Consider the following 70807-nt stretch of genomic DNA (forward strand, 5'->3'; position numbering starts at 1 on the left):
TAAGTTAGTGTGAAATTGTAGTGTCTATTTATTAATAACTATAGTTTGTAATACCTGTTCTTTGTGTTTTCATCCCTTTTCTTTCTCTTTTTGTTTTGGTCATTGTCAGGTCTGTTCATCATCCTGAAATGAAATTAATTGTTTTTTGTTTGAAGGGACTAGTTTAGTTGTATTGAGGCTGTACGATGTAAACTTACATGTAGTTCAGAGTTTTCACTTTCGGAACTCTTTTCTTGATCTCTTTTACTGGCTTTGCTTGAGCATAATTGCGGTGTCTATAAGGAAATCATGGTTAAGTGGACCTTGTTGACTCAATAAGGATTGCTGATGCCTAGGGAGCGCGTAAAGCCATGCTCGAGCGAGGTGCAGGGGTTACTTATTTTGCTTCGATTGTAAGATCCAGGCCGCTGATTGCAAAACGCGTTGCACAGATCAAAAGAGCACAAAATTTGGGGTGCATTAGGCCTAGTGGACTGCCCGATAGTTCCAATTCAACCGAACACAAAGGAGGAAACCTTAACATCAACATGGCGCATTCGAGTTTTTCCGATTTCTCGTGTTTCTTGGTGTTTTCACTGCACCTCAATATGAGGTCAGGTGGGAATTTCGAGAAAGGCAATAGGGTACTTCGGACAAAACCCAGACTGGAAGTCAGCGACAGAACGGGAGAAACAAAAGAGCGTCGGGAGGCTGTGCTGAGCGGTGGTGGGGGTCAAAATCGGCGGAGTGGGGGTGAAGGCGGCGCGCGCATCTCGATAAGTGTATCGCTGCTGGCAGGCGGAGCGCAGCGATGCGTCGGCTTCGAGAAGCAAGAAAAAGAAGCGTCGCAGGGGCAATGGGTCTCACATGATCAGACGCTGTTATTATATCATCTTCATCATTATTATTGTTATAATGCATGTTGGTCCTGGAAAGTGATTTAATCTTGGAGTAATACTGTTAGGGAGTCCTAACTCTCGATTCTGTGGGCTCTGCTGTCTGGAGATCGGGCACACGCCTTCTAGGAACGACAGAAAACGACCTCTAAACCACCCTTTTCCGCTACCAACCTTCGGACTTTTCTATGTGTCATTATTATTGACCATTTGTGCTGAAGCATACATTTCTACCATTTAAATTTTCTCAGTAACATTTAAATACACTTCTTAAGTGATTTGATGCAACACTGGATGGAAACATAGTCATAAATATACCGTTTTTATTCCATCAGTGTTGGTGCACCTGGAGCCTCATTTTGTTTACATCTTGGCCCACGCGTAGGTGGGGTTATAGTTGGTTGTCACTACAAACTTGGCTTAACAATGAATGAATTTCAGTGCAAATTTTGCCAAAAAGTTTTGAAATCCAAGCGAACATTGGCCGCGCATGAAAAGAGGCACGAGCAAGGTAAGACGTCCCGTAATTCGGCAAAGGCCGATGTTCGGCTAACCTCGTCAATGGTAAGATTTATTTCGAAAATGTTACTGTTTTACAGGTGTAAATGAGGGACAGTCAGCCTCTGGAAGTGCTACTACTAGTGCTGATGGTCGGCAATATTTACACTGCGACAAATGTACTAAAAAGTACCTGACTGATAAAGGTTTAAAGAAACACCAAAGTGCAGTTCACGCAAACAATGGTATGTATTATTTTGGTCCTTGAAATAAGGGCTGTGCACTTGTCTAAGACAAATTCATTTCAAGAAACTCTACTTTTCAATGTGTACTTTTTTCTTTTTTGTTGTGAAACAGATAAAGTGGAAAATGGAGCTCAAAGTGAGGATCGCCCAGAAGCTTGTAGCTCAACGCAAGCAGCAGAGAAATGTTCAGATGGAGATGGAGGTGAAGAGTTTGTCGAGGTTCCTGATGAGGATGAAATATTCAATGTAAACATTCAGTCTAGTGATAAAGAACCAACATATTTCTTTGACGAAGATGATGAGGCTGAGGAAGCATTGAGAAATATGCATCTTGAAGGAGACCCTTCAAAGGCGTCAAAGCCATCAAAGCCAAAGAAAAACAAGGCAGCATGGATCAAGTGTCAAAATTGTGCAGCCAAGTTCCAAACTATTGTCAATTATGTAAAACATAGAGAGACTCATGCTATGTCAGGTAAGAACCAGTATTCATTAGTGTTAATGTTACTTCATTTGATTGTTTATTTATCAGAAATTTATTTTCTTTCAGACTTGTACAAGAAAGCTCCAACTGTTGAAGACATTAAGACCAAAAGTACAGAGATAGTCTCTGAAGTTCTTAAAGAAATAGGAAATTCGCAGTTGACAGCAGGATTTGCCTCAGAAGTGACAAGTGCTGCAAAACTATTGCAAGAGCAAATGATGTCATTTGAGTGGTGTTTCATTATGGAACGTATCATCACTGGGCTGACTTCTTTCTTCAAATCTTGTGACAAGTATTTGACCCCTTCAGACTTACGGGCTGCTTTCTGGTCATCCTCTACCAAGTTTTGTGGAAATCGAGGAGAACGCAAAGAACTTATTGAATTGTTGAAAAAATTAGTAAATATATCTCAAGGAGCAGCAAATATATTTTTAGGTAACTTTTTAAGAGTGTTTTCATCTCATTTATTAACGTATTTTATTCAATTTATGTTAAATGATGGTGAGGATGTTCCAAACATACCTCTGTCTGCAAGGTTTTGTATATCAACTCAACCCACTGACACTCTTGATTTTAAGCAAGTGCTTCATTTTATCGGAGGTTCCAATGTGAAAAGTGTTTTGAGAACAGCTTTAAGAATCAAAAACCCCAATTGTGAGTGGACAAGAATTGTCGAGACCATCAAGAGGTATTTTATCCTGGGTGAAGGTGCTTTACCTCCAGATGAAATATTAATGGAGTGGACATTAAGTCAGGACAGAGGTGGCCTTATCAAAATCAGTGACCCATTACTGGATTTTTTTGTTGCGTTGGGAGTGGAAGTTAACGTTTTGGAGCACATGGATGGTTCCCTTTATGAAAGTGAAGTTATGACAACTGTGTCTAATTGCGGGAAACTAATAAGGCTATGGGATGAAGCTGTTAAAGGTTCACTTCCAGATGATGAATCGTTCAAACTTCTTCATGCACTGTGTTCTCATTTTTGTGTCACTTGGAGGAAAGGAATAATTTCAAGGCGGCTTGATGAGCTCGCTGCAAAAGGAGGGACAGTTGGGGGCAACAAACATGGTAAAAGTGGAGTTGCTTTCCGTGCCAACTTGAACTAATTAATTAAATTTGTTTATTAGCTGCTTATTTACATGTCAAGGTCCCAAATGAGTTATCAGTTGAGCTGTACATAGTCATGTGATTGGTGTCTCCTGTCTGTAATTTGAGAAATAAAAAGAGGAATTTTTTGTTCCATGTATTTATTAAACACGATTCACTTTATTTCACAATGCCTTTGTCATTACTTATTTAAAATATAACAATACCCTACATTTGAAGAAATGGGTTGTTGGTAGAGCAACACTCAAGCACAGTTGTTTGTGATCACAGCTATGTGCTCAAAATATACTTTCAAATAAATTGTTTCTTTCACAGACTGTCATTTGCAATTTTAAGTTGAGGGGATCACAACAAAATAAGCAAAATGTATACTTTCAATTGAAAGTAGTCAAAGGAATTGGGTAACAAAAATGACAAGAACAAAGCTTAGACATCACAATCATAACTATATGTACAACTTTAATTAAAGTAATTACTAACTTATTAATACTGAATGAGGTAACAGAACTTGTTTCAGGAACAATAATCCAGACATCACAATCAAAACTGAATGTACAATTTTAAAGTAACTACTAACATATCAATATTGTATGAGGTCACAATACTGTAGGAACATTTATCAAGACATCACATTCAAAACTAAATGTAGGTACCATTTTGAAGTAACTACTAACTTATGAATAATGGATCAGGTCACAATACTTGTTACAGGAACAATTACCAATCACAATTAAATACAGAAAAATCATACTTAAAATTATTATAGAATCACGGGTCCGATATGACTGTTTGAAGGTAAGGACATTCAGCCAACTTGCATATTTTCTTCCTCCTCTTCTCGTATGGGATAGATGAGTGGTCTGCTAGTTTTCCTTCGCTTTGGCAGAGGCGCAGTAGAAAGAGTGGGATCTTCAGAAGCTTCTGTATTTGAACCTTTCCGTTTGGTTCTTAGTCCTTGCAGTAAGTGCAGTTTGTTCTGGTTACGAAGGAACTGATCCGCTGTTGGATTTCTGTTACTACCACACAAACCTCGCTGTTTGGAAAAGTACTGTTCAAGCCCATCTTGATTGAAGACTCCAGCCATAATGAACTTGCACCCAGCGCCACCCTCAGAAACAGGAGTCAGTAGATACTTGGCTGCTCCAATGAAACCACGAATGGTTATTTCAATCCCAACCCTGGTTTGCAAACTCAGCAACATTGTAGCTCTCTTCTCCTTCGAAGGTTCAGCGGCACAAGCTTCTTTTTCCCATTCTTGCAAGTACTCCAAAAACTTCATCAACTTCTCAAAGCGATGATCATTAGGTGATGTATATGGTGCTAAGTCATCCTTCTTGGTTTTTATAGCTTCAGCCGAATGCTTACCGTTTAAACAGTCAAAAAATTCATTACATTTCTCCAAAAATTGAAAGTTGAGCAGTCCCTTCCCAATTAAGACTTTTCAACACGTTTGCCACACTCTGGCTCAGCACCCGTGCTGCGAGTGCCACCTTCATCCTGGACCAAGAATTTAGGAACACACAGGGCGCAGTTAATTTGAACAACTTCTTCACAGTCTGCTTGGATTTCCACTTGTACAGCTGAACGATGGTGCTCCATTTCATAGTTTCCCCATTCTTCTTTAACTCTCTGCACTTCTTACGACCAGAGTTGTACAAGCAGTTTCTGATTGTCTTCAACAAATGAGGAGGATCAGAGATGAAGTAGATATTCCTGTCAGGATCATAAATGTTTGGGGTGTCAAAGACAACACTAGACTCAGTGTTTACAGTGGCTGGCGGCTGCATTTCAAAGAAGCCTCTGTTGGAGGGACCTCCATCACAGATGAATGCAGTAATTCTCACCCCAACCATTTCCAAGTTTCCGACCACTTGCCAAACATATTCATGGAGATCCTCCTTGGCAAGAACATTGACTCCAAATGACGCCACAACACTCTGCACACTATTGGCCACACCCCGCACCATAAATGACAGCATTTTCTTTATCATAGGAAGTTCTTCGACAGGAGTGGGTGCTACTTCAGAGGCTGTATCCTTTAATTTCTTCTCAAGATTTAATACTTCCGACTTGGCTAAATCAAGGTTACAGTAACCAATTACCTCTCCAGTTGCTTTTCGAGTTACCAAATTTTGTGAAATAGTAACTTCATCAAAGGATAAAACATGGTTTTGCTGATAGGGGTGCTTACTCGCACTCACAACTTTAGCTACATCTTCAATAATGTTGGGATGGCAGCCTTCATAAACGTCCATAGCATGAGAATAGTCGTACAATGTTTTCTCACATGGCAGATGAATGAAGCCACTTTTAGCCATAGCCGAGTAAGCACTATCGGATAACGTTTTCAGTAGCAGAGCAAACCTTATCATGAGGGGGTGCCATCTCATGCCACGTTTGTCCTTTACATTTGATGCTAAAAGTTGTTGCTGCAAAAAGATCTTGTGAAAGTCCAAAACTTTGCCATCCTGATCAGCTTCCTGGATCCAAGAGGTCAAATCTCTGTCAAATTCTTCGTCCACAAGAACAGATTCCTCAGCAACTTTCTTGGCAATTTGTTCCTTCAATCTTCCATTTTGTCTCTGTAAGTTCCTTATATGTTTTTGGTACATTTCTGCTCTTTTCTTCTTTTCAGGAGTAATGAGAGTGCTGAAAGGCTTAAACTTACTAGGTGTCTTAGGTTTGCTGGGCGAGGTTGCTGTCTTGAAGACTGATCGAGAAGAAAATCTTTTCTGAACTTTCCTGCAGGTTGCACATTGTCGATGGAGTTGGGGGACTGCATAAGAACATGTATTAGATCTACATGTCATAGTTTGGTACCTAAATTCATGGAAGGGATTCATGTCAGTGAAGCACTCGGGGTCTCTGTGCCACAAGTTCTTGAATTTGGTAGCTGGAACTCCACAGCAAACTTCATAGAGTCGATACTCTGACACTGCCCTGCAGATTGCATTTGCAAGAAGTTCGGCACAGCCAACTTCAAAGTTTATTTTTGAAACCTCTTCACAGAAGGAATGATCTGGTGGAAGCTCCTTGCCATGGAAATGAGCTGATAGCTTGCAATCTTTTCTGAGGTACAGGGAGCGCTGCACTACTTTTATGTTGCCTGTAGAGAATTTCATGACATGTAGACCTCCATCGTCAATCATGGCACTCCAGTGAGCAGGAAGGAGGCTTTTCAGTTTAGTGACGCATTCCTTTAACAACTGGAAGGGAAAAAAAATATACAATGAACATTAAATTGGACTCTTAATTAGTTTGAAGGCACAGCATAATTTAGACTTACATCATCAGTCAAATTTGGAGCAACCACTGGTTCTTTAACTGAAGTTTGTTCATTTAAAATGTGTCCATCTGGCACCTCAGCTCCATCTTCCAGAATTCCCTCCTGTGTGTCACAGTCGATTAACTGAAAGAAGCAAGGAGACAAATTAACAAACCTGAAAGGTTTATAAGTAAGACATGCAAAAATACAAAAATAACTAAAACTCACATTCATGTCAAGAACAATGAAACTAGGAGTAACTGGTTCATCAGCTGAACTTAAAGTTTGTTCATTTGAAGTGTGTCTATCTGGCACCTCAGCTGCATCTTCCAGAATTCCATCCTGTGTGTCACAGTCGATTAACTGAAAGAAGCAAGGAGACAAATTAACAAACACGAATGGTTTGTAAGACATGTAAAAATACAAAAATAACTGAAACTCACATTTATGTCAAGATCAATGAAACTAGGAGTAATAACTGGTTCATCAGCTGAACTGGAAGTTTGTTTAAATAAAATGTGTCCATCTGGCACCTCAGCTGCATCTTCCAGAATTCCATTCTGTGTTTCACAGTCGATTGACTGAAAGAAGCAAGGACAAAAATTAACAAACACAAATGGATTGTAAGTAAGACATGTAAAAATATAAAAATAATCTAAACTTACATTGATGTCAAGATCAATGAAACTAGGAGTAATAACGGGTTCTTCAGCTGAACTGGAAGTTTGTTTACATAAAATGTGTCCATCTGGCACCTCATCTGCATCTTCCAGAATTCCATTCTGTGTTTCACAGTCGATTGACTGAAAGAAGCAAGGACAAAAATTAACAAACACAAATGGATTGTAAGTAAGACATGTAAAAATATAAAAATAATCTAAACTTACATTGATGTCAAGATCAATGAAACTAGGAGTAATAACTGGTTCTTCAGCTGAACTTGAAGTTTGTTCCCCATTGGAAACTTCTATTTCAATAATATGCTCCATGAACTAAAAGACACAACACAAAAACACACAACTGATTACTATTTGGTTCTTGTAAAATGCACACATAAACAAAAAATACAAGTGAAAGTAACACACTTCATTGTCAGTGGGTGTGGCATCAAGTGAGATGTCACTCTTTCGAACATGGGGCAAACCCAAGTGCACACAAGAACCATCATCAAGAGAGTCTCTTTCAACTTGAGTTCCTGGCAATTCAAAATAATTGTCGTCCGCCTGCAAATCTTGTTTGTCTGTTCCTGGCAACTCAAAATAATTGTGGTCCGCCAGCCATTCTTGTTGTTCCATTCTTGGCAGCTTGAAGTAAGTGTGATCAGCATGCTGTTCTCGAGAAGTGTCATTCTGCAAAGGAAAGTTTAAGATAATTGTCTCTTCTCTTCACATGAAAGGGAAAGACTTAATGCGCTGCACATTGCAACATTGGAAAAACAGATGGAAACTCACAGTAGTACTTTCATTTTCAACGGGATGAGTAGAGATATCAACATCCACAGGCTGTGACTCAGAAACGTCCTAAAAAAATTGACAAACAGTAACAATCAATATCTAACATTGAAAACGCCACAGAGTTCCAAGACTACAACTATTCCAAAATATCAACTTTCATCCGAACCAGTGTATCCTCCAAGTCCGAACCAACAACAAAACACGCACCTTAACCTCTTTAGCTGCATCTTTACGCCTATCTCGCTTTGGAGGCCGGATAAGCCTACATTTAGGTTTCCTCGGCATGTTTAATTCGTGTTGTAGGCGTCATCTTGTTCTGCAACAGGGGATTTTCATTAAAAACTTTGATTTTTCGTAAAATTACAAAGCCACAGGATCGCGCGGCAAGAGCTCCCATCGAGTTTGCCAGAGCGCTGCTCAGGAAATACGCGACTGAGCGAAACAGCTCGATACAATTTGGTTAGTACATATATTGCAAATGTACGGGATGTAAGTTTTAATACGTATTACATACCACACAATTCAGGAGAAACAATTTAAACTGCACTGTACGTAGGGACGCCGACACGCCAGCCATCGAAGTCCCGGACAGCGCTTCTGCGCATGCGCGCGAACGGGAGGGGGACCGTGCCGTGTCGAGCCGCGCCAAAAAGCAGTCTGTCTCTCTCTAGCATCTGGCCGGCCACCCAGTGACATTTACTAAAAGGGGTTTAACGAAAAAGTGGTGGGTTGGAGGTTCATAATGCGATAATCCCGTACAATGGTAATCCTTCCCGGTCACAATGAGCCAAAGCGATGAACCCTAGCTCAAATAGTTCAGCCGGTAGACTCTGGCAAAGGCAACCGTGTCACTCCGAGATAGGACTCCCTAACAGTATTACTCCAAGATTTAATCGTGTGCCCGAGCGGCGGGTGCTGGAGACGCGGAGAGGGGTGGGGCGGGCGGGGAGGGGAGGTTAGTCGGCCATTTTGACCCCTCCAACATCCGCTCACTGCCCGGCAGCTAGCCAGCCGGCAGTGGTGCATCAGCAGACGACACACAACAGCTGACCCGTGCTCATTGGCGAGCCCATGCCGTGTTTGGGCGCACCAAAAAGTGACTGGTCGTGAGTCTGTCTGTCTGTCTGTCCGTAACTCACTCACGTTTCTCAGCAACTACAACACTAATAGTTCCCAAATTTTGCACCGAACATCTCCTAAAGCTCCCACAGGGGGAGTTTATCTTATATTCACGATTACTATTGTTTGAAATATTCAAAACATCGTTTTGAATTAGGTTCTTAGCGTGGTTAGGTTGGCAGTGGTTGGCATCTCGCAGCAATTTTTCATACTTGCGGCCGCGGCTCTCAAATACGGGACTTGGCAAAACATTGGCAAATAAAACAAACTAAAGAGCAGAAGGGCTTAAAAGTGAGGACGGTCATAGTTTTTCGATATTTTAGAATGATTGAAACCCCTTCGGAGTGTCAACTCAGTGAAATACGGAAAATGAAAGTGACAATTATTACGCGTTTCGTCCGTCCGTCCGCCCCCTCCCCTCCCCCGCTACACCGCTACAGGGCAAATGTTTTAGTCAGTGGACTGTGTTTGATAATTGCAAGAATGATTTGGTCTTTTTAACCTTTGTGAGTCCATTTATATTCCCAGACACTATATTTTTTAGTTGTTTGCTTTGCTCAATAACAGTTAGAAAATATATTAATACATTCTATGAGTACAAACCAGATGCTAATCTTGCCAAAATAAATAGTCTTTGCTGACTCTTGGCACTGATTCTGGGAAAAGGCTTCATTGCAATGCTGTGAGTTTACTATAGTTCTAACCTTAAAGAAAACCATATGATGAGTGAGTGTAGCGCATTCAAGGTTTGACATTGACATCAGATTCAATGAGACGATTCACTGACTTGGTCATATGAATTCATGAGACAATTCTTTTAACTTAATTATACATTGTCTGCGACAACGGGTAATTTGTGTTGGTCATGGTTTGAGTTGGCTCTCTTTTTAATTTACTCAGAATGTTAGGTAAATACTTTTGCTAAACTGTTTCAAAGATTAAATAACACATCATGACTATCATTATGAATAAGATAAACTTGCGTTTAGCAATAAGTGGCCTCGACATAGGATTCTATGAAACGATTCAAGCCTGCCTGTAAATATGTCTCTCTTTGATTAATGCAGATAAATCAATATAGTTTAATCCACTAGTTTAAACTTAAAGGGAGAAAGGCTTTTTAGGTATTACTAATAACATTGCGTATTCATAAGTTCAGTAACAAGGAGATATCGAATGGTAATTGAAGTATTTGTGAATCGTATTAAGCAATTCAATGCTGGCTGTTAAATGTTACTCGACTGCGTAACAAGGTCAAGGTTCATGGCATGACACCATGAACAGGAAACACTCTTAAAAATCCTAACAACTGAAGACCCATACTTTCAACTAGAATTACATGATTTAGGACCAAAATTTCCTCGGTGTTTCATTGCTTTCTGCAGTATTTGGTGTGCTGATCACAAAAAAGACTCCCAATTTCATCCCAGACCTTTACTTTTCCAAATATTTACCAATTTCGGACCAAAATTTTTACATCGAGTTTTACATAGTTTCCTGCAGTTTTTGGTGTGCTCATCACGAAAATGACTTCCAATTTCATCTCAAACCTTTACTTTTCAAAATATTTACCAATTTCGGACCAAGATTTTTACATCAAGTTTTACATAGTTTCCTGCAGTTTTTGGTGTGCTGATCACGAAAATGACTTCCAATTTCATCTCAGACCTTTACTTTTCCAAATATTTACCAATTTCGGACCAAAAGTTTTACATCAAGTTTTACAGTTTCCTGTAGTTTTTGGTGTGCTGATCACGAAAATGACTTCCAATTTCATCCCAGATCTTTACTTTCCCCAAAATTTACCAATTTGTGACCAAAATTTCAAAATTGAGTTTCACATTGTTTCCTGCATTTTCAGTAAGATGATCGCGGAAATGACATAAATTCCGGCCCTTTCATTACGGAAGACCCTATATTGGCCTTACTTTGCATATATTCTTCACCATCTTCTACAAGAATACAGACGCATCGCTCGCCTACTACGCGCCCAAACAAAACGGCGCGTACCCCTAGTGTTTACAATGCGTTGCTTCTTAGCTCTTCCTTACAACTGCCGTGGACTAACTGCGACAGGGAGAAAGCTGCAGAGAAGTGTGGCTGGCGATTTTTGTGGGTGGCCAACATTAGTCACGTTCAGATATTTATGCCATGTTTTTCAATTATCTTCCTGTTTGCACATGGCATCTGACAGCACAGTGAAAAGAGAATCGTGGGAAGTCAACAAGAGTTAAACCTCTTCTTGTTGACATTGATTCTCCCAGGCTTATATCAATTATTGGAAAATATCCTTTGCTTTGCGACTTCAATCTGCCCGCCTGTCACTGCAGCACACACAGGTCTTCTGCTTGGGAGAAAGTGGCCGATCATATCCGTGGAAGTTTGAAGCGGAAGACAGCGGAGTTCCCACTGTACTTGAAGAGTGGGCTTTTATGTTACTTACTTTTTTACTTCTCTCATACATTGCAGTACAAGGTAGGTTTACGCCAGACCGCGTCTTGTCGTAACAGGCCATGAAGTTTTCTTCAAAAGATTATCAATTATAGTAGTTACAGACAGAAATGGGTATGCTCCTTCTGCTTTGTTTGTACTGGTCAATACTATATTTATTGATTCAGGATGGTGTTCAGAAATTGGCTGGTCAAGCAGATGATACCGAACTTCAGCGTTATTTTCAGGCGACAAGAAACCACCATGGTAAAACAAAGGCATAAAAATTACGCCCTTTAGGGCATAAATACTCTTTTACGCCCTTGCAAGGGCATAATTCATTTTATGCCCTTGGAAAGGGCGTAAATGGTATAGGAATTCCAAGCAAAATTTTAATGCCCTTCCCAAAGGCATTAACGATTTATGCCCTTTAAGGGCATAATTTTAATGCCTTTGTTTCACCAGTGCATTACGAAGAGCTCAATACGGAATATAAACGAGAAATTCAGCGTTGATGAAGTTTTTGGTCTTATTGATGATTTGAAAGGCTTCAACTTGTTTGAAGGTGTTGACACCAAAGACTCGGTGCTGGATTATTTGGAAGCTCACATGGGGATAGTCAGACCAGTGAAAGTTACTTTGGAATACGAAGAGATTATCAGAAATGGCGAGCCTATGAAGGTGGATGAAACTTCTAATGAGAAAACAAAGATGTCTCTGGCTACTTCTCATGCAAAAACATTTGTGGTTGACGCTTTGATTCACACTGATACTGGAAATCCAGAAGCAGGCAAGCCTACTTGTATTTCACCACAAGTGGCGCATTACCTAGTTGCAGAAACTCCGATATGAACAACTGCAGGAACTTCTCAAACGGATTTCAGTAAGTTTGTTGGTAAATTTTTGGCTGAGCGATAGTGAAGCCTGTTACTCCAGTGCGGTTGAAAAGATTTGTCTGTCTGCCTGTGTGTGTGTGTGCACTAATCCTTCTCAACGGCTCGGCCGATTTGGCTGAGATTTTGCAGGCCTAATAGGAATGTTCTTGGCTCGGCACACGTGAAATTGCGCCATCCTAGCTCACGTGGTTCAGTTTCTATAGCCGAAAAACACCTAAAAACGGCGAAAAATCAAGGTTTTTGCAGGCAGATCACTTCTGTCTTGAAGAAAGGGGGTCTGGGGGGTGGGGCCCCCAGTCTCGACAAGTTAAAAAGTCACAAGTGTCAGGATGGTGTTATCTGAAGATGAAGCAACTCTATCTAGAATAAAGGGGGGTCCAGGGGACGCAGCCCCCCAGCATGCAACAAGTTAGAAGAAGCGGACGATGGACACAAGCCATTGCCTGCCGAAGGCAGGTTTGCGCCGCAGGCCAAGGTAGGTGCATACGCCAGGCGTGGGTTGTCGAAACTGGCGCAGCATCGCGAAGCCTGTTACGACAAGGACACGGTCTGGCGTACACCTACCTTGTGGAAAGGCTATAAGTAAAATACAAAACTCACCAGGGGGTGGAGGGAGACGCTTATGTGAAGATGAATGAATCGGACATCTCGTAAATCATAATCGGTAGCCTGGGCCTGAACTGAAATTAAAATAAGAACAAGAATGCATTAAAATAAAACTAACACAAGAAAAAAAACGTCACCGGTAACGTGAAAACAGCTTTTGCTACAAAAACATAGTTGGCTGAGCGATAGCGAAGCCCGTTACTCCTGTGGGGTTGAAAAGATTTGTCTGTCTGTCTGTGTGTGTACACTACTCCTCCTGAACGACTCGGCCGATCTGGCTGAGATTTGGAGGCTTATAAGGTTTGTTCTTGGCTCGGCACACGCGAAATTTCACTATCCTAGCTCACGTGGTTCAGTTTTTAAAGGCGAAAAACACCTATAAACGGCGAAAAATCGAGTTTTTTTGCAGGCAGATCACTTCTGTCTTACAGAAAAGGGGGTCTGGGGTGGGCGCGGAGCCCTTCAGCCCCGACAAGTTTCAAAGTTACAAGGGTCAACATCGTGTTATCTGTAGATGAAGCAACTTTATCTAGAATAAAGGGGGGTCCGCCCCCCAGCATGCAACAAGTAAGAAGTAACCGACGATGGACAAGCCAATGCCTACCGAAGGCAGGCTAGCGCCGCAGGCCAAGGGGCTGCCGAGTGAAGCTTGACTTTTGGCTGCAGCCGGCCGGCCAGCTATGCAGCCGCAGGCAGGAAGGCGTAGGTGGGAGTTGAATTCGTCGCCGTTTAAAGAAATCGCCGCAAATCAGGCGAACCACTATATTTTTGGAAAGAGGAAAGTCTAAGGAGCAAGTTTTTGTGAACCTTTCGTTATTTCAGAACTGATTATTGGAACGAAAAGCGTTTTGTTACCGCCTGCAAGTGTACCTGCGAATAGGGGTGCGCCGGGACTATTTGCACTGCTCGGATTAAACGCAGAGATCAGTTCCAGACGAATTTCAGCATTTTTATGACGTGACTGACGGTAGGTTAGGTTATGTTAGTATTATTTCTTCGCTAATGAGCTGTACACATAAAATCTCTTTCCCAACTCACATACACTCCCGACAAAAATTAGCGGAACGCTTTTTGTCATCGTAATATTTTCTAAGTCTTTCGAGCTAGGAAGCTGAAATTTTGTACACGGGTGCCCCTACTATTTCCCTCGAGGCCTGCGAAGTGCGTAGCCCGTGCGCCTCCCCTAACGGACGGCACCCACCCCTAAGTGCGCGAGGGTGAAAAAAACGATGAAAACGTGCCGTAAAAACCAACTTTACCTTATCGCAGAGGCCAAAGTTTTCGTGTACGAGGTCAAATGAGTCTCCTCTTTCCAACGATGCAAGCGGAATTCAATTTGAACCAACCCACCCCCCGCTGCACTCACCCCCACCCCCTCGAGGGGGTGGATTTCGAGCATGTTTGAATTTCGCGCAAAACAGCGTCGGGGCGTCCCCCGTACCAAGCAACCATGTTTTTTCGACGTTCCAACCACCCCCGGGTGAATCATCCCCCGGAAAGCCCAAACCCCCCTTTCGAACACCGGCCGTCCGGGGCCTTTCGGTTTGAGCAAAATGCAACAAAACTCCAGGGGGCATTCCTCCAGGTCCAAGAAGACGTCTCAGCGAAGAAACGCGCTGCCGGACGACTGAAACCCCCTTGCGGTCGGGGTGTTCACCCCCTTGCACCCCTGCACGCCCCTGGAGGGGTTGGAAGCCCTCCGACGAGCGGGCTGGTCGAACAAGACATGGGGGAAGCGATCCTGAAGTTTTCAAGACGATCCCACCAACCGTTCGTCTTCCAGAGCGAAAAAAGCGTCATTTCCAGTAAAAACCACCCCTCACTTCACCCCTTCCAGCGACTCACTGAGTGGGGGTAGCAGTCCCAATCAACGTCACAACACTCGGCCCAGACCTCATTTCAAAGGCCTCCAAGTTTCAGACTGATGCGACAAAGCATGGGACCGTGGGAGCGACGCAACGATGTGCCTGCACTCGGCAGCAACGGACGTGCCGGCCCGTCGGGTCCATGCGCCGTGCAGGTAGGCAAGCCAACTCACCGGGTGCCAGGTTGATTAAAAGCCATTTGGAAGCCTGATTTTGGCTGGTTAGCCACTGTGGCATGTTGGGAGACATGCCCTGCCCACAATGCTGAAGCGTGGTGACGCGCGAGCCATAATCAGGCTTCCAAATGGCTTTTAATCAACCTGGCGCCAGGTGAGTTGGCTTGCCTACCTGCACGGCGCATGGACCCGACGGGCCAGCGCGTCCGTTGCTGCCGAGTGCAGGCACATCGTTGCGTCGCTCCCACGGTCCCATGCTTTGTCGCATCAGTCTGAAACTTGGAGGCCTTTGAAATGAGGTCTGGGCCGAGTGTTGTGACGTTGATTGGGACTGCTACCCCCACTCAGTGAGTCGCTGGAAGGGGTGAAGTGAGGGGTGGTTTTTACTGGAAATGACGCTTTTTTCGCTCTGGAAGACGAACGGTTGGTGGGATCGTCTTGAAAACTTCAGGATCGCTTCCCCCATGTCTTTTTCGACCAGCCCGCTCGTCGGAGGGCTTCCAACCCCTCCAGGGGCGTGCAGGGGTGCAAGGGGGTGAACACCCCGACCGCAGGGGTTGCAGTCGTCCGGCAGCGCGTTTCTTCGCTGAGACGTCTTCTTGGACGCTGGAGGAATGCCCCCTGGAGTTTTGTTGCATTTTGCTCAAACCGAAAGGCCCCGGACGGCCGGTGCTCGAAAGGGGGTTGGACTTTCCGGGGGATGATTCACCCGGGGGTGGTTGGAACGTCGAAAAAACATGGTTGCTTGGTACGGGGGACGCCCCGACGCTGTTTTGCGCGAAATTCAAACATGCTCGAAATCCACCCCCTCGAGGGGGTGGGGGTGAGTGCAGCGGGGGGTGGGTTGGTTCAAATTGAATTCCGCTTGCATCGTTGGAAAGAGGAGACTCATTTGACCTCGTACACGAAAACTTTGGCCTCTGCGATAAGGTAAAGTTGGTTTTTACGGCACGTTTTCATCGTTTTTTTCACCCTCGCGCACTAAGGGGTGGGTGCCGTCCGTTAGGGGAGGCGCACGGGCTACGCACTTCGCAGGCCTCGAGGGAAGTAGTAGGGGCACCCGTGTACAAAATTTCAGCTTCCTAGCTCGAAAGACTTAGAAAATATTACGATGACAAAAAGCGTTCCGCTAATTTTTGTCGGGAGTGTACTTTAGAGCATCTGGTCTCACACAGGGCTCAATCAATGGAAGTTATTTTACAAACCAAGAATGAAAGTTGAATGAAAACGGTCAACAATTCACCAAAATACTGATTTAATAATCGTCACTTGTACATTCACATACTCAACTTCAACTTCGGCATCTATGAGGGCAGCTATGAAGTCCCTCCTTAGAATGCCACCTGCTTTTGCTTGGCGCAGTAATTGCCTTGCATCGATGTTCAATGGTACAGCATCTTCATGTATAGTATAGTATGTATAGTATCCCTCTGTAGTAAACTCAGATCTAACGTATTTCTATTGAGGCAACTATCACAGATTCTTGACAGAAGAACATTGCTACAAGCTTATTTTGCTTTTATCTATTCACATCTGTGTTACGGTATCATCGTCTGGGGTGGTGCTGCTAAGGTCCATACCAGTAAGGTATTCAGTATCCAGAAGGATGCTATTAGAATTCTACTCAACCTTCCTCCCATGCATACCTGCCGTAACTCTTTTATAAAGCTCAACCTACTCACTGCCCCTTCCATATACATTAGGGTGCGTCGATATGCACGACTTTTCAGATGCAACTTTTGGATAGCACTCAAAGGTTTCGTTTTTTTGTGCTGATTCCATAAATGACCTCGGTTTTGCGATAGGACAACTCCTTCATGACCCTACCGGGCGTTTTCTGCCAAAAAGCGGAGTTTTTGTACTTTTTCTTGTTTTTTGGTTCCACATTCCATCCTAAACTGTCGGGGCGGCTGTTGCACGGTCGGATGGTCACCGCCTACACTAAATACAAGTTTTGCAGCTTGGCTGGACCACCGTACACCTCACATATGTGTCCCAAAGCTCAATTTTCATACTTTTTTAACCACAATTTTTTAATTTTTCCCCCTTTTTTCAGCTTTTATGGAGGATTGTACTGACCAAGTCTGTCTATACCAGAGGTTGTATAAAGGAGTGTAGGGGCACATAGAACGCAATGCAGTCGGTGGACGGGGGCTGGGTAGGGAGGGGGAGGAGGGAGGGAGGGGAGGTACAGGAAACAAATTCCCCAAAACGGCCCAAATAAGCTGCTCTTGCCGAGCGTCACTGTAATGAAAGGTCGGAAAGTGGGACATAAAATATTTTATCGTTCTAACTGACTAGACTTAATATAGAAAGACGTATTCTAGTGAAAAAAGTGCCACATGACCATCCATGCGACAAAGGGACGTCATTATTGAAAAAGAAGTGGTAAAAACGCCGAATTTATAGATCTTGACGCCCATGGCCTTTGCTGGTTGATGAATCCGCGGCTTTTCTCGATGCCTACTGGTTGAGGGGTAACAGGACAACACGTGATAACATGAGGGTCATCGAGCCAGGTGGGAACTCTAGATATTTGGCCTCAAAGTACACACTTTTCCAAAAAAAAAATCCACCAAAAATGCTGTTTTTTGACAAATCCGAACCCCTGGCTTTGGCTCTGCGGCAATCCCGCACCTTTTATCGACGTCAACTGGTAAAGGAGTACCAGGAAAGCACGTTATAACATTCGAAGCATTGACCTGAGGTTGAGAACCTCAAGCGTGTTGTTGTCCTCCCCCTCCACAAGCTCTTGTCGAGAAAAGTTGCGGATTCACCATAGGGCATAATGCTAGGTGTCAAATTTGTCAGAAAACGGCATTTTTGGTAGATTTTTCAGAATATCATAAATTTTGAGGCCAAATATCACTAGTTTCGCACCTGACTCAATGCTTCTAATAATGAAACGTGTTGTCCTTGTACCCCTTTACGAGTTAACGTCGATAAAAGTTGTGGGTTTGCCGCAGAGCCGAAGCCAGGGGCTCGAATTTGTCAAAAAACAGCATTGTTGGTGGATTTTTTTATTTTTTTTTGGAAAAGTGTGTACTTTGAGGCCAAATATCTAGAGTTCCCACCTGGCTCGATGACCCTCATGTTATCACGTGTTGTCCTGTTACCCCTCAACCAGTAGGCATCGAGAAAAGCCGCGGATTCATCAACCAGCAAAGGCCATGGGCGTCAAGATCTATAAATTCGGCGTTTTTACCACTTCTTTTTCAATAATGACGTCCCTGTGTCGCATGGATGGTCATGTGGCACTTTTTTCACAAGAATACGTCTTTCTATATTAAGTCTAGTCAGTTAGAACGATAAAATATTTTATGTCCCACTTTCCGACCTTTCATTACAGTGACGCTCGGCAAGAGCAGCTTATTTGGGCCGTTTTGGGGAATTTGTTTCCTGTACCTCCCCTCCCTCCCTCCTCCCCCTCCCTACCCAGCCCCCGTCCACCGACTGCATTGCGTTCTATGTGCCCCTACACTCCTTTATACAACCTCTGGTATAGACAGACTTGGTCAGTACAATCCTCCATAAAAGCTGAAAAAAGGGGGAAAAATTAAAAAAATTGTGGTTAAAAAAGTATGAAAATTGAGCTTTGGGACACATATGTGAGGTGTACGGTGGTCCAGCCAAGCTGCAAAACTTGTATTTAGTGTAGGCGGTGACCATCCGACCGTGCAACAGCCGCCCCGACAGTTAAGGATGGAATGTGGAACCAAAAAACAAGAAAAAGTACAAAAACTCCGCTTTTTGGCAGAAAACGCCCGGTAGGGTCATGGAGGAGTTGTCCTATCGCAAAACCGAGGTCATTTATGGAATCAGCACAAAAAAACGAAACTTTTGAGTGCTATCCAAAAGTTGCATCTGAAAAGTCGTGCATATCGACGCACCCTAATATACATCTATCTCACCATCCTCCATGTTAGTCTCTCCTCTTCAGTTCTCAAACTAAATAACAATGTCCATAGTTATCAGACTAGATCCTGCCATGACATCTACTTGCCTCTGTTTAAAAGTAACATCTCTAGATGCAATCCCACCTACATGGGCTCTTATTACTTCAACAAATTACCAGAGCAAATTAAGTCAACCAGGGATAATAAAAATCTGTTTAAAAATTACTGAAAAAGTACCTCATAAGTAGGGAACTCTATGATATTTCTGAATTCTAAATGTTGATTGTCTTTTATTTTTATTTTCATACTCTTATTGTTGACCCAGAATTGTGCATCTGCAAATGTATATGTACCCTTCTAAGAAATAAATACAATACAATACAATCTTCCTGTGGTAACCCCCATAAAAGTCAGTAAAGAAACATCAGTTTAGCGTGATGCAGAATACTCACTGGATAAGGTACTCCCTCCAAAATAAGGAAAGTGTGGAGTACAACACGTGCCATTATGTGGTCGAGGGCATAATCCAGACAGTAGGAAGGGAAGTATTTCAATCTCCTCCATTTACCCTTCAGGAGTGCTAAGGACCTTTCAATTGATGCACGGCATCGGGAAAGGACAAAGTTGTGTCTCCTTTGACGTCGGGTAAGATTACCAAGATTTCTGTATGGAATAATGAGCTGAAATACGACACACCCCACCCAAAAGGAATAAGATAACATTACAAACGTCTCACCAGAAATTGCAAGTATCTTTGACTGCATCCCTTACCTTGCTAGTCAGAGTGCACCCTCCATCACCAAGCAGGAACTTATCTCCTAGAAGAGATTCATTTCTGAGGATGTTTTGCCCGAGGGGACTTCTCTTAAAATTCCGCTTGTCTCCTGCACTCCCAGGCTCTCCGACATAAATGCTCTACAAATCGAAGAGTGTACATGGTATGCTCTAACACTGTTAAGAGAAGTCGTTATTTTACAACAGTAATCCCAACAATTAGTGTTGTAATTTTACAAATAATAATTCGTAAATTAACTACAAGATTCATGACATGAACAATTGTAATATTTTCGACAAACTTTACTCATAAATTTAGGAATAAATTCGTAATTTTACGATGAAATCTTATTGTTACTGACGAAAGATCGTAGTTTTACTGATAAAATCGTTATCTTACGACTATTCTCGTTTCATAACGCGTAAACTTGTTTTCTTACAAATGAAGCTTTATTTTTAAGAATAGTTGCCTGTTAAATTTGTACCACGAACTGCACTGTTTTTTTACAAAGAAAATTGTAAATTGACAATCTGTTCATCATTTTACAAACTGCTTCTTAAATTTACAGGTGAAATCGTAAATTTACAAGTATGATTGTAAAAGCAAGTCTGAAAAAGTGCGTTTTCGTCCGTTATTTCCTTACTATACAGGAAGAAAAAAATGCCTGAAACGACCAAAATTTGAGGATTAAGTTAGTAAATTTAAGAATATTTTTGTAAATTGACAAAAAAAAGGTGGATGATCAGATCGTTTTTTAAATTTACGAGCAGTTCGTGGTACAAATTTAACAGACAATTAATCGTAATTTCACAAAATAATCCCGAACAGTGAACTGGAGCATGCCTGCAAGCACGCTCTAACTAGTGCATGCCTGCCAAGCATGCACTTACTAGCGCATACATGCCATGTACACGCTTCCTGATGCAGACAACTCCCTATCCCTTATGCACTAGATGCATGCTTCAGTTAGCGTGTACATGGCATGTATGCACTAGTTAGTGCATGCCTGGCAGGCATGCGCTAGCTAGAGCGTGCTTGCAGGCATGCTCCAGTTAGAGCATACCATGTACACTCTTCGATTTGTAGAGTGTCTCTAAAGAGAAGGTTGTGGTCGCACACACCTTGCAAGGTGATGGAATAATCGTGGTGACGATCTACCTACATATTGCTGCGGTTGTTCAATTGGTGCAGTAATATTAATAAAACATCCGTCTATACAACCACCGACCGATGGATATCCATACATCTCTTCAAATGTTCCAGAAATCACTTCCATCTCGAATCTTTTTGGCCACCGTACGTACACTATCACACGTTGGCCGGGGGTTGCGGAGGTGAAGTGGGGTTTGCTGTGTGAGGCTGCCTAATCCAGCTCGCCGCGGGGTCAAACCGGGTCGAGGGATGCTTTGCACTTGGTCCTCAGTCACTAGGTTTCACTGCACTGATCACTCGCGTAACCGTCTAGCCGCAGCGTGTTCTACGGGTTCGTGAAGGGGTGAAGTAACGACACACGGGTTGGTTGAGTACTCGGGCACACGCGGACACTTTCGCGGACGGGGTATTCGGCGGAGAGGGCTCAGTTGTTTCCGCGACGGTGGTTCGTAGAATACTAACTGGAGCTTCTCCCGAGTCGGGGCTCCGTGAGGGAGGCACGTGCTTAACACTAGAACCGCGGAAGGGGTCAATTTGACCCCTTTTAATTTTCGTCATAAATTTTTCTGACTTATTTTTTTCTTCTCGGATTTGGGGCTTTTTGACTTTTTATAAATACCAGAAAAGAACATTTGAGTGAAATTTCGGCGCTGTCGGACCATTTTTGTAGGCGTAGGACAACAATATACCTAGAACCGCGGCAGGGGTCATTTTGACCCCTGTATTGTTTGCACTCAGGAAGTTCGAATTTTGGCAATAAAAAAGCGTCACAAGCGTCAATTTTAGTGGTGAATCATTTGGGAGTGCTATGGACTGCCCTGGGAGACCTAACTTGGCCAACGGCGTAGGCGACCCGCCGAGCAAACGCCTAAATGTATGCAAGATGCGTGTGTTCCGCGTAAGGTATCTGTCTGTAGAAAAAAAAAATTCATTCAACGAACGTTAAGGAAAGTAGATGATACTCGTTTGGTTTTCTTCGAGGTAGTAGTTCGGGTTTTTTTTATAACTGTGTATGAGAAAATAGATAGCCCAATAATATACATGGACCTAAGCGAGCTGGCCAATGTCGGTGCGAGCCGAGCTGTGGCTTGCACCGGACGAGCCGTGAGACATTATTGCTGTTCTATGCGCACTGTACGCGGGGACAGGGGATTGTTGGCCGGTGCCGCTCGCGCTGTACCCGCGAGGTATTGTCGATGTTTCGAGCAGACTGCCTGCCATGCGACACTCACGATCCCGCCCGGCAGCCACCACCCTAATATTATTGTATTATTTTTAGGATACCGCTTGGTTTCTGGACTCAGCAGAAAAAGCACGGTGACACCTTTATGTTCTAATATTTTTAAGATACGTTTCAAGTGTAAAGGTATCATCTGGAAAAAAATCTACGTCACTTAGTACCCATCCCACACTGAATAACAGGAAAAGTTGCCATATACATCGGCAACTTTGGCCCGTCCCGTACATTGAGGAATGTATTTAAATTTTGCCTATTTTTAATCCGGACGGGACTTGAACCTGAGTCTGGGGTCAAAATAGATGTTTTTAGATCAGCATAAAATTTGATCAGCACCCTCATACACATCAACAACAATGCAAAAAATCAATAAAAAGAATGTTCTAAATGTACCCCACTGGGATTTGAACCCGGGTTCAAACCTCTCCGATTCGCTTGAAACTGGCTACCGTTGGTTTTGTCTCGTCGCCCCGATTCCAAAAATTTCCCTTCATGCTCTTCTAGCTGTATCCGTTACCGAAATCCTCCTCGACCTAAGGTAGACCATGATGCACCTGCAGCAGCGCCCCCGGGGGGTCGGATCGCATTTGCTGCCAGCGGGCGGTTCTTAAGGGTCACCCAAGTAGGCTGCATATCAAATTTGGTCAAGATCGGACCACGGGAAGTCCTCAGACGGACGAACGAACGGACGGACACACAGCATGGATCATACTCCGTCCCTCCGTCATTTTTTTAACAAAAAAAATACAAGGGACGGGCCAAAAATGGTAGAAAAGGAGCAAAACAGGTTATTCGTGCCATGCGGGTTGCCTACCTTTGGCCTTTTAAGGCCCTATATAATTCAAAATATCATTGTTGATCTCAGATACATCATTTTACATCGTTAAGGGCCCATAACATGAGCAAAATAAGAAAAATACGGGCAGAAAAAATGGGGGGTCAAAATGACCCCTTCCGCGGTTCTAGGTATACGAAAAAGTCAGCGGTTCTAGTGTTAATCCCTAACATCTAAGGTGAACGCATCGGCCACAGGCCGGTGACAATCAGATTATTCCAGCACTGCTGGCTAACGCCTGATTACTAGGCAACCTATCTGCCAGTCGTGTTGGTTAGCTGGCATTTAACACGGGGCGACGCGGCCTATGTTTTCTGCATAGGCACGCGCGTCAGATAGCACGGCAGCCAGCGCGCTGAGCGCTGCAGAGGCGCGTGCGCATCGCAGAGGCATTGACCAGTGTGACCTGGGCAGTGCGTCTGTGATATGCCGTCCCCTCCTCAAAAATTTTGGAATGAAATGACAAAATTTTAATTGCTAAGAGCCTCCTCTCTTCAGAATACCCCCTTCGCGTGAGTGTGACGTGTTGCATATAATTCAAAATTGTTTGTTTTCATTTAGTGTACATCGGTGGTTTTTGGTAATTATGAAAACTTTGCAGTCTGATAAAATGGATTGAGTATGGTAAACAGTATTGGCATGTGAAATGGGAATAAAGGTAAAAAGTTCTAACAATTACATGGTAAACTGATCCAGGAAGCGGAAGAAGGGAATAACTTGACTTATCCCCAAATTGAGTTTTTATTTTATTATTGTGCCTTAGAATGGTTTACATCATAACACCAAATTATTTGACTGAATTCCAAGCAGTTTAGGAGAAAATCCACATGGAAAAAGGGTATAACTCAACTTAATCCCTTTTACAGTCTAAATTTCATTGGAAAATGGAGATAACTCAACCTTAGTCTACATGAGTCCGTTTGACAAATTGGCAAAAGGATATAACTCAACTTGTGTTTTTATGGATCTAGTGTAAAAAGAATCAACTCAACTTAACCCCCCCTTAATTTTAAATTTCAATTTGGAAAAAAGAGCTAAGTCCAAAAAATACACCAGAGTAACATACACTTTATGCAGACTATTGTTCCACTTGACTTGTCTCAAAATTCCTCTTGGTTTAGGAAATATAAGGTGAGCTGACTCTGTTTTCCATTTCAGCGGAAAGTGATAAGTCGCAGAAATCCTCTACGGAGTGACCTTACGCTTTTGATTTTTTTTCCAAAATTTTACTAATGCTTTTTGAAATTATTAACATCTGCAACATTCATTTGTTTTGTTTTAGTTTTCCCTGCTAACACTTTTTTGTTTCTCCTGAAAAATGACCAAAATTGAGTTATCCCCTTCTTCCGCTTCCTGGATCAACTAAAAGGTTGCTAACAATAATACAGTTGTTACGGTAGTAAAATTACTAAGGAAAATTAAGTTCAGAATTACAAAACTAAATAAGTAGTAAAGCAATAACTCAATAATGAAATGTAGCAATAAGGAGAAAAATATCAAAATTGTACAGTATTTCGAAACATTGCAAAATATATAAACAAATACAAATTCACAAGTAATTAATGGGTTCAGATGTACTAATCATACAAAGGATAATATTAAAATTCAATACTCAGTGATAAAATAAATTGCAAAAATAATTACAAGTTTACAAAATTTTAAATGGCATAATAATATACATGGCAAAAGTAGATCTCGATGTTCTCGATGATCTCGATGTTCAGACGTCTTGCTGATCTCGTTGACCGGACGCCTTGTTGACCTCGATGGTTCGACGCCTTGTTGTCTCGATGATCCGACGCCTTGTTGACCTTGATGATCCGACGCCTTGTTGACCTCGATGATCCGACGCCTTGTTGACCTCGATGATCCGACGCCTTGTTGACCTCGATGGTTCGACGCCTTGTTGACCTCGATGGTTCGACGCCTTGTTGCGAGTCTCAAAGTTCGCACCGGAAATGTCCGGCGAGGAAACTCAAAGGTTTCCATGAAGCTTGGACCAGGGGTCGTCCAGAACCCGTCCAATGTTGCTCGTAGCGCGTCCCTGGAGTGCCCGACGTCGAGGTGCAGCGTCGTGGGCCTAGGTCCGACGACTTGTCGTTTTGCCAAGACGTTGTGGAGAGAACAAAACAAAACTGCAGTTGTTTTCCAGCTTCCAGGCATGACAGCCTGGGCAACAAAAAATCATTGAGGTTGCTTGGTGCAACAATGGAAAGCCCCTTGTTGATGTTGAACCACCGGTCCAAGTCGTGCACCACCTGGGCCGTCGCTGGTTTGCGTATCAACGTGGCCTGCAATGATAGAAATAATGCTAATAAACAAACATAACCAGTACATGGACGAGTCAAGGACTCCTCTCCACAACAAGCGACAGGGGCCATTTTTCTAAGAGCCTCGATAATATATCTGTAGTGGAAGTGCACTGTTTGCTTTCAAATGAGCCCTGGCAGACCTCTGTATCTGGTGCCGATCTCCTGCAATATGGCCTCAAATATGTGCCATTTTGGCTCAAAATGGGTCAAATTGGCGATTCCTTTAATTTACAACGGGCTGTGGAGCGAAAACGAGGGCCATACCCCAGACTTTCGGCACTTGAACTTAAAAGTAGGGTCAGATACCTACTGATTGCACCCTCAAAAAGTCGATTTTTCGATTGGAAAACCCCTCACCAAAGCCTCAAATGTGCCTGAAAAATAAGCTCAAAATCACGATTAAGGATAGAAGGAGTTAGGCTACGGTCCTTCCGGGGGCATATTCTATTCGGATTCCTCTCGTCATTTTACCTGAAGATACCAGGTTTTGTCGCTCTAGAGTGAACGGTAGGGAAAAGGGACCCATTTTTCACTTTTCATTGAAAAGTTTTGGAGGGGGGGGGGCCTTCAGCAGCTCCTGGGCCATGACGCACAGAGCCCGAACAGACTCGTCCTCGCACGGATCTGCGCACTCATGGAACACCGGCGTCAACCAATTCTCCTTCTTCAGGCTCCTCCTCTGGGACCTCGAAAATTTCTAACTCAGGCCGCCCTTGTTCAAAGTAGTTAAATCGTACCGCCGGCACTGTAAGAAAAAAAGTCGTAATATTACGAACCATTCCTGTATAGTATTTTCTCACATTATATTCATAATTTTACGAATAATTTCACGACGAATCATTCATTTTTTTAATGAAACGCTCATTATTTTATGAATGCTTCGTTCGAATAATGAATAACTCATAAACATCAGAAAACGAATGTTTCATTCCCCAATTTTTACGTTACAGCATCACAAGCCATTCGTAATTTTACGAATGTTTCATAATGTTGTATGAATAATTCATAATTTTACTAATCATTCATATATTTATGAATGTTTCGTAGATTTTTGTACGAGCCATTGTACAGTATTTTCCCATAGAAAAATCGTTAATTTAGGAATAATTAAGCGATGAATGGTTCATTATTTTATGAATGGTTCGTAAAATCTGAATACCTTTCGAACATTTTCAAGCACTTTTTCCAACAAAATTATGAAAGGTTCATAATTGTTCATTTATGACTTTTTCATAGTAAGCATGAAACGAGCCATTCTTAAAATTACGAAGCATTCATCGTCAAATATGTCGTAAATTCACGACAACTTATTTCAGTGGGCTCCTCCTCCTCATCACAGGGCTCAATAGGTCCCCTGCCGGGCGCAAGTCTTTCCCAAACTGTCCGCAACAGGAAAGAAAAGAGCACATGAAATGCTGCAAACGATTTAAACGATTCTTCTCATCTTCCAGAAAACATAATACACCGATGAAACTCCCATCTGGCGTTTCTTTCGCGCAGGACGCCGAGTGGAACATCCAACTGGAACAGAAAATAACAATTTACGAGACACTCAGAAAACCTTACCTCTCTATCACTGAAACAGGCACGCGAATCGGGCGGTTTCTTGCAACGACACAATTTCCCTTTCTTTCCCACAGAGAGACGGATGATTTCGGCACAACACTTATTCGTTTCTCACAGTCAATGATAAATCTTTGAAAGAAAACAACGACAGCTGTATATACTTGTTTTTAATAGAAATTGGAAGTTGGCAAGCCCCGGTATTACCCAAGTGCAAAGACCGTGAGGTGACCAATTTATTAATCTTATTTATAGTCTACAATCATCTACTAACCGAGACAAGTATTGTTAGATGAAGGTTACCTTGATTAACTTCTTTTTGAAATTGAAAGTTGGCAAGCCCCAGCCCCAGTTGTAACCCAAGTCGAAGGGACGGTGAGGTGGAAAATTTATCAGCCTCTATTAATGGTCTACAGTCATTTACTACCGAAGACAAGTTTTCTTGGGTGAAAGTGACCGTGATGAACTCCTTTTTTGTGGGAATTGGAAGGTGGCGTGCCCCAGTCTTCATCCAAGATCCTTGCACTGTAAAAATTTTGTTGTGAATTTACAACGGAATATTTTACGAAGGTTTTTGGGAATGTCCAAAAGTGCACTGTAAATGTTTCTTTCCTACAGGAACTTTTGTAAATCAACGGACAAAAAATTACTGCTTCGCTGTCGAATATTACCGATGTCCAGGCATCTGTTGCTCTTGCTATGGAAAGTAGATTCTTCGTTATTCCTGGAACATAATTCACATCGATCAGTTAACAGTTTTCGGAATCAATGTCACCACTAAATGGAGAGCTCAGAGATGCTCCCTTCTGGGCTGTTCCTACATTACTGCGTTTAAAGTTTCTAATGAGAAGTAGATTAGAGTTATCACATATGTGGCCTGCGGCCCCACTATCTACGACAAAAGAAACTGTTTTACTCACTTTGTCCTCTTGATCATTGTTGCGGATGTCCAGATTCTTGAAAGCCATGAAGCAAGCCTTCTTGTCCTTGTCATCAGTTTTCTGTCTCTTGTTGCCCTCTTTAGTGTCCCTAGAGTTGCTAGTGCCATTGGAACTGTTTGAGCTGTTTTAAAGTGACATTTGTCTTCAGTGTGGTTAGTCTTCTTACATATGCCACACCTTTTATTGTATTTAACCAATTGTCGTTCCAGAGAAGTTGATTCTGTTTAAAGGAGTCAGGCGCTCCAATCTTTATTATGTTGATTTGTTAAACTGCAAACTTGCTGAGAATAAAACTGCTCTATGCACCAAAAATGACCTTGATAATTTCATACTGTGGCACCGCCGAATGGGACATCTTGGGGTGACAAACTTGCACAAACTACAAACCCTATGGAAAGGGATCAAATTCAACATACCCATAAAAGACGTAAAACTAGTATGCACAGTTTGCTCACAAGCTAACGCAATTAAAATCCCACATAACACTGTTCGAGAAAGGGCAAATAAGCCTCTAGAAATTGTACACATTGATGTAGGTGGTGGAATAAGTCCAGAAACGTATGACAACAAGAGTTACTATTTACTCATACTAGATGATTATACACACTTGATAAAAACAGTCCGTATGACTCAGAAGAGCGAAAGTGCTGAGCACATTAAGAATTTCTTGACACAAAGTGAAAATCAGTTGGATCTCAAAGTTAAAACCATCAGATGTGATAATGGAGGAGAATTTCTTAGCAAAGACTTGAAGAGTTGGTGCAGTCAGAAAGGTATCATCCTGGACTACACTATACCGTACTGCCCAAAAATGAATGGGAAAGCAGAACGGATGAACAGAGTTTTGATGGAGAGGGCAAGAGCCATGCTGAATTATTCAGAATTGCCTCTCTACATGTTGGGAGAGGCTGTACAAACAGCTACTTATCTCATAAATAGAAGCCCAACTTCCACAGTCGAGAAACTTCCTATTGAAATGTGGACAAACAAGGTACAAAACCTATCAAACATTCAGGTATTTGGTACCATAGCATATTCAAAAACTAACACCTATCTAAAAAAAACTTGAGAACAGAGCTAAGGAAACCATAATGATGGGGTGCCAGAATGGCTACAGACTGTGAGATCCAATTAAAAATAGAATACCGTATTTATTCGAATCTAAGGCGCACCTATTTTCCGATTTTTGAGGTCCGAAATCGGGGTGCACCTTAGATTCGAGGTGCGCCTTAGATTCGGGTAAAGAGTGAAAAATCGCTCTAAATGCTCAAATTTTGCTACTTTTGCACCGTGCGTAGGTAGGAAAGCTCACATCTCGCGTTGCGGGTGTACATATTAGACGAAAAACAAAAATAGTGATAGAAAATGCAAAATAAAAAAAATCTTTAATGAGTCATTCTTTAAAATAAAGTCTAATGTGAACTAAAAATGAACAAATTTAAGTAGTCAGTAAGGACTAGAAATGGTCAAAATCAATAATAGTCATGTCATTCATCATATTCATCGGTAACGGCCGAAGAGTCGCTGTCCTCGCTGTCGGATGATGAGAGAGACTCCACGTCCCCGTCGACGCTGGCATCATCCTCGCCGTCCTCGTCGGCAGCGCCGGTGTCTGGAACATTCGGGCCGATAATGTGGCGAAAATTAAGCTAAATTCAATGCGCTTAGTTTCTAGTTTTTACTAATTACCTTGCCAAAGTACGTCATCATCGCTGCCATCCAGGCTGTTGCTACTGCAGCACTTTTTGAAGGCTCGTGCCATGATGTCTTCCGGGATGGACTTCCCGGCCCTACTCTCTAAATGTCTTACAGTGAAATTTGACCAGAGCAATTTTATTTAAGAAAAGCCACCCCTTACATTGATGTCGTCCGATCCTTCTGATTTTTTGTGGGTAAGTTCTCTTCATATAAAGTAAAAATCGGCCACTTTTGGTTTGGCCGATAAAAGTTTCGTTTCGGAGATATGGTGCATTTTGTGTTTTTTTTGCCCATTTTGCAGGCATTTTGGGTATTTTGTCCTACAAACACAGTTTTCGTCCGAATGACTTAAAAATTGGCATCCTTATGAAGAATTGAACGAGGAACCAGAATATGCCCTCAGATTTACTCTACGACCAATAGTTTTTGAGATATTTGTGAAAAAGTCGAAAAATTACAATAATTTAAACAGCTTTCGAGGAAACTTGGAAAAATTACTTTTTTTGGCTTTCCGAAACTTGCATTTTGTAGAAAATGGTCCGCTGAATCCAATGAGCACACGCCAAGGTTTGCAGCTCAAACGGTCTAGGCGCTGTGCAGCTCCAAAGTTGAGCATTTTTTCGTTTTTCACTAAAAACGTTTTTTTTTCAAGCAGGAATTTCCACTCGGCACGAACTAGTCCGGAGGTTAGTGGGTACTACCTTGCAAAATGTGATACCGGATACTTGGTACCGTTGTTGTACTAACCCCAAGGATCATTTTAAGAAGTTGAGCCCAGGGTGTCCCCCCTGCAGAGCGGCGGTACAGGCGTTTGCCTATCTTTTGGGTGCATAACTGAAAATATGCCCAAATTGACGTTTGTTGACGGGTAGTGACCTGATTTTTAGCACATGGCTAGTTCTTAAAGTGTCTGAGAATCCAACCGCTATGAATATAGCGTGAATTGGTGCGATGCTTTTGCACAGCACATGAAGTGTGATGCCCTCCCAATCCCATGTATTATTATTTTCGTAATGCATTGCACGAAGGTGCAATATGGCTGTGGAATTGCAGGTATGGTGCGATATCTCAGTGCATTGCACCATGCGTGCCATATTCATAGCGTTCGGAATCTCCGTGCATCTGCACTACACAGTAAAAAAAGATTCGCTGTTTTGGTGGTCGTTTTATATCCAATCTCACCGAAACGGGTACCCCTACAAACCCAGCGACGGTCCGTCACCAAAACGGTAACCTGCGTCACCGGGTGGTGTTCCGCCAGAGAGGTTAGGATGACCACAACAACTGTTTTTGAGCTGTCTGTGCATATTTGTGCGTGCCCGCCGGCAACGTTACGCTTTGATGAGTCACGCGAATGATTACTGACAGCCCCTGACTTGTTTTGTGTCCTATTTCACATTAATACGACGATTAAAGGCGCTGGCGGGAGGGTGACTGCAGTGCCGTTCTGGTGAGGTGGTTGCTCCGGAACGGACCGAGCGCCACCGAAACTAGACCGAGCGTCGCCAAAACAAACAGAGGGCCGCCTGAACAGTTTGAGGGTGTCGCTGTTCTTGTAATATTCTCGTTTTGGCGCCCAGACGTCACCGAATCGGTGAATCTTTTTTTCCTGTGTAACACCACAGATTTAATTTGATTTTAGTACACACCTATGGGAGTGTCATTGGTAAGTATACATCTATATAGGGTTTAGCTTGTGAGGTGAGAGAGCTTTCTTAAGGACGCATCGGAGTGCGATAGATAAGTTAAGCGCTTTAGAAGCGTACTTCACTTAGTACACTCATATAGACTCGTACTTGTAAAGAACTCATGATTTAGACGTGTTCAAAGTACAAGTACACATCGATGGGTCCCATGATCAAAGACCGATGTCTTTTGGGTCGCTCAAACAAAGACCGTTACCCATTTAGGCCGTTTCTGCATTCGCCGCTTCTTTATCTTGTGGTTCTCGCAACAGGCATCCAACTCAAACAATACTTTCCAGGTGACGTTTCAAACATATTAGAGAATGATTATCTGAAACAATTTTGTGTGGAATCAAAACGTAGAGATTGTTCTGGGACTTCAAAATGAACGCGTTGAGCGGTTAAGAAGGAGATCGATCTTTGTTCGAGGGACCCGGAGCGACCCATCGACATTAGATATTGTGGCGCATCCACAGACGGGAGCTAGTTTAGTCTCACAAATAGCCTTCTCCACGGGGCCTGTGGGAGCACGAGGGCCCTGGGTGAACATTCGAGGTGGGCAGGGAGCTTTTATCACGGTCGTAAGAATCTCTACCTTTGGCTGGGACAATGACGCCCGTTGACTATCGTCTTCGATGCCCCTTTTCTCTCTGTGCGTTGAAGGTGCAAGGGACTTGCCAAGAATATCTCACGGGATAACTCCGGGACCGGGGGTCTGACGGGATTACCGGTGGTTTGTGGTATACTCAAGTCGACATAATTACAACCTTTTCTGTACACTTTTTGTACACTGGTTGCGATTTTCCCTTACCTAATTACGGTTTTCCCTGACCTCCAACGCCTCTTTAAATTTCCCTTACTTTACTATGACTCCCCTTATTTCTCTGACCAGTGTGAACGTGTGAACCTTGCGTTGCCCTCGAGCTGTCGGCCGCACTCTCAGACTGTTATTGACTTGTCTGTAGTTAAAGAGCATTTTACACAGCAATAAAAAGTACTGTTATTATATATGTAAGATTTTGTTCGTTATATTGACCTAGGGTCAGGGCGGGGAAGAACTGGACAGGGGAAGAACTGGACACCCCATATTTTACTTCAAATACCGTAGGCACAGGAATAACCACTATCAAAAGTTGTTCTGTGGCATCAGCGGTTCATTACACGACAGTTGTCAGGTCAGTACACGGCAATTGAAGTAAAATGTGGGGTGTCCAGTTCTTCCCCTGTCCAGTTTTTCCCCGCCCTGATCCTAAGCAGATGATTTTCAAGCTTCTGTTCGGTAATGGTCTCAAGCTGTCGCCCTCAGGAAGGTTCGGGAGAGAATCGCAAGTCGTCGGCTGCCCCTTGCTGTTTTCCACCCTTTCCCAACTTTTCAAACCCCTCGCCCCCGACCCCTCAGGGTTGGTAAAGCGAGAAAACCGCCGGGGAAACACTGACAGATTCCGAAAAACTTCCTAAGCTTACCAAAGGGCGACATCTTCCGACAAAAAGCTTGAAATTCATCTGAAACAACACACAATATATCCGGTATTGGGGGTAGGTTGAGGGGTCGGGGGCAACGGCTTTGGACCATGTGGGAAAGAGAGAGAAGGAAGGGGCAGCCAACAGAATCCGAAGCTTGTCGAGGGCGACAGTTTTAGACTTACACTGAATGGCATTCTCCGTGGCCTCGAGCGAGCCCACGGTGCAGCAAGTGCTTCCCAAGCGCCGTTGGGTGAGCTTACCAACCCTCGGATGTTCAGGCGCTCTAAAGAGGACCCTGTTCAGAAACGCTGTGCCGCTTCACCCTCTTCTTGACTCCGCGCACGCATACCTCACCTCGAAAGCAAGGATCATGGCTGGTACGGCTCGGGTGCCGGACATTGAGCGCAGAGGTCAAAAGTGCCGGTTTTCAGGCCCCCTCAAAAAAACCTCCAACTTTGACGCCTTACAGCTTCCAAACGGTTTGAGCTACGAACCTGGGCGTGTGCTCATTAGCTTTATTAGCTCTTTTTCTACAAGATGGCGTCAACGGATCGTGGTTAAAAAATATTTTTGACCGTTTCCCCAAATTTTGGGTATTTTCAGTACAATTTGGTCGTTTTGGGTAAGTATTTCTCAAGATATCGGTCGTAGATCAAATCTGTGACCATATTCTTGTTCCTTGGGCAATTTTACATAAGAATACTGATTTTCAGCCACTTAGCACCAAAAACCTCAGAGTAGTAAAGAAGCTCCCAAATTAGGTAAAAAAAAGTGGCAAATTTAGAAAACATTGGTTTTCTCGGCCAATAAATTTTTTAGCGACCTAATATTTTAGGATGTTTTTTCTTACCATAAGGGCATCTCAGAAAAGAATTTTGGTCAAAATCGGAGGGGGTCATGGGAAGGCGTTGCACGTATTAAATAAATTAGCTCTATCGCTCAGCCAATCAATACAAGGTAGGTTTACGCCAGACCGCGTCTTGTCGTAACAGGCTTCGCGATGTCTCGCTGCCTGTTTCTCCAATCCACGCCTGGCGTACCTACCTTGGCCTGCGGCGCTAGCCTGCCTGCGGCAGGCAATGGCTTGTCCATTGTCGGTTATTTTTTAACTTGTTGAATGGTGGGGGGCTCCGCCCCCCAGACCCCCCTACATTCTAAAAAGAGTTGTTCCCCCTTTCTCCCAGCCGGAAGTGATCTTTCTGCAGAAAGCTCTATTTTTCGCCGTTTTTTAGGTGTTTTTCGGCTATAAAAACTGAACCAGTCGAGCTAGGATGGTGAAATTTCGCGTGTGCCGAGCCAAGGACATACCCAAGAAGTGTGCAAAATCTCACCGAGATCGGCTCAGCCGTTCAGGAGGAGTAGTACACACAGACAGACAGACAGACAGACAGACATGAAAAACTTTTCAACCCCACTGGAGTAACAGGCTTCGCTATCGCTCAGCCAATAAATGTAGTTTACGAGCTGGTTGTGGCTGATGGTTCCGAAGCCTTGGGGGCGTACGTGACGGCCGTTATGCCCCGCCCCGCCATGGACGGGTCTTCAGGTGTCAGTCGTGCGATCAGTGCTCTTTAACATCTGCTTCAACCCCCATTTCAAAATTTTCCCACAAATCCACCATGCCGTCACAGTTTTCGTGGAAACGCATATGCTCCGAGAGAGCAGTACCGCCTGACGCCCTGAAGCCGGGTCTCCCGCCGCCATTGTCGGGCCACACAGTGGGCCACCTATTTTGCCTTTTCCTATATTAACGAACTACTCGTCCTGAAAATCAAGTTGGTTGTGCCTTTCCTTTGGTCCATGTTAGATGCGGATGAGGGAGAGGTTACGTCTTTGTGCTTGATATTGGCACGCTTCTGACACGCCCTCCCCATGCCTGTTAATTATAACACCAATGCTTTGCACATCGTTGCTCATTCAAATAATAATCTTTAATAATTGTATTGCAGATCCTGTTATTGATGATCCGGAACCACGGCCCCAGAGCCCCCCAACCAACCAAGGCACCCCATCTACTAACGAAGTTCCCCCTCCTAGAAGGACCATTAATCGTCATTGGCTGAGCGATAGCGAAGCCCGTTACTCAAGTGGGGTTGAAAAGTTTTGTCTGTCTGTCTGTCTGTCTGTGTGTCTGTCTGTCTGTCAGCACTACTCCTCCTGAACGGCTCGGCCGATCTGGCTGAGATTTTGCACACTTTTTGGGTATGTCCTTGGCTCGGCACACGCGAAATTTCACTATCCTAGCTCAACTGGTTCAGTTTTTATAGCCGAAAAACACCTAAAAACGGCGAAAACTCGAGTTTTCTGCAGGCAAATGCCTTCTGCCTTGAAGAAAGGGGGGTCAGGGGGTCAGAGCCCCCAGCACCGGCAAGTTTAAAAGTAACAAGGGTCAAGATAGTGTTATCTGAAGATGAAGTAACTATATCTGAAATAAAGGGGGGTCTGGGGGGCGGAGCCCCCCAGCATGCAACAATTTAGAAGTAACCGACGATGGGCAAGCCATGGCCTGCCGAAGGCAGGCTAGCGCCGCAGGCCAAGGTAGGTACGCCAGGCGTGGATTGGAGGAACAGGCAGCGGGACATCGCGAAGCCTGTTACGACAAGACGCGGTCTGGCGTAAACCTACCTTGTTTTAACATTTATGTCAATCTGATTGGCCATGGTAATTATGTGAAGATACTATTGACATGGGTTGATGTGCTCCTACCTTGTTATCCAATGTCGTGTTTGTTTTTCACAGATATGAACCAGGCTCAAAACCTTCTCACATCTATTATTGGCTGAGCGATAGCGAAGCCCGTTACTCGGTGGGGTTGAAAAGTTTTGTCTGTCTGTCTGTCTGTGTGTCTGTCTGTCAGCACTACTCCTCCTGAACGGCTCGGCCGATCTGGCTGAGATTTTGCACACTTTTTGGGTATGTCCTTGGCTCGGCACACGCGAAATTTCTCTATCCTAGCTCAACTGGTTTAGTTTTTATAGCCGAAAAACACCTAAAAAACGGCGAAAAATCGAGTTTTTTGCCGGCAAATGCCTTCTGCCTTGAAGAAAGGGGGGTCAGGGGGGCAGAGCCCTCCAGCCCCGGCTAGTTGAAAAGTAACAAGGGTAGAGATCGCGTTATCTGTGGATGAAGCAACTCTATCTGGAATGAAGGGGGGTCTGCGGGCTGCGGGGCGGAGCCCCCCAGCATGCAACAAGAAGTAACCGACGATGGGCAAGCCATGGCCTGCCGAAGGCAGGCTAGCGCCGCAGGCCAAGGTAGGTACGCAAGGCGCGGATTGGAGGAACAGGCAGCGAGACATCGCGAAGCCTGTTACGACAAGACGCGGTCTGGCGTAAACCTACCTTGTTAACAGCACGAGAGGAAGCCGACCTCCTGTGTCAGGTAGGTTTCTAAGTTAACAATGCTGATAATTATTTTGAAACAAATGCTGTGCTCTATCTTTTTAAAGCAAGTTGGGTCTACTCGATAAGTTTACGTGTTTTATTCCTCTTCCTCATGACATTTCAATCATGAGCATAAGCTACTTTATAAAGTCTGTTTGTATGCAATTGCTTAAGTATGGCTGCAGCAGCTATTCGAAGGGTTTTAAAAAAGAGCAGAGATGACTTTTCTAAGGAGCTTTATTTATACAAGTTCCAAGTTAATTAGTGGCATGTCTGAACTTATGTTTATGTTGTTACAGTGATGGAGGAACCAGTGGAAAACATTCACAACATCACAACAGGCCCGTCATTTTCTTGGCAAAGGCAAGGTCCCTCTGGTAAGTTTTTAATTTGTCATGTGTGTTTCCTCTTGTTTTTTCTTCTGTCTCCACCCCAGTATTATCTTTTATTTCAGTACATAATAGTAGTATCTTTAAAGAAATTGGGGGAAAGGGGGAGGGGGCAAGCTAAATCACTTTTTCTTTCCTTATCCTCCTTTTTTTGTGGTGCTCATCTTTAGACTCTAGATTCTAAATGTGATTCTGAATTGGATTATTGCAACTTGCAAATGTTCTTTGCAGTTTCATGTGATAACTCATCATGACTTTGTTGTTTTCTGCTGCAGGCAACTCCAATCTGCCATGGGAAGGGCAGGCCAGTGGTCCAGGTTTTGCGCCTCCCTCGATGCCTGGACCCTCATCCAGCAATGGATACCAGCCTGCATCCCAAGGTCTGCAGTTTCCCTTGCCAGTGCAAAAACCAGCTGCTTGTCAAATCTGCGCCCAGGAAAAGGCAGATAAAATGTTGAGGGACTGCGGCCACTTTGTCTGCGAGTCCTGCATGCTGCCTTGGCTGCGTAGGAGGAAAGTGTGTCCCAGTCCACTGTGCAAACAGTACTGTGACGAAAGTCATTTGTTAACTCCCAAATATGCCCGTTAACTGAACAATGTTATTTTGTTTTGTTGTTCTGTTTTTAGTCCTCTAGTCACTTTGGGTAGTAATTCGACTATTTTGACTGTTAAGACAGTATCTTTTTTAGTGTGCCTTTGGACCACCATCTTTCAGTTTCTACTGTTTTATGTTTGATTTGTCTTAAAAATGTGGAGTACTTTCCTGCACCTGTATCTTTCAGTTTCTATAGAAACTGTTTTATGTTTGTACTGTTTCTACGTTTTCCATCTTTCAGTTTCTACTGTTGATTTGTCTTTAAAATGTGGAGTACTTTCCTGCACCTGTATCTTTCAGTTTCTATAGAAACTGTTTTATCTTTGTACTGTTTCTACGTTTTCCATCTTTCAGTATGTTTTATTTGTCTTAAAAATGTGGAGTACTTTCCTGCACATGTATCTTCACTTGGAATAAAATGATTGGTTGTTTTGGAAACTAAGTTCAACTTTGTCAGCCCTGACCCTCATGTCCTCAAAATTTCAATTTTCCTTGCCATATTCCATGAAAAATGACTCATTTTCTATGAAAATTAATGGGAGACTGTGTAGGTTCACCTTTTGTTTTTATCCTTGTTTTTGTGGTGGTGGCATTGGCAAAGACAAAGATACTCTTGTCTCCTACCGCTCTTAAGGCAGCAACTCACATAAGGACTTTGTAAGATAAACACCAGGGGGAAAAAACATTTCCGATAAAATGTCAGCTGAGAGGGCGTCCTCAAATTACAGCATACTTATCATTTTCAGGCAGAATCCTTCTTTATGTTATTGAACTTGGGTTCTGCACAGTGATATGTGCATTTAATTCCTTTGAATTGTAAGAACATTCAAACATGTGGGACCTTTCATTAGGAGAAAAGACAATTGTACATGGAACCATTTCTTGTTTGTATTTATTGATGACAGATTTACAATGGCATAGTTGTCTGGACAACAGTTAATTTGAAGTTCATGAGTAAACAATAAGAATATAGCACTAAAATACAATTTTAAGTTGCCTTGTTCCCTCTTCCTTCCCCCCAAAAACGGAAAGACAAAAACAAAAATCAGGCTCAATGGCCAAAAAGAAGCAGAGAGTTCGAACACTTTAAGTCCCTTCCCACAGAAGTCAGACACTTCTTACAATGCCAAATTATGTCTTCAAATTAAATTACAATTCTTAATATTCATTGTTTTAGTCATCAGCAACATCTTGATAACATAGATTCTAGACAGGAAAATCAACATTGTTCCTTTGTCTTGGAAACCCCATAGCATCATATGCCACATTTTCCATTGAGAAAGCAGCAGCATGTAAAAACTCAGCGATAAGTTCATCAGAAGGATTGGGGTCCCGGAGAAATACTGCAGTAAGCCTGCGGATGTTGTCATCATTGGTTATTGATGAAGAGGCTCGGTGCCTTGTGGGAATTATACCTATTTCTAGGCTCATTGTGTCATCGATAGTTGTATCCTCAAATTCCACAAAAGATCCTTCAAATGAGAAAGAAATCAATTCAATGTTCGAAATGCGAAATCATTTAGGTAGAACTATAAAACTTAACTTACGAATGAGGTGGTAGACATTAGGATGATGCACTTTCAGGCGAAGATTCATACGATGATTGTTACTCTCACTGAATAAAAAAAACAGCAATAAAAGACGAGTCAAGAAGCTACTTTCAAGCTCAATCAAATTAAGAAGCACACACAAACCTGGCATTGTTGGTACGATTGTCACTTCCACACACAGACAAGGTTCGACCTCTGTTAACATGCCAAATCCAGTCACTTTGCACATACTGAAGGAATGGCCGTACTGTGTGGTATAAGAAAGGTCCCAGGGCCATGGCTTCCCTCCCAATCACATTCATACCACGCTGCAGAAGATGTTGAGGAAGCAATGGGAGAGCACAACAGTGTCGGATAACATCGATCAACTGAGGGTACTGAGTAAGGACATAAACAGTCAAATTTGATCGTGCCCAGGATCCTAAGTTCTGAAAGAAAAACAAATAAGCTTACTGTAGAGCTTTTCAGGAAGGAGCTTTTCTATTCCATGTGCAAGGTGCCACCAAAATTAATCTTTTAAAATTGCTACAATGGTAACACTGAGAATGGAAGAGTCTTGATCAATAGCAAATTTTGGATGAGGTTACTTATCACCTAAATTTGGGTGAGGATTAATTTACTGTCCAAATTTGGGCAATGGAGTTTTTCTCCCTCAAATGTGGCTGATAAAGGGTGTATCAGTTACCATCATGGCTAGGTAGTACTATCACCTTAATTTGGGTGGTAAGGAATAAATACCTGTTCCAAAATTTTATTCCTGATCATGACTCTTTTTTTCTCAGTTATAGCGTTTCACAAAGGAAATTTCATGTAATGGTAATAACTTTACTGTGGTCCCTTGCAATTGCTATTATTAGTAGTCGATACTCACATTCACATAATGAAAATAACAGCTTTGAACCTCAACTCCAAATACAGCTTCTACAGAGTTAATTATGGCATCTTCAAAATCACACACAGCAAGATTAAATTGCCACTGTATCAAACGAGCTCTTATATGAAGGAGAACTGCTGTGTATGCCACTTGAGTTTTCCTCTCCATTTAACACCACATCAATGGAATGACCTGCATTCAAACAATTTATGACACAATCATAGAAGTCATTGCAATCTTTGACATATAACAGAAAGTATGAAACAAGTTTAATCATACATACAGTGTGTGATGAAATGGTTACTATGGTGAAGATCTGCAATGACAAAGAAATTTTTTATCATTTACTGTTCTCCCAAATAATGTGTAAGGCATTGTAAGTAGAAACATCACTGTGTGATTGTACCTGATAGCACCTGATTCGAGCTGGCGTTATTTTAAACGTTCCATCCAGAAAAATTATCTGTGCTTCTCTCATTATATTTATACATCTTTCACTGATGAAAATTATGCTGAGTGAGCCATCTGCTGCTTGTGCAGCACCACTGTAAATGTTGTCCTGAAGGTCCAATGTTCTCGTAATATGTTGCCATGCAGGATCCATCAAAGTGTGTATAAGTTCTTGGAAAGATTGAGGCGATTCGGGAAAGACCAACTGACGAGCACGCTGCATAGCTGAGCGTAATCTTCTTTTGGTTAGTTGTACTCTGATGGCTCTATTCTGAATTCTGAAAACAGATCAAGTTAAGACAGTAACAAACCATATATGTACAGTACCACCAAAGTTTACCTTCTCCTTTCTTCTTCCAAAATTTCAGTAAACGACACATATGTCACTGATGCAGCTCGTTCACAATGTCCCTCCGAAGAGACTGGACTTCATGACGAAGGGGATCAGGTACATGGTTATGAGCTTGGGTTTCCAAAAAGGCCAGCCCAACGCGGAGCAAGGCCCGCCCATGGCAAGATCGGTGGAAACATCGGAAATATATTGAGTCTTCTGTGGCGTTGTTTATCGTGTAGTAATAGCCATTGTGAACATGGAAGACATAGGTATTGGGCCGACTTCCAGGCTCGCGCGTCACTCTGACAAGGTTATAGGCCAAATCCATTTCATAAATTAAACCTGTGACAAAAATAAATAAAACATAATTAGACTGTACGTTAACAGAACAAAAGGAATGAATGCAACCGGGCACGGAATCTTTAAAAGCAAGCATACATTGGCGCGGCACAAGAGGGGAGGGGGCAGGGGGAGGCTAACAGTACACGAAAGCGTTCTCTCTTGAGTTTACCAATCTCGCACATACTTACCATCATGTCGAATCAAAAAGGACTCTTTCTGGAATCAGAAGTTTGGTGTTTCCTTTTGCACAGTGCTCCTGACACACCACCCACGCACCACGCACCCACGGCAAACTACTCTAACCTGGGTGGCCTCCTGAGAAACGGCACAGATGAATTTCTCATACTTAAGCAGAGCTGAAAACAAAGCAGAAGGCTGTTTGTCTTTGTTTGTTTACAAGCAATAACAACTGATCCAGGAAGCGGAAGAAGGGGATAACTCAATTTTGGCCATTTTTCAGGAGAAACAAAAACCTGTTAGCAGGGAAAACTAAAACAAAACAAATGAATGTTGCAGATGTTAATAATTTCAAAAAGCATTAGTAAAAATTTTTGGAAAAAAATCAAAAGTGTAAGGTCACTCCGTAGAGGATTTCTGCGACTTATCACTTTCCGTTGAAATGGAAAACAGAGTCAGCTCACCTTATATTTCCTAAACAAAGTGGAATTTGGAGACAAGTCAAGTGGAACAATAGTCTACATAAAGTGTATGTTACTCTGGTGTATTTTTTGGACTTAGCTCTTTTTTCCAAATTGAAATTTAAAATTAAGGGGGGGTTAAGTTGAGTTGATTCTTTTTACACTAGATTCATAAAAACACAAGTTGAGTTATATCCTTTTGCCAATTTGTTAAACGGACTCATATAGACTAAGGTTGAGTTATCTCCATTTTCTAATGAAATTTAGACTGTAAAAGGGGTTAAGTTGAGTTATACCCTTTTTCCATGTGGATTTTCTCCTAAACTGCTTGGAATTCAGTCAAATAATTTGGTGTAATGATGTAAACCATTCTAAGGCACAATAATAAAATAAAAACTCAATTTGGGGATAAGTCAAGTTATTCCCTTCTTCCGCTTCCTGGATCAACTCTACAATGAATTTGGAGTGTGACGTTTGGGTTAAGTTATTAATTCACCCTTGTCACGCGATATAGCTACTGCTGAAGCCGGTTACCTGGTTTCAAGAGAGCAGGGCACTCGTAGAGGTTCTCATTACTATCATGCCAACAATGGTTATTATTATCATAAGTATCGTCAACTGAGTGATACAATTTATTTGCGATGCACCAACGTCTCTTGTCCCTCTCGGGGTCTTTTAAAATTGGGATCCTTTCATGAAAGCTCCTCACATTCAGGCCATGAGCCTGATCATCTGAAAGCTGAAGTCCTTCGTGAACGTTCCAGACTTCTTGGTCAAGCAAGCTCATTGACCTTTGCTACAGTTGAAGATGTTTTAAATGATGAAAGGTTTGTTCATTTTATGGGCTTTGAGCATGAACCAACATATTTTTTTTACACCATTTTGTCTGTCCTTTTCAGTAACATCAATCGGAGATATTCAGACCGCCTAACACCCAAGGTTCTGCTACCCGCCATGCGAACTGCACGAATCAATGCATACCCTGAGGAACCAAAAACTCTGTCTGAGCTTCAAATTATATTAGAATGTGAAAACAACAAGTCTCTCACTGCTGTGTCTCAGTTCAGAGACAATATTTATGGAGGATCGGCCAGGGGAGAAGATGGTTCAAAGTCTATTTTATTTATAACAAAGCGCTGTGTGGATTTCATTAAAACAGCTCCATTTATTTATGCCTTCTCCTTTCCACTGAACCAGTCCTTGGTAAGCTGCTCAGTATAGTAAATAATATTTGCATTAAAGCTGTTTGTAAGTGAAAAATATAACAATAATTATGTTGCTACTTCAGCAGGTTCACACAATTGCTACAGTATTGGATAACATTGTAAGTACCAGCACTCTTTCAACTTATCCTTCTGTGCAATTTTAACTACACTCTGCTAATAGTTTCATGTTATAAATTTTAAGGAAATTCCCCTCGCCTGGTTCATCATGGAAAGTTCCACATTGGCAGCCTATCTGGCAGCTTTCATGCTGCTTCGATCGAAATTAATTACTTGGCAGTTCAGAAATGTCGTATGCAAGGATGATGGACCAGATGCTGAGGCGTATCGTTTAATTTTTGCTGCTGATGTGGAAGCTCCCTTAGACTACTATATCCAGGTAGATTTTCCAATGTTCTGGTTGGCTCATGTGATCAATTCCTTTTTGTCAAACCAATTTTTTTGCTAATAAGGATCTAGGGCAAACTGCAAACACATTCTTTGGCAATGAAGCCATCCAAGAGCATCCACATGTCAATACCATTGTCAGTCTCTGCTGTGTTCTACCCATTTTGCCTCAAGATTTAACAATCAATGGTTTAGAACTTATTCAAAGAGAGGTGGACAAATTGAGTCCCTCCCTGCAAAGTAATTTTGCAGTTCTGCTTCATTATTTGAAAACTGACTGGTTGTTTCATGCTGAAAGAGGAGAAATATTCTCAATATGTGGTAACTCGGAGAGAACCAGCAATTCGATGTAAGTAAAAATTAGAAGATCGTAATTCTGATGAACTTTCAAAGCATGTTCTTATAAAAAAGGTTTGTTTCCAGGAGATGCACTCTTGATAGGCTGAAACAAAAACTTCAAAGCAGTTCAAATGTGGGGCTTTATCGCTGTATAAGTAAGCACAAGTACCATCAGTGTAAAATGTTTAAGGAAGAATTCAAATCTGACTGTGTGTTAATACTTTGCCTTCTAGGTTCTCTTCTTCAGATTGAGAGCATGTCCTTTAAAGACATTACTGAACTGCATCAGAGAAATATTTTGGCTTTAGACTCTACTTTAGTTAGTTATTAAGCCTACAAAAAATCAGGCAAATCGGAGAGGGTCACCGGAAGAAGTGGTCCGTCTTAGTTGATTTTGCTCATATCAAAATGAACCAGATTCAGACTCTGTAAGTACCAGTTTTCACTCCTTCTTTACAATTCGCAATTTTTGCAGTGCTGTTTTCTGATTGTTATAGGATTGCCAAATGGCAAATGACCAACAGCCAATGGTCAAGAAGGCTAAAAGGCAGGATAAATTAAGCCCGAGCAAAGAGGATCTTGTACGTATTTTTCTTGAAACAGTTGCACTAAATTTCATAGACAGACAATTTTATTCCCAACCCTGTTTTTTTTTGTTTCAGGATGGGAACCACAAGGCACAACAGAATAAGGTAAATATTTAAAATCTAAAATGTAATGCCAAATTATTTAGCCTGTTTCCTATAGCTGTCATGAGCTGAGCAGTATCTATAAAAGGCATTTTACTTATTTTGAATTAAATTATTTTCCTGAATGTAGCTTTTTGCTCCTGTTTTAGGAACCTACCACCAGTAAGGATAGTGACCAACAGGCTGGATGTTCCAGTAAGGATGAGGTTGATGTGTGTGCTTTTTACTTTTAAAAAATAAACTTTGGACTTAGATTACAATCAGCTAATTTTTGTACTAAATATACTTTCTTTTGAACAGCTTGATGTTTCCCTTGATGATGAAGAACAACTGGTCACCAATAACAAAGGGACCAACCGAACTACCAAGAAAGGAGGAGGAAAATCTTGCAAAGTAACTGTGTTTTATGTCAAACTAGCACTGAAGTTGCACTACATTAATTTTTAAGTAATTCTACAAATTGTTTTTTTTTTTTTAGAATCAATGGACAGTGCCCAATTGGAGCAAAGTTGTGAAAACTGAGCTAGACGAAGGTAGACTTTACATGGCCAGTAACCAAGCAAGAATTAAAGAAGAGAGTGCTTGGCACATATTGGGAGTGTATGGGTGGTCTCCCCCACAAGGGGCTTACAATAGTTTCGCTAAATTCCTCACTGCGGCACATCCAGTGTATAAGGTATTGCTAAGCCAAGCAACCGACCAACCACATGTAAGCCATGTGCTATTTATGATTACTTTAAGCCAATGTTAACTGCAGGATCTACATTTTTATTTTATTATAATTACAGACACAGTTTGCCAGTAGCCTCTCGACCTTTATAAGGAGACAGAGAGGCCTCTTAGAAGAGCGGAGAGAGGAGCAAAGACAAACAATGTGTGTCATTGACGTGTAAGTCTAAAACATACAAAACTCCATGAAAGTAAACATAAAATCATATTATTAAAATTACCAATTTACCTTCTCAGAGATGAAGATATGAAACAACAAGTACAGGAGCTTAAGGCAAACCATGAAAGCATAGAAAGAGCGAAGAAATTGATGGAAAAAACCCATCCAATTAGAGCAGCCAAAAGGTATGAAACATACCAAGATCAGCTGAATGAGGAACCATATTTGAGAAAACCTCAACTGGTAAGAACATGTGGCAAGCAATTAAAACGTTTCAGCTTGACTAAAACAGATAAAATCAAATTTAAGTACAGTGGTTAAAATATTACAATTCTTTTCTAGCTGAAACTGGAGTTTTCCTTAGGCTTGAATGCCATTCTAAGTGAAGTGGAACGCCACAAACAAATTGACTTGATGTTCCAAAAATTTAAAACATTGAACAGCGGAGTTGACACAGAAAATGATACAGAGCTGCAAAAGCTCCAACACATTGTCAGTCTTCAAGACACCATTGTGCAACAAAAGTACACCAAAAGCAAAGTCAGGTTGTTGGTGCTGCAAGAGGTAATAGTTCATTAAGCAACCTTATGTATGCCCCTGTGATGAGCCTCCCTGGAAACGCTTTAACTTTTGTCCTATTCTTTTAAGGCTCAGACTAAGGCAAAAGTTATATGTGACCCTGCGAGGGTGGCCCAAAAAAAAAAATCGAAGGTTTTCCGATTGTCCAATTCCGCTCAAAAATCGATTCTAGACCGAAAAAAAAATAACCCCTATTTTTTGCGTTTTGCCCTGAGACGATTTTGAATACCGGCTCAATAGCGAAAATGGTTTTTAACCCGTTTTAAGCACCAAAATTGTCATAACAATTACAGTTTTTATCGGATTTTCAAAAACGATACGGCAAAATGTTTGGTTTTAGACGGCGAACAAATTACATTTCCACCAACTTTTTGTCAGACTTCGTCTTCAGTATTCTGCTTGCGATTTTCGCTCAAAAAAACACATATTGTTCACTATTTGGAGATAATTTTCTTGTTTCGGACGGCTAAGATGCGTCCCTATCTACTTTTTTATCTTACTCTATCCCAAAACAAACCGACCACGTGAAATAAAGCCGTGCAAATCAATTTGCATACCATCTAGGGGCAAGCATTTCGTTGTTTTTAGTATAAAGAAAAGTCTGTTGAGCTCTGAGGCCGCAATTTTCCTCCGATTCTCAAACCCGAGATGTCGTTTTGTTTAGTTTTTTAAGACAAACAAAAAAGATTCTGGTCATTCTTTTGTCAGACAGCGTTTTAAGATCCGTTTCTGCTTGAAACGTGCAAAAATCGCCCAAATTCGAATTTTTCGCCAACTTTTGGACCGTTTTTCTCGTCAGCGATCCACGTCACCAGCTAATGATCACTCTTTTACCTTCCCTAGCCTTTCTGGAATGGCTGGAATAAGAAGAGCCAGGTCCTAGACATTCAATAACTAATCTTCACTTATAGCTACATTAAAACTAAAGATTGGATGCGCTTTTGCTCCGGTCAAACTCATGCGTTCACAAATCTTCGAAATCGGAGTCTGTAGGTTGTTCGGGGGTCTTCTTCTCCAAGGGTTCTGTGACTTCTTCGTCTTTTGCGACTTTGCCTTGTTGGGTGTTCACCTCATCCAAGATATCCTGATTTTCAGGGTCTCGTTCTTTTCGATGTGTTTACGTGTCATGGAATCTCCGTACTTGAAGCATGATTCTCTTGTCACCTCTGGGACTTTATTGACCCATTTTGCCTCTCGTATGCCTTCATAGTTGTCTGGATCCAACCTTAGTAGAGCACCTGCTGCCACACAGGCAAAGGGTCCGCCATTCGTGGCATTCAGGTTCTGGAAGTAACCATCATCGAAGGCTCTGCTCCAGATCCAGAGCTTACTATGAGTTGCCTTACTTGGATTATTGTATGTGTTCAAGAAGTTAATCAGATCCTCAATGTACTTGCTGGTGTTGTTGAGAAACATCAATTTCAATAACATTGACAGAGCCATGCCTGACCGTTTAGACAGCTGCAGTGCATAGTATACGGGTAAAAGGCCGTTATAATGGATGTGAGTTAGAAAAGCGGCATTTCCGAATCCATCCATGTCTCTGGGTTCCCTGCTTTTGACGTCTAGGAAGTGTGCTAAAATCATCTGCGTTATCGGTTGGCCTTTAGCTAGAGAGGTTTCAACTCCTTTAACGCAGTCGTTGCAGGGGGCCCCTATGAGACTTGGGCGGGTCCATCCCCCGTATTTGGCAAGATTGGCATAGAATGACTTCTTGAAGAACATGTTTCCTACTGTCTCCTTAGCCTTCCCAAGTGTCCTCAATAGAGAGGCAGCAAGGAAGCCCACTGTGTTAACCATAATCATGTAGCAGAGTTCTTTTTCCTGAGTGTCCTTCGTTGGAGATCTGAAGCTCTCTAGAAGTGTGTTGAAATCCGCCAGGAACTGAGTAGTGTCACTATCTATGTAAAATGTTTCCACGTGTTCCTTGGTTTTCTCTGCATCTGTTTTCATTTTATCTTGTAGTGCCGCCTTCACGTCATTCAGGGATCTTTTAGGCTTTTCCTCATTAGACAATGTAGCCCGTTGTTTCTTATTGTATTTTCCTCCATTCCACTCGGTGGTACTAGAGGTGTGTGACCAGACAGAGATCAAATTCCCCTTAGGCCCTCTACAGACTATACCGCTGACAGCCCTAGCGACCAGGATAGCCCCAGTTTCGAGGTACTCTAATTTCCCAGTGGTGTAATAATTTAGAAAGTCGATTGCTATGTTTAATTGCTCCTCAGCTTGGGATGACAGAAGAGGGTGGGAAGCTGCGAATTCAGAAACTACTGAGTCAGACCATCTCCCAGCTGATCTAGCAGCACTAGCAAATGTGGCGGACTCTCCAGTCAGTGTTGATCCGATTTCTCCCCATTTAGCTGCCAATTGGGACATTTTGACTAAGGAAGAGAAACTTCAGAGCTTAACCTAATGAGATCTAGTTAGTCATAAGTCGTGAGGTAGGATAAAAACAATCCTAATAAATGGACTGCACTTGAATAAGTTCGCTCTGGGGAGGTTGTGGACACGAAAACGCCCTCTACTAGGGTGGTGCGTCGATATGCACGACTTTTCAGATGCAGCTTTTGGGTAGCACTCAAAAGTTTCGTTTTTTTGTGCTGATTCCATAAATGACCTCGGTTTTGCGATAGGACAAAGCCTTCATGACCCTACCGGGCGTTTTATGTCAAAAAGCGGAGTTTTTGTATTTTTTCTTGTTTTTTGGCTCCGCATTCTATCCCAAACTGTCGGGGCGGCTGTTGCACGGTCGGATGGCCACCGCCTACACTAAATACAAGTTTTGCAGCTTGGCAGGACCACCGGACACCTCACGTGTGTGTCCCAAACCTCAATTTTCACCCTTTTTTCACAACAATTTTTCACTTTTTTCCCTTTTTTTCAGCTTTTATCGAGGATTGTACCGACCCAGTCGGTCTATACCATGACCAGAGGTTGTATAAAACAGTGCAGGGGTACATAGAACGCAAGGCAGCCCCCGGACCGGGGCTGTGTAGGGAGGGGGAGGAGGGAGGGAGGGGAGGCGGAGAAAACAAATACCCAAAATCGGCCCAAATCAGCTGTTTTGCCCTGTTTTGCCTGTTGGTAAATACTGTATTGCGGTGCTGCTAGCTCGGCAAGTGTTTCTTCCCCTTGCCTACGCAGGACTCACCACGAACAGCGGACCAGCGGCAGTGGTGGGGACTGGCGCGGGGCACCGTGAGACTGTGCCGCCCCTGGCGGACGAAGGACTATGTAGGTGGGTCCGAACGGAAAAAGTGGAAAAAATATTTGTGCGGACATAACTGAGCTTCTTCAATAGTTAGTTTGATTGGTGTTTGTGATTTTTTGTAATAGACCGTGTGAAGATGTTTACAGATGTTTTAAGCCGATGAGGTGGTTTTCACATGTACATGAGACTACACATACATTGTCACACACGTAACAAGTCGCTCCCTTCTTAGGCTCACTGCTTGCCTCTGTTGGATCCAGACCATGTCTGGAGCGCATGTGCCTGTACAAGGTTTTCTTGTGTTCATATGTAGCTGGACACCGGAGGCCAGACAAGAAATTTTTTATAGAGAAATGATCAAAGAAGTCTAAGGCAGCCAGTGTTGTTACTCACAGTGAACATGCTTCCTTTGAGTACATCTTCACAGGTTGACCGACAGAACAGAAATGACCGATAATCGCGCGCTTTTCCCTAACATTTGTTTTGCTACTTGCTTCTTTTGTTCTGACAACTTAATTAGGGTCAGTTCGGGTACTTATGGGGCACGGGGTAAAAATGGGACAGCTGATTTTTAGTCAAGAATCGAGATTTTAGAACTTGTGCCGTAGCAAAAATTGTTTTCTCAATAAAAACATCACATTTGGTATGTAATGCGTTCAAAAATGTCAAATCTTGACTAAGAATCAGCTGTCCCATTATTACCCCGTGCCCCATAATTACCCCAACTGACCCTAGTTCGCTCCTTTTTCAAGCGGTGTCTCCCTTCCCCGGCCAGTTTGAAATTTCGCGTCTCACGGTGCCCCGCGCAAGTCCCCACCACTGCCGCTGGGCGCTCCGATCGGCGGTGCTGCGGCATCTTCCTGCGCGTATCCACTCGTAGCGGACGCGCTCCTGGTGAGTCCTGCGTAGGCAAGGGGAAGAAACACTTGCCGAGCTAGCTGCACCGCAATACAGTATTTAGCAACAGGCAAAACAGGGCAAAACAGCTGATTTGGGCCGATTTTGGGCATTTGTTTTCTCCGCCTCCCCTCCCTCTCTCCTCCCCCTCCCTACACAGCCCCGGTCCGGGGGCTGCCTTGCGTTCTATGTACCCCTACACTGTTTTATACAACCTCTGGTCATGGTATAGACCGACTGGGTCGGTACAATCCTCGATAAAAGCTGAAAAAAAGGGAAAAAAGTGAAAAATTGTTGTGAAAAAAGGGTGAAAATTGAGGTTTGGGACACACACGTGAGGTGTCCGGTGGTCCTGCCAAGCTGCAAAACTTGTATTTAGTGTAGGCGGTGGCCATCCGACCGTGCAACAGCCGCCCCGACAGTTTAGGATGGAATGCGGAACCAAAAAACAAAAAAAATACAAAAACTCCGCTTTTTGACATAAAACGCCCGGTAGGGTCATGAAGGCTTTGTCCTATCGCAAAACCGAGGTCATTTATGGAATCAGCACAAAAAAAACGAAACTTTTGAGTGCTACCCAAAAGCTGCATCTGAAAAGTCGTGCATATCGACGCACCCTACCCTCTACGCGCGGAATCACCCGGTCGTCGTCGCGACTGTCAGCTGTCTCTCAGGCCATCTGCACTCTCACTTGCATTTTGGAATTTTGGTTTCTCGTGGCGTGGTTCGGCTATTGTGATTGTGGTGACTGCGGCGTATCGTGCCGGACGAAGGGTTTAAAATGGGTGAGTTAATAGTATCCCATTCAGCTAGCACGTTTGCTTTCTTGAAATGCTCCCTCTCTGCTTCCATTAGGGGATCTTCACTTATCCTAAAACTCACTAGCCCTAATGCTCACTCACCCTAATTTCACTAGGCCTAACATGTACATGGCCGAACGGGTTTGGAGTGCTGTTTGTGAAAATTAGGCTTAGTGCAACAAAATTCCTTTCCGAAGGAACTATTGGTTTTAGAGTAAGTGGAAATTCGGCCGAGTGAGGATTAGGGTACGTGAGCGTTATGGCTTGTGAGTTTTAGGCCAAGTGAAAGCTACTCCTTCCATTTTATTGGATTTGATGTGGAAATGTATCGTAACTCGCGTTGCTCGAATCCCGACCGGCGGCTGGGCCTTGGGTTTCTTTGAACCTTTGTTCCAATGAATGCCTAAATATGCCGAGGACGGTGATTTTGAACCAGATCGCCCTGAATACATACTAAAACATGTGATGTGGGTACAAGTTGCCTTTTAATTCATACGCCGCGGATCGGTGTTTTCCTAACCTGTCCTCTGTCCTGCCGGTCTCGGATTTTCCGATTCAATTTTATTCAGTTTCTAAACTGCTTGGGATTCAAATTCTCACGAATCTCATCTATGCTACGGAGGCCCTTCTAAAGGGTGCTACATTTGTTGATAAAGTAGCCTTATTTGCATCACTCATCCTCTTGTCTTAGTACACATGTTGCGGCATTCCCTGTCATTAACCCAGTCCAATGTCACAATTTGCATTCAACGTCGGAAATCAGTCGGTGAAAACTAGTGCTCATTGCGGACTTCTCTTGGTATTCTGAATTATGTTTTGAGGTTACAGGCGCCAGACCAGAGCAGTGGAACTGTCTTATGAACATTCTTGCCCATGACAAGGAGCTGCTCCACGGAGATTTTAAGGGTCCCCTGGGTGTCATAAGGACTCGGCAGAGATGGGCAGACATAACCGCTGTCCTAAACCAGATCCCTGGTGATCAGAAGGACGGGACTGGTTGGAAGGAAGTGAGTAACATTACCTTAGGTCTCACTTAGTGTATAGACCTAGTCCTCAGCCTCGATTAGAACGTGAACCACCTATACTGGCTGACGACTATAATGACCTGCCTGACAATATTCGACTGAGGGGCTTGGCCGAAATGCAGTATCTTATTGACTATGCCAATCAAATAGAGAACATGAATGCCCTGTAAAGTAATCTCATCAAAGGAAACTAGTAGGATTTACACACCTAGCTCTCCCTACCATTGTTTTTACACTGTGTTGGTCATTAGCAATTTTGCATGGGTGCAAAAAGACTAAGTCAAACATGGAATGCAAATGGATGTCCTCACATAAATTTTGTATGTTTCTACAGAGTGTATTTGCTGAGACAATAGTTGTCCACCTATGACAACCGCATTTGACCTGTTCCTTTAATTTCTGAATTTTTCCTATTTTAAGTCATTTTAAACAAAATGGCAACTGTGAGCAGCCTCCTTAATGTAAATATCTGTGGGATCCAGGGCGATTTTAAATTGTAGAAACTGCTTTTCACAATAAACAGCATGTATGTTACTACAACTTACTTCTCTTTCAAACTGTACCCAACCCACTGTCTCACAACGGAAAATGGGACTAATATTTAAATCTTACTGGTCAATTTAGGTAGAGTGAATACTAATTAGTTTTATATTCACACACAGTAAATTGAAATGGCAGAATCTGTAGTGGTCTGAGAGCCACGGCAAAAACGGTACCTGGTTTTCCCAGGAAGCCTATGGCAGAGGCATAGGCGATTTCCACGGAGTTCCTGGGAAAACCAGGAACCGTTTTTACCGTGAGCCCCAAATCGCAGAAACCGACAGGTAAATAGATCCGGGGCGGTTTTGCACCAAAACCGCCAACGGCAAACCCATTCTGCACACAGACGACGGAACCCGTGCACTCGCCACGGAATCCGGACAACACTGCACCGTAATCGTCAATTGCGATTCCCTCCACCTCGCGCCTTTGAGATGTTATATTATTGGAAATAAAGAGTGTAGATGTACCGCGTAAGGAAAATATTAATTTTTAGACTTGTCAAAGCAAGAAAAAGTATGCACACTCATCAAAATATGTAAATAATGTCCAAAACAACAAAAGCATCCAGAGACACAGTAAGGTTAGGTTGGTCAGCGAGACCGCAACCCCTTCCCAGATTCTGTGGAGCCTTTGTCAGTTTCTGTTAGCCCATGCCAGTTTCTGTGACTACCAAATTCAGAATCATTTACTGGCGGTTTCTGTGCCGAACCGTTACGGGTTCTGCCATTTCAATTTACTGTGCATTCTGTTAATCAACAACTTAATTTCAGAAGTTTCAGCAGTCAAGCATGAAAGCCAATACTTCTCTAGTCTGTCCCACAGAACACCGGGCATTTTTGTGAAAAGATGTGATTTGAATTTATCCATGGCTATAAGCAATGTAAATCTTTCAGTATTATGGGCATGAAAGGAATAAAATTAAGTGCATTTAAAGAAAGACAACTCTGCCAACTCAAGTGTGTGCCAGGCATGCACTTCTTGGTGCATGCCTGCAGGCACACACTTCCTGGTGCATGCCTGGCAGGCACACACTTCCTGGTGCATGCCTGGCAGGCACACACTTCCTGGTGCATGCCTGGCAGGCACACGCTTCTTTTCTGCATGCCTGGCAGGCACACACTTCCTGGTGCATACCTCAGGCACACACCTGCCGCCGCTTATGCATGCATACAAGCAAGTGTGTGCCTGAGGCATGCACCAGGAAGTGTGTGCCTGCCAGGCATGCAGAAAAGAAGTGTGTGCCTGCAGGCATGCACCAGGAAGTGTGTGCTTGCAGGCATGCACCAAGAAGTGCATGCCTGGCACACACTTGAGTTTGCAGAGCATTTACTTGATGTGAACATTTCAACAGTCCCCACAAAAAATATTCGAATTAACAGAGTAGAATAGAATTGATCAGTCACCTCAGGCACACACTGACTAGTGAACATAGGAACAAATGAAAAAAGAAGCTTGACTACAGCCAGTTATGTTAACATCCTCACAAAGAAACGGAGACATATTCAAATGAAATTGAAGTGCCACTCTTGCACAACACACCCACAAAAATAAAACGGGAAAATGTCACAATTATTCGAATTCACAGGGTGACATTAAATTCAGACATCTCACTGTCAATATAAAAACAAATGAAATAAACTTCTCCAGCCTCTCACACAGCAGTAATAAAATGAACTTCTCCACCTCTCAGACAGCAGTAACAATGTGTCAAAGAAGGTATGGTATTGCCTGGTATGCAACAGAACATCAAGAAGTACGTGCAAGAGTGCCAAGCTTGTCAACGGGTGAAACGGGATCGTATGAGGCCTCCTGGATTCATGGCTTCCTAGGTGGTTGTTTCCAAGCCTATGGAATTTGTGTCTGCTGACTTGATTAGTCCCTTACCCAGATCTAAGAAGGGCCACACATTCATTTCCGTCATAACTGATGCCTTTTCCAAGTACACCTTCATCAGGCCACTAAGGAAGGCCATCACTGCAGCTGTCTGTCAACATTTCGAGCAAGATGTGGTACTTAAGGATGGTACTCCGCATAACCAACGGTGCCAGTTTCAAGCGAATCTGAGAAGTTTGAACCCGGGGTTCAAATCCCAGTGGGGTATATTTTGAACTTTTTTTATTGGAGTTTTTGCATCGTTTCTTAAGTTTTTGAGGGCACTGATGACGAAAATAACATCTATTTTGACCCCAGACTCAGGTTCAAATCACATCAGGGTTAATCAAAGGCGAAATTCGCACTTTTCTCAATGTACGGGACGGGCCAAAGTTGCCGATGTATATCGCTACTTTTCCTGTCATTCCACCATGCATTTAACGTTAAACATCTACATTTGCAGTGTGCACTTGTTTATAAGTTTGTTCAGTCCTGATGGACTCTCAGGTGAAAGATGGATGCAGAGACAAAAGTACAAAAAATTAACCTGATCTATTGGCATCAGTCAAAGATTTAAAAAAAAAAAAAAACAAAAAAAAAAAAAACGAAGTCACATTTAAGTACAATGAGAATTTCAATGTATAAAAGAGCAAAGTACTGTATATCAATATCAGTCACACCTAAGTACAATTAGAAATTCAACATATAATGAAGCAAAGTACTGTATATCAATACAAGGTAGGTGTACGCCAGACCGTGTCTTGTCGTAACAGGTTTCGCGATGCTGCGCCAGTTTCGACAATCCACGCCTGGCGTATACGCCTACCTTGGCCTGCGGCGCTGGCCTGCCTTCGGCAGGCTGCTTTCCTACAGATAGACCGTAGAAATTGATGTGATCCCATCAGAAAACAGCATTTGGTCGTCAAAATCTACACTTATGGGACTGAACTTGGCGTCGGGGGTCCGAGTGTGTTCTATTTTCGTCATCAGCAGCTTCAAAAACGTAGGAAACGACATGAAACTTGGCTTAAAGCTGAAAGTACCAAACAAGCTGTCTTTTTTCTGCCATTTTATAAGTGTTTCTTGGCTAATATGACCGTATGGATTGAGATAGAAAGCTGAATTTTGGTGTGTGGCGAGGCAAGGACATACTTTATGACCCTGCAAAATCTCAGCTGAATCGGCCAAGCCGTTCAGGAGGAGTAGTGCGGACACACGGACAGACACACAGACAGACAAAATTTTTCAACCCCACTGGAGTAACAGGTTTCGCTATCGCTCAGCCAATCAAGCATCGGTTTCAGATTCTTCTTCGCCCTCCTCGCTTGGCTGCTCATCATCGGAGACTTCTTCCGAGGGGGGAATAACTCCCCTTTCTGGTGAACACATGATTGCAAGGAGGCGGGATTTCGCGGGATTTGGCGTGATTTCATGGATTTCGCAGGATTGCGTTGGATTGCAAGGATTGCGTAGATTGCGCCGGATCTCTTTAGATTGCAGGCGATTTCAATGATTGCGGTCGGATTTCATAAGATTGCGATGGATTTCACAAGATTGCAATAAGATTGCGATGGATTTCACAAGATTGCAATAAGATTGCGATGGATTTCACAAGATTGCAATAAGATTGCGATGGATTTCACAAAATTGCACTATGATTGCGCTGAATGCAAGATAACTGTGTTGGAACACCCGAGAAATACCGTTTATTTACGTGGGTTGTCATTGTGTCTATTTTTTTTACAGACAGTGGGTCTTTCAAAGTATAGGTGGCAGTGCTTTGGTTTTTGGTGATTTTGTTGCTTACTATGAAAAACTTTTATAGCCACAGACTGGACTCCCAACTCCCATTAGTTCCAAAGTTATGAGGGTTTTAGTGTCAATTTAGTCGTTTTTTAAAAATTCTCCTTGCGAAGAACCAAAAAGTTTACGGAAGTGTGATTTTTGGCTGAGCGATAGCGAAGCCTGTTACTCAGGTAGGGTTGAAAAATTTTTCCTGTCTGCGTGCGTGTGTGTGTGTGTGTGTGTGTGTGTGTCCGCGCTACTCCTCCTGAACGGCTCGGCCGATCTCGGTGAGATTTTGCACACTTTTTGGGTATGTCCTTGGCTCAGCACACGCGAAATTTCACTATCCTAGCTCAACTGGTTCGGTTTTTATAGCCGAAAAACACCTAAAACACGGCGAAAAATCGAGTTTTCTGCAGGCAGATCACTTCTGTCTTGAAGAAAGGGGGGTCTGGGGGGCGGGGCCCCCCCGCCCCGACAAGTTAAAAAGTCAGGCCAATGGGGGGTCTAGCCCCCCAGCCTCGACAAGTTAAAAAGTCAGGCCAATGCAGCCTTAGGCACGAAATCAAATGCTGTTTTGACCTTCAATCACGCAAATTGGTGTGCGGATGCCTGGAAAAGAAACCTAGCCTGCCGAAGGCAGGCAAGCGCCGCAGGCCAAGGTAGGTGTAACGCCAGGCGTGGATTGTCGTAACTGGCGCAGCATCGCGAAGCCTGTTACGACAAGACACGGTCTGGCGTACACCTACCTTGTTTATTTTAGAGCCCAATAAACGTGCAAACAGACTAGCACAGCCAGATTTGACTATATGCAAAGGGCAGCCGGAATCTTATTTTGAAAAGTGTATTTTTCTTATTTTTCTAAAATTAATTAAAGTTTGGTAAAAATAAATTTTTTGAGAAAAATTTCTGTTTAATGGTGGAAATTTGCAAATCCGGCTTTGCCACGAGATAGGCAAATCAATAAAGAACTTGTAAAACAAAAATGAAGTCTCCACAACTTTTGGTTCTTCGCTAGGAGAATTTGGGAGAAACGACCAAATTTGTTACGTAAACTTCAATAACTCAGAAACTAATGGGAGTTGGGTGCCTCAACTTTGGGTTTAAGTTCATCTTATAGTAAGCAACTAGAAACCAAAATACAAACATGATGCCACAATTATTTTAAAAAATAATATTTCACATTTTTTCACTTTACAGTATCCTTAAAATTATTGCGAGACCGCTCTGTTTCTTACGTATTTATTGTTTGATTTTTTTGTGACCTAATATCCTGTCCGATCTTCCCGCGCCTGCAAGCGGAAACCGTTTTAGTGGGGCAGGGGCGGCTATTCAGTGAGATCAGCACGGGCCAACTAATAACGAAGGAAAGGAGCGAGTGTGGAGGAATTATTGGACGATAGACCCTTTCAGTCGTCACCCAGTGAAGAACATAAGTAATCAAAAATTAGGAACCAGTTGCGTGCCACCTAGCGGCCACTGCTATAGACTTCGTCCAGACTTACGCTTGTGACCATTGAGGGTTCAGCTTTTGACAGTGCACAGTAACGGCCGCTAGGTGGCGCGCTACTGGTTCCTGACTTTTTGATTACTTTTGTCCTTCTCCAGGCGATGACTGAAAGGGTCTATTGCAAGATTACAATGTTTTCGCTAAGATTGCGCAGGATTGCGGAAGATTTTGGAAGGATTGCGCGAGATTGCAGAGGATTTCGCGGGATTGCGGCAGATTGCGGAGGATTTCAAAGATTTCTGATGATTGCATGGATTTCGGAAGATTGCAAGGATTGCGGCCTGATTGCGACCCGGTGAACACATGATTGCGGGAGTCGCGGCCCCCTCGACTTCTTCGGCACTGGCCTGCTGATCCTTATCACCGGAGCCACGGACCTCCGCGGCGTCATCACCGTCGTCTCTAACGTGCTGATCGTCCTCCTCGTCCGAGCTATCCTCCTCCTCGTAGATCCCGCACTCAAGATGAAGGAAAAACAGGTTAGTTTAGAAGCATCTTTCGGATGGTCGAAAAACTTACTTTTTCTTCACATTGCATCAAATCTTTCATTCCTGATATTTACAGTTGTTTACTATTTGAAGAAAAAGTAACATTTCCAACACAACCATTGCAACTAATGTATGTAATTGAAACAGGAGATGCTATTTGCTTACTCTAGCAGCTTGCCGTACGCTGACCGCAGAACGTCGACCTTCTGTTCTTCATAGACGTCCGCTTCGCCAATGATGACAAGAGCCTCCAGCAGGAGGCACTTTATGACCTCCAGCGTAAATTTAAAGACGTCCTTTGACATCTTAAGCTTTAGGCGGCGCGTGTGCGCCTTGAACACACCCTTGCAAAGAACGAGTACTCCTCCGCACGAGTTGTTCTCCAGGCGCACTTGGACGCCATCCATTCACCCTTGCAAAGGACCCGTACTCCTCTGCACGAGTTGTTCTCCAGGCGCTCCCGCTGAATTGCAGCTCCATGTACATCCGCCAAGTGCTTCACGGCCTTCTGAGTCTCCAGAAATAGGCAGTATGGACAGCGGTAAGTCTGAGGGGCTCGAAACTGAAACACAATATGCAGACAAAAATAATTGGCTGAGCGATAGCGAAGCCTGTTACTCCATTGGGGTTGAAAAGTTTTTCCTGTCCGTCTGTCTGTCCGTCTGTCTGTCCGTCTGTCTGTGTGTGTGTGCGCACTACTCCTCCTGAACGGCTCGGCCGATCTCGGTGAGATTTTGCACACTTCTTAGGTATGTCCTTGGCTCGGCACACGCGAAATTTCACCATCCTAGCACAACTGGTTCAGTTTTTATAGCCGAAAAACACCTAAAAACGGCGAAAAATCGAGTTTTCTGCAGACAGATCACTTCTGTCTTGAAGAAGGGGGGTCTAGGGGGCGGAGCCCCCAGCTCCGACAAGTTAAAAAGTTACAAGGGATCTTAAATGAAGAGGGGTCTGGGGGCGGAGCCCCCCAGCATGCATCAAGAAGTAACCGACGATGGACAAGCCATTGCCTGCCGAAGGCAGGCTGGGACCGCAGACCAAGGTAGGTACGCCAGGCGCGGATTGGAGGAACAGGCAGCGAGACATCGCGAAGCCTGTTACGACAAGACGCGGTCTGGCGTAAACCTACCTTGTCAATTGTTAGGTCTTTTCAGCATTCACGCGGGGTAGCGACGAGGCAGATGGGTGGCCTACTCAGCGGGCGCGGCGCACGGCGCGCCGCAGACGACGCGGAGTGCGCTCACCAGCCACTGCTATTTACAAGTGCATACTCGAAACATTTCATTTACGTGCCATGTCAGCTCTGAATGAAACACCTCCTGTACCAAATTTATGGTGACCTTTGGCTGCAGCTCTCTCATCTTCACGCCTACACTGTTAAAAATCCACTGTAATATTACAACACAATCACCTACAGTAATGCTGTTAAATAACAACAGTCTTGTTTTGTGTCAAAACGGGAAACCCATCGAGAAACAACACTTTCGTTTCAAAACAACTTCCTTGTCAAGTAACAATAATGTTATCGTGATTCAAAACAGTTGTGTTGTCGTTGAACAGGTTTCATGCTTAGAAACAGCCTTTTGCAATCTTAGAACGTATGTTGTTGTCAGGTTACAGGGGTCTTTTTTAATAACGGCACGATGAGATCAACACAAATGTAGCGAAGACTTCATCGAAGACTCCAAAGAAGTACTGTTTTATAACAATCGTACTGTCAGAAAACAGCACCGAGGGCTACAACAGGCTTGTAATAAAACAAGTCGTGTTGCTATCATACTTAACAGCATAAGTGCTGTTAATTTACAGCACGTTTTTTAACAGTGTACCAATAATGCCATTACGCTTAGTGACACAAAATTGGAAAGCAAGTGAAAGCATCAGTTTGTAAGGCTCTTTTTCTGTTAAGCTTCCTTTCAACTCATCCCACCTCAACCAACAACAAACTGGGAGAAGTAAAAAGCTTCTCTACAACTTCTTCAGTGAGTATGGACCCATCACTTCGCTCCAGCGGCTTCACTTGAACTCATGGCTGAACAAAAAAATCATAAGCATTCTTTGAGATCTTTGTCAGTTTTCCACGATCAACACTTTCAGTCCGTGCCGGTAGCTCTGAGGATGGTGCACTTGCTAATGCATTCACAATAAATTGATTTTTGACCGTGTCAATAAGCCTTTGCCATTCTTCATTACGATGCTTAATTGCAAGTGCTTTTCTTAGAATATTCTTAACATAGCTGCCCCCAATAAAGTGCATGCTTTGGAAGAATTCTGTAGAACCAGTAGACTGATGTGTAATATCATATTGCTCTTCTATGGGCACTAAGTCACAGCTTATGCCCTTGACAAAAACACGCAATAAATAGGCACGTACTTTCGCTGCTAAATTTCTACACTTGTAACAAAAATATTAGAAACATCATTACTTTTATGAGCTGGAGATGACACAGCACATAGAATAGTTTCTCGCAGAGGGCGATCTACACAACAACAACAGATAGATTACTCAGGAACGCACAAGCAAAGTCTGAAGGGAGAAGAAAGTCACTTTTCTGGTTTAGGAAATCAAGAAGCTTTTCACACACACTTTTGTAGCAAGCTGCCATTCCTCCACTTTCACTCTGATTCTCAAGCTGACAGGCACTTTCAGAGGTTCTCCTAGCTAATCCACTACGAAGTTTAGTTGCTTGCATTTGCGCAAAGACTTCCTGAGCAAGGTGAGGGCATTGCATCAAAATGTCAACCATCTCTGGCATTCGTAGTATTGCAGCTGAAAAGAAAAAGTGTGCCGTGAGTTCTGCATGGAATGGACAACACGACAATTTGAGAGATAATATTGATGTATTATCATAAATAGTACCTTGCATTCCATGCCCTACTCTATGTTTGCTGTAACCATCTATGGTCGAAAAGCCATCTGAGATGCAGCCACGCTCATGGCACTTAAGAAGAATCTTCTAAGGAGGCTTGTCTGTCTTTGACTTTGATACGTCGACTTGTGCTCAGCCTGCAGCTGTCGCTCTTCGTCTCTCCTCTTCCTCATCGTCCTGCCCAGGCGCCACACCCAATTAGACAGTCCTACACTCAAAATATGGGGTGCCCAGAAACTGGGCGCCTTTCTCGCCCGCTCCACTTTTTAGGGTGCCAAATGTCGCCCAGTTCCTGGTCACCTTTGTCACTCAGTCTCGGGGTGGACAAACCATTAAGAAACCTGCCTTCACCCATGGCTCAGCAGCGACTGAGGTGCCCAGAATCTAGGCACCTTAGTCGCCCAGGATCTAGACACCTGAGCATGCTAGGGCCGGTTACTGTATGATTTGTCCACCCCGAGACTGGGCGACAAAGGTGCCCAGAAACTGGGCGACATTTGGCACCAAAAAGTGGGGCGGGCGACAAAGGCGCCCAATTGCTGGGTACCCCATATTTAGAGTGTATACACTTCACCACAAAACCATTGCTCACATAAAATAACGAGCCATAAAAGTGTACTATTTCCTTCCAATCTACCTTCCCCTAAATGCGATTAACATGCCCTTCAAATTTCCAAAGCCTTGGAGGTGATAACAAAGTTGAAACCTTTTCCGAGTCCAGAGACGGAGTTAGCAAACTTAAAATATTGAAACAACTATTAACTCCACCACTGGAACAAGATTAGGATGAGTCAAATAGAGCAAAATGATGAAGAGAAGTCGGAGGAGAGCTTCACCTTAGTAAACAAGGTGGGTGTACGCCAGACCGTGTCTTGTCGTAACAGGCTTCGCGATGCTGCGCCAGTTTCGATAATCCACGCCTGGCGTATCGTACAACGGGGTAATATGAGACAAATTTCGAGTTTTTTTTTTGTGAATTTCCCCCTTTCAATTTTAATTTGAGGTACTGAGGTGTTCATCACTTGTTCATTGACGCTTTGGCTACACTCCCAGCAAATTTCAGATTTTTAGGTGCAGTGGGGACCTTGCAATAACCCTCGGAATGCCGTCCCATATTTCCCTGCAAAGTGGGGTAATATGAGACAAAAGAAAGAATTGTTAAAGAAGTATAGAGAATTCATTCATTTAGGCGGGTTAGGAGCTTTTTAAGTTCTTTTCATTCATTTTAAAGATGATTGGAAACTATAATGGAGACGATATAAAATATGGAGGGGAGAAAAATGGGTGTCACTAAAGAGAGCTGAAAAATGTATAAGGAGTCATGAGTTGTGCCTGTCACATGAAAATACTTAACAAGAGCATAGAGCATAGATACAATAACACAATTACCAACCTCGACAACGCTGTTGTTTGTGAACAAGTTTGCTTGTTTTAAAACGACGAATTCGTTGCTAATTATTTTTATTGGCTGAGCGATAGCGAAGCCTGTTACTCCAGTGCGGTTGAAAAGTTTTGTCTGTCTGTCCGTCTGTCTGTCTGTGTGTCTGTGTGTGTACACTACTCCTCCTGAACGGCTCGGCCGATCTGGCTGAGATTCTCTGAGAGGCTCTGAGAGGAGGAGGCATCGCGTGTAGTTAAGCTGCGATAGCTTTGCGCCGCCATTGTCCGGCATATTCATCTGCCAACCGGGATTTCCGTGGGGGAAAAGCAGTGGGTATTGAAATGTCTCCATCAGAGGACTGAAGACACTTATTTGAGTCGGGTACCTGTCCGCTCGCTTCCACACTGTAAGTTTGCGCGAGGCGTTGTCAGCAGTCTCGCTCGTACTGAGTACGGCATGGACTTCACGGCCAGGATTGCGGTCTCCGAGGACGGCACCGTGTGTGGCGCGTGAAGTTACCTGGAATTGCAGGCTGGCATTGATTGCGGGCTCGTCATGAAGCCGGCGGAAAGAATTGACATGCGGGTTATTGGCCAAGAGGTATGAAGTAGCCGCATGTACAATAATCGGATTCAAGCCGCGTCCTTCAGCTAGAGCTTGCCTCTCATGACCATCATCGATGTATAACCTGCAGTGGTTGATGTACCTGTCGTGTCTGTTGTATCTGAATGATTGTCCTCGTGCTCCCAGGCTGTAAATTTTGTGGTACAAACGGCCCTCGATTTTGAAGAAAGATATGCCGCTGGGGTGTCTGTACCCTCCTGTAACCCCCATCGCACAGAAAGCGTTCATGTCATTGTACGCTCTGGCGCGGTTGAGAAAGTCGGGATGTTGGTAGAAGTCAGCATTGAATGGTGGCAGTTGTTGCACATTGTACTTCCCCCTACCGCAGCACCAGAGGCCCGTGTGCGGTTCTTCGTCGAAGAGGCGTGCCCCACAGTGCGTGCACCGGAATATGTCAGCCGCATACAGATTCGTGTTTTTAAGAGTGTGCGGAACAACATCATTAAGCTGTTCGCCGCTCCAAAAGGCCATGGGCCCGTGTTCACGCACTGCATGTCGCATGTTTAGGGGCAAATGAAGGAGCTTTCGTGCCTCGGGGTGCGATGCTCTGTAGCGCGCTTGCTGCTCCTGTCGTCTGTCGGGGTGGTTTTCGACATAGCGGGCCTGTGCCTCGCGGTGGACCTCACTGTTAGAAATCCAGCCGTTTTAGAATGAAAAATTCGTGCAAAGTTTAAAAACGACTACTGATGTTCTCAAACGGCAAATCTGTTTTAAAACAAAAAATAATAATTCTGGAACAAAATTTTACTATTTGGTAATGAAAAATGCGCTTTCACAACAAGAATCTGTTTGGAAACAGAAATTACATGTTCACAAACGAAAAAACATCATTCGCATAACGCCTTTTTCTGTTAAATCCTTTAACGGTAGCCATTGTTTTCAAAATTTGCGTTACTTTTTCCGTTTGTAAATGGTGCGAGTCATTCCTACCTTTGTTCGTCATTTTCACCGAACTGGTTTCAGTTACTGACGGTATTACAATTTGAAATGGTCATCTGACATGTTGTATATCATAAGACACTCTCAGGTTAGACCAAATATAAATCCGAAACACGTCCATGGCATTCACTCTGCGTCAACGCATGTTGGGAGACTTTTGGATGAGCTGGATGTGATTTGGACGCGCCGCAGACCCATGTTCCGACCACTCTTTGAAAAGGTCTCAACAAGATCTATTCAAATCAGCAATTAAAATTTTCAGTTGGTCACCCCCCTTTATCCAAGATACTGATTTTTGGCCCGTCCCGTTTATTTTTTGTAAAAAAAATGACGGAGGGACGGGCATATAGTATGATGCCTGCTGTGAGTCCGTTCGTCCGTTTGTCCGTTCGTCCGTCCGTCCGAGGACTTCCCGTGGTCCGATCTTGACCAAATTTGGTATGCAGCCTCCTTGGGTGACCTAAGAACCGCCCGTGGCAGCAAATCCGATCCGAGCCCCGGGGGCGCTGCTGCAGGTGCATCATGGTCTACATGGGGTCGAGGAGGATCTCGGCAACGGATGCAGCTAGGTGGGCATGTAGGGGTATTTTTGGAATCGGGGCGACGAGAGAAAACCATTGGTGCCAGTTCCGAGCGAATCGGAGTAGTTCGGACCCGGGTTCAAATCCCAGCGGGGTATTTTCGGAACATTCTTTTTATTCGAGTTTTGACATTGTTTCTGATGTTTTTGAGGGTGCTGATGACGAAAACGACATTTATTTTAACCCCAGACTCAGGTTTAATTCCCGTCAGGGTCAAACATAGGCGAAATTCGTACGTTTCTTAATGTGCGGGACGGGCCAAAGTTGCCGATCTATATCGCTACATTTCCTGTTATTTGCAGACGGGATAAATTCAACACCCATGCAACTTGAATAACTCCAATTAGGAGACCGGGGCAAAGAGAGAAGGGAACGAACGCGCGGCGCAAAAGGCGTACAAATTTGATCATTGAACAGCCAAGCAATTGTCAAGTTTCTTGGCGACCGGAAATGCGAAGAAGCGAGGACGATGTGTCCCACGCTCCTCAGGCCGCTGGACCGGGGCAAACCAACACGCGGCGCAAACAGCAAATAAATCTGATCATTGAATGGAGTCAAATCACAGCCAAACAGTTTCTTTGAACGACCACTGTTACTGACGCAAACCTAACAAAACGGACAAAGCCGCCGGATCCTTGCCAGCTGCTAAATGCACCACGGAGCGACCGGAAACGCGAAGCGGCTAGGCAGTGGTGGTCGGCAGGCTGCACTCTGCCCCTTCTATCACTGCTATGCAATTAAGAGCAGCGTGTGAAGAAATACGAAGCCTACACGAAGACCATCTTTACTCACAAAAATGACGCCCAGCTCTTCAAAAAACTGATCTAATGTGATTTTCTCCATCCTGGAGCTGCCGGGGCGAATACGCGTGACTCAGAGCTGTTAGCCGCGGCAGGACGCGATGGAGTGGCGGCGTGGTGGGGGGAATCTAGGGGGAGGGGGTAAGTCTGCTATATGGAGCAGAAGTAAACCCTTGATCCTATCAGCAACTTCGGAAGAAGTTTGGTTCATGCAGGAACTTTCAAATAAAGGCAAACACTACGCCGAGAATCCCATCAGGTGCCCAGGAGGGCTTCTCCCGAACGGTGTTCGCCAGTGAACCGGAATCCGAGCGAATCAGCCAGCGAGGGAACGGCTCCGGTGAACGATACACCGGATGAGTGAACAAGGGAGCGCGTGATGGCGCGACGTTCGAACGGCCGGGACACCGCGAGCAAACTGAGCGAACGCAGGGAATGAACAGACAGAGCGAACGAACGGGCAGGGTGAAGGAATGGTCGCTATGGTTATCAACGATGAAGGAATACAGTCCGTGATCGGAAGAGGATGAACGATGGACTTTCGCTCGCTGGATGTTCGCGATCACTCATTTAACCGTGGTTCGCCCGTTTGCTCGCGACGAATGAGTTAGCCCGCTGTTCACTTCACTCGACGATTCGCCCGATTCCGCTAGATCGTGCCGCCCTTCGCGAGTCCGGTCGTTCTCCGTGTTGCGTTCGTTCACTTGTTCATATTTCCGGTTCATTCGCTTTTCTGTTCGGGAGAAGCCCTCCAGGGTGCAATCGTCTTGCGTACACCTCACCTTCGCAACGAACGCGCCTCGGCAAATAACTCGCTTTTATGGACGGCAAAATTTTCTCCTATTTACATCTACAACCAACGGAAGTGTGATATGATGCGATTCTAAGATGTTTCTAAATTCTAGATGTTTCAACTCAACACGAAGCACACACGATAGCACTTATAGCAGAGATTTGGACCCCGCACTGCGGCAAAGGTGGCCGAAATCCCCGCCAAATATTTAGAGGAAATACGGCGCACTTCGTGGTCGTGTTCTAGCTTCGATGTTAAAAGTAAAACTGGTAAATGCTGACTCACGTTAGTCCACTCGGGGAATATTAGGTACAATGCTTCCAGGGGTTCCATGGTTCCTGCTTCTGTTTGCACGGAGACCGCAGGACTTCGGAGGGAGGCAAAGCGTAGGCGCGAGAGACAGGAGGGGGGCGCGTGGTGGGGCAAAGGCGATTCTACTATTTGCACGTAGGGAACGATGGCAAACTTAAGTCCCTGCCCTTCACTGTGTCCGTGACTGCGAATACTAAACCACATTTATTCGTATAAGAGCGAATAAATTGGGTTTCTTATTCCAGCGCGGAACCGTCCCGCGCGCGGGCAGCACAATCCTGTTTGGGAGAGAATGTTCATTACACTCGAAGCGCGCACCAAATTACCTACCGAGGCCGGCGGTACATACACCATTCTGTAGTTTTTGAAAAGCGGATGATGTGGATATCGCTTTTCAAGGTATTCAAAAAACTCAAGGTCAAGATAGTAAGAAGCCATCCTTGGCGACGGATAGCACTGCAGCCTTCAACCCCGCGTCGGCTGTGAGAATGGAGTGGAGGGTCGAATAGCGCCGCGATGCGCAAGTGCGTTCAATGAACCCGGCGAACACGTGAACTGACTGGCTGATCACGTGACAACACCGGTTAGCATGGAATAGCGGCCAGCTCGCTGCTTGCTTTATTTCAACTGGTTCCGGTATGGTGCCAACGAATCGTATTCCTATATGTAAAATGAAAACGCCAATTCAAAATAAAACGGTACAAATAACGGCCGAACGAGTCAAGAACGCGGGGAATAGCAGAACCCTAGAGACGAACGAGCAATGAAGGCCAGACCACTCACTATCTTTGCCTGTTTTGCATTCCGTAACGCTGTCCCAATGAGCCGCAGCCAGAATTCATCTTTAACGCCGCGAGATGCCTCAAGTAGGACTCGTGGCATATTGATGGGAAACCAGAGCAAGCCTGACCCTTCTTGTCACTAGCAACGGCAAAAAAGTCATTTGCTATCTCCATTCAATCCTATATACAGCTAAGGCCGCACTAGCCTCGCCACGCCGAACGCGCCACGCCAAAATTTTCTCGTTATTATGGACGGCAAAATTCAGGGCTTTGAACTCACCACAGGTGGCGGCCACAAATCGGCAAGGGCGCCAGAACCCCAGAGGCGATCCCTTATCTGCGTCATGAAACTGTTTCGCCGCGACACGCGCTACACGGTGAACTCACCCCAAGTCACTTCACGAGTCGCGCCGCAAGAGAATCCTAATTACATCAAAAGTAGGACACAGGGGATGCGCGATTCAGCCAACGAACGCGGACGTTCCGTGCACTGACTGAGAACCTCGGGTTTTGCGACGCCATCCGAAGCCCCGTACCCACGGAAAGTTGAAATATGTTATTTACATTATACCATTTTGCGCGGCCGCTTCGCGGCCGTGCCCCGGCCGGGGACCCCCAGTGCATGCACATAGCAGAGTATCCTCGATAAATTGTTAATAACAAATGTTCAAATTGAACAATATATGACAAATAGAAGAAGAAGAAAGGCAACGACGAAAGGCAATTAGAATTGATGCAACAACGGGACGAAAATCGTAAAACAGCATATAACACGAAATTTTCCAAATGACGGACCGCCTTCGCAAACCGAGATCCAAAAAAGTACCCAATGGGTCTCAGATACTCAAAAAAATGCGCTCTTTCGAATGCCGTGTCGAACGAGGCTCTACGACGTCGGGTTTGGATGCTACGGGCTCTCAAAGTTGCTCAATTTCACTATATTTACTGAAGATTTGAGCAAATCAGGGCCGTTTCAAGTAGACCATCGGCGATTTCGCTCCTCTTTGTCTTAGATGGTGCCTACCCATAGGTTAACACCCCCACAAAATTTCAGCCATGTCAGGCAATTATTAGAGGAACTGTGAACAATTTAAGTTTTGGGTCATTTTACCACTGGGCTTAGGTGTTTTTTGGGGCCAGAAAAAATAATTTTCTCAGCTATCTACTTTTGATCAGCACCTCTTGAAACGCCTTTTTAAAATGGTCCTCAAAACTTTTTTTCGAGGACAAAATTGTCTTTTCTAGCTGTAAATTTGAACTACTTTTTTTGGCACGAAGTAGCCTTATAGTATACCCAGGGCTCAGCCGGCTCGAGATTTGATTTGTGTGGCCCTTTATGCATTTCGGAAGTTTTCTATACGATTTTAATGAGATTTTGCAGACTAGTAGAACTTTGAACGCTGATTCTGATGTTGAAATCTGGTCAAAAATTTTGGGGGCCAATTTTGAGAAATTTGCTGTCAAAAACGCCGTTTCCATGGCAAAACTCGACTCGTCAAAGGAAAAAAAAAAAGTGGGGGGAGCCGAGCCGGGGCGGACCAAAAGCGGAGCTTCTTTTTGGGTCTGTACAGCTTACTCCAAAAACTGAAAAAGCAACGTTCGAAATGAAAAATTTCTTTGACTGCAGGGAACAAGATGCAACAATAGAATTGGTGCCGGTTCGAACGCAGTTTTTCGGGTAAACTATCCAATAATACTTCTTGATTGGAGTGTTTTTGGACATGCGCAGTGTTGTTGTTGTGATTCAGTTAGCACTAGGACCACTTCGCTCCACCTCGCGACTTGCAGTGCTCATGTTCCTCGAACAAGACTCACCCGCGTTTCGAAACCATCCCTCCCGATTTTTGAAGTTTGTCAAACCAACCGTCGTGGTGTTGATACGTTGTAAGGGAGAACTATTACACAGAATTGAAGAAAACATGACTAGAGAACCATAGCCTTTTGAAACAACCCAAAACAATTCAACGTCCACAACAATGGGGGGCAGTTTTAATGCGCGACTGCTGGCGCTTTCAGCTTCGCGATTTTCGCAAGGGCGCAGACGCCGAGAAAATAGTTGTCAACCCGAGAAAATTAATTTACTGACTTCTTTCTGCTAAGAACATTTTAATCATGATGGACTTCAAAGATGTTCCATTGTCAGAACACTGCGGAATACATTAGCTTTGGGAATTTTTTGAATTTACCAGCATTTTGATTTCTATTTATTGCAATTTTAAAATTTCGACGGATGGCACATCGACCACATTGGTACCACTGCCATTGGTAGTCCCCGGGCCACAACTTCACAACACCACTTCTTTTCTTTTTCCACACTCTTACACAATAATCAAATTGACTTCGTGACTCCTAGGATTTCTTGAAATCGTATTTTTTTTATTTGCAAAGTGTTAAATTTGAACCAAGTGCAGTTAGCATTCTCTGTTAAAAGAGGGAAACCGAAATTAGGCGGTCAGGTACCACTAAGGCCAAAAAAAAAGCCAGCTGGCGGCCAGTTTCACGCCTCAGGTCAGGATAACCTAACCTTACCTTACCTAACCTAACCTAACTGTACTTAGATCGAATTTGACTGTCTTGTAAGGTTCATTACCATTGAAATTCCTACGACGGAAATTGACTAAGCTGAGGTCAGCACAGGGACTACCTGGAAAAGACATATTAGACTGTAACCTTAGTTTCATCGTTTTCTTTGTAAACAATTAAATGCCAAACAATGTACTCACCACCGATGAGCTGATGAATCTCACCCATGTCCTCTAAGGCAGCAGATGTCAGATCCCTCACATCACCTTCTTGGATTACTTCATCTCCAAAGTTGTGTAGTTGCACCCTTGGAGCATCTTTATTGATCTCACTTGAATAATATTTTTCAACATCTAATCCCAACTCTCGTTTAAGGATGTGATATCCTGTCCCAATTCCCTCAAAAAGACCAAGCGCTCTTAACTTTGGTTTTGACGCTCCTCGTGCCTGGATTGTTGTCTGAAAAAAGTACATTCCGTTCAATTCAAATACTCACTCCACTTTAATTGATTCAGTTATGGTCACCATAACCTCACCATACTTCCTTCAGAGATGGAATCCTCATCAAATCCCTCAAACATGTTTTCCTGAGATCCTGCGAAGGGTTCTTCTGGCAACTGGTGAGGTACATCCATTCCTCTCCAACACTGTCACAATCCAAAAACATAAATTCACATGTTACACAGTAATGGAAACAACATAGTTGTATACTAACCTTATTCTTGCCACTTGTTCTGAACCCTTTCTTCGGCTTTGAAAAGAATTTTCTTACACCCCTGTTTCTAGGAGGCATGATACCAAAAAAATAATTGAAATATCCAAACTTCGACTCTTTTGGCAGATATGAACTGATGAATGTATCTTCTAATAGAATGTGCACAAAAAGTTTAGTGCATAATGTTATTTACATTCCCTATTGTAATAGCTCCGATTGGCCGGAACCCAATGTTGGGTTGGTTAGGTTCCACCCAATCAGAGTGTCCGTAACGTCACGTGACGTTTGCACCACTCTCAAAATTATAGGCTCTCTAGGGGGAGAGTAGGGGCTATAATCGCGCCGGAGCCATTTCCGGTTCCACTCTGGTTACTTCCGGAGTAGATTGGATGCAAAATGATATTTCAGAATGGGTATTTAGAGATGGATCGAGTGGGACGTCTCAAACGGTGCACACTGCACAGATGGCGTAAGACATCAAAATACATGAAAAACGACGAATTTCACGCCGTTTTTTTGACAGAAACGGCCTCCGCCTGGGCCAAAGACCTTGTCCGACAGCTCTCGGAAAACTTCACAGCATTCGGACATATATTCCGCACAAAAAGCGAGATAGAGCATGTCTAAATTGTACCTGGTCCCAACAGTATGGTCGTTAAAGTGTCAATTTGGACGTTTAGACCCATTTTTGAGGCCTCTGATGGGCAACAAAGGGGCGCGCCCCGGCCAAAACAGTCTTTGCACTAGTCTTAAAGAATCCTAAACAACCCATTTCTGTGAAAAAATTTTCGATTTTAAACCCATTGTTCCACCCTAGTGGTGAGTTCTTGGGTCACCTCGCACTGAACAAGTACGGGGTCAGCTAAGAGCTGCAAAATGTCTCTAAATCGGTCTTAACACGAGTCCAAAATGTGTTATACCGGGTGGGTCTGGGTCAGGGGGCTGGAGTGGGTCGCGCGGGGTGGGTGCGTGGGTGTGCATGGCGCGGGGGGGGGGGGGGGGGGAGTGGCAATCCGCAGCGCATGTACGCACGTGCAGTGCGCTAAGCGCGTGCATTTTCCCCCAAAAAACGCAAAAACCCCCCTGTTTTTCCCCCGATTTTCTCGGTTCCTGT

General features: G+C 43.6%; 4 protein-coding genes across 4 annotated transcripts; 2 read left to right on the forward strand and 2 right to left on the reverse strand.

Moving 5' to 3' along the window:
* Positions 1-4011: 4011 nt before the first annotated feature.
* LOC117647860 lies at positions 4012-8210 on the reverse strand. Its single transcript, XM_034389831.1, has 10 exons — positions 8133-8210; positions 7923-7991; positions 7557-7820; positions 7359-7463; positions 7137-7274; positions 6915-7052; positions 6700-6834; positions 6493-6615; positions 4661-6412; positions 4012-4566 (listed from the first exon to the last, which is right to left on the reverse strand). The coding sequence occupies exons 1-10, from the start codon at positions 8208-8210 to the stop codon at positions 4012-4014; spliced, it is 3357 nt and encodes a 1118-aa protein (XP_034245722.1).
* Positions 8211-35319: 27109 nt separating this feature from the next.
* LOC117648197 lies at positions 35320-36980 on the forward strand. Its single transcript, XM_034390537.1, has 4 exons — positions 35320-35350; positions 35921-35956; positions 36258-36335; positions 36623-36980. Exons 3-4 carry the CDS (start codon positions 36260-36262, stop codon positions 36934-36936), a joined length of 390 nt encoding a protein of 129 aa, XP_034246428.1. The 5' UTR covers positions 35320-35350; positions 35921-35956; positions 36258-36259; the 3' UTR covers positions 36937-36980.
* Positions 36981-37796: 816 nt separating this feature from the next.
* Positions 37797-39628, reverse strand: LOC117648116. Its single transcript, XM_034390354.1, has 4 exons — positions 39364-39628; positions 38637-38920; positions 38490-38557; positions 37797-38414 (listed from the first exon to the last, which is right to left on the reverse strand). Exons 1-4 carry the CDS (start codon positions 39532-39534, stop codon positions 38149-38151), a joined length of 789 nt encoding a protein of 262 aa, XP_034246245.1. The 5' UTR covers positions 39535-39628; the 3' UTR covers positions 37797-38148.
* Positions 39629-40406: 778 nt separating this feature from the next.
* LOC117647861 lies at positions 40407-42428 on the forward strand. Its single transcript, XM_034389832.1, has 3 exons — positions 40407-40419; positions 41615-41957; positions 42030-42428. The coding sequence occupies exons 1-3, from the start codon at positions 40407-40409 to the stop codon at positions 42349-42351; spliced, it is 678 nt and encodes a 225-aa protein (XP_034245723.1). The 3' UTR covers positions 42352-42428.
* The last annotated feature ends 28379 nt before the right edge of the window (positions 42429-70807 follow it).

Source organism: Thrips palmi, unplaced genomic scaffold, assembly GCF_012932325.1.
Source record: "Thrips palmi isolate BJ-2018 unplaced genomic scaffold, TpBJ-2018v1 HiC_scaffold_3, whole genome shotgun sequence".
NCBI classification, from domain to species: Eukaryota; Metazoa; Arthropoda; class Insecta; order Thysanoptera; family Thripidae; genus Thrips; species Thrips palmi.

Bases quoted from the DNA above. Each gene is read 5' to 3' on its own strand.
- LOC117647860 (XM_034389831.1), bottom strand. From the start codon at position 8,210: ATGCCGAGGAAACCTAAATGTAGGCTTATCCGGCCTCCAAAGCGAGAT. The intron at 7,053-7,136 runs GTAAGTTTAGAT...TGCTTCTTTCAG, and splicing joins TCATTGATCTTGACATCAAT to TCAATCGACTGTGAAACACA. The intron at 6,616-6,699 runs GTGAGTTTTAGT...TGCTTCTTTCAG, and splicing joins TCATTGTTCTTGACATGAAT to TTAATCGACTGTGACACACA.
- LOC117648197 (XM_034390537.1), top strand. From the start codon at position 36,260: ATGGAGGAACCAGTGGAAAACATTCACAACATCACAACAGGCCCGTCA. The intron at 36,336-36,622 runs GTAAGTTTTTAA...TTTCTGCTGCAG, and splicing joins GCAAAGGCAAGGTCCCTCTG to GCAACTCCAATCTGCCATGG.
- LOC117648116 (XM_034390354.1), bottom strand. From the start codon at position 39,534: ATGGAGAGGAAAACTCAAGTGGCATACACAGCAGTTCTCCTTCATATA. The intron at 38,921-39,363 runs GTGAGTATCGAC...TTTTTCTTTCAG, and splicing joins GTTATTTTCATTATGTGAAT to AACTTAGGATCCTGGGCACG. The intron at 38,415-38,489 runs GTAAGTTAAGTT...TCTCATTTGAAG, and splicing joins TAATGTCTACCACCTCATTC to GATCTTTTGTGGAATTTGAG.
- LOC117647861 (XM_034389832.1), top strand. The intron at 41,958-42,029 runs GTTTGTTCATTT...TGTCCTTTTCAG, and splicing joins GATGTTTTAAATGATGAAAG to TAACATCAATCGGAGATATT.